The sequence below is a fragment of the Zingiber officinale genome, chromosome 4B (assembly GCF_018446385.1).
Source record: "Zingiber officinale cultivar Zhangliang chromosome 4B, Zo_v1.1, whole genome shotgun sequence".
Classification (NCBI taxonomy): domain Eukaryota; kingdom Viridiplantae; phylum Streptophyta; class Magnoliopsida; order Zingiberales; family Zingiberaceae; genus Zingiber; species Zingiber officinale.
In genome coordinates this window covers 77839061-77911149 of record NC_055993.1, presented here as the reverse complement: position 1 = coordinate 77911149, position 72089 = coordinate 77839061, and the positions used below count along the sequence as shown (strand labels likewise).

Sequence of the window (72089 nt, the reverse complement as noted above, 5' to 3'; positions counted from 1 at the left end):
ACGTACCATGAACAAATAGTTTTCTTATGTTTATCCCTGCAGAATTTTAGTGCAGTTTCTTTAAGTAACTCGTGCATTAGCAAGTTTAGTTTTTATGCCAGCATGATTATATAGATTTGCTTTATATGTATGAGACATTTTTTTAGAGGTATTAACAAGTATAAGAAAGAAAAAGGCCAAGGCCTTAAGTAGATCCCAAGGTCAAGACTTTAGGGATTTTGGCACACAAGGTGCTTATTAAAATGTCGAGACATTATATATTAGAAGCAATAAAAGATAACAAGTATTTTACTTTTTAAAAGGCTAGTACCCGACTTCCAAGGTTGTCGTTAAATAAATCCAGGTGACCAATTCCAAGGTCTTGGCCCTGGTAAGACCAAGGTCTTTACCCTCGTAGGACTGGTGACTAGCTACCATAGTCTATATTAGGGAGCGCGCATTGGTACTAAGCCTGGGCCCAAGAGAAAAGTTTATTATTATTTTCAAGTATAAGATTATAAGTTTTTGAAACAAATGGAACAAGCTTCACTTATGTTTAGAGTCAACAAGTTAGCTTCTTTTAATTCGAAGCATGCAGTATTAGTTGTATTTGTTTCCTGATTAGTTTATTGAGCATGATTAGCCTTGTCTTCCAGCATACAGTTTTATTCTTGTATATCATGAGTATGCAGATTTTAGTGCTTTGCTATTAGATGAGCATGAGTAGTTTTCTTCTTACAGATTCAGTTTTTAGCATTGCTGTATTTATATGCACATTGGAGTTTTTGTGAGTTAGACAACGTTTACTAAGCATTCGCTTATAGTTTGCATTTCCTCTTACTGCAGATAAAGGAAAGGAAAAGCTATAGAAAAGGAAGGCGACAAGGAGGTGCAGAAGGATATGTGATGCCAGGACTATGGGAGAGACTTGGGGCATTATTAAGTTTCCATGTTTTAGTGGTTAAGAAACATTTGAGATTGTACCTTATATTCATGTCATTTGAGATTATTCTTGTTTTAGATCACATGCTAAGATGAGTTTTGTTTAGTAAGTAGATACGTTGTGTTTCCATTGAGATATAGTTTCATATGTTTCTGTTATTATGAGTTATATATGCATGTTCTGAATTTAGAGTATTGTATTGTATTTTAGTCCTGCAGAACAACATATACTCTGTCGAAATTTTAAGTTTTCGGGAAAAAAATTTAAGTACAGTTTGTTAGACGTTTACACGTCTAACAATTCAGTTTTTGCAGTAGGCGTGTACCATAACTAGTAGAGGTGCAGAAATTTAAGTACAGTTTGTTACACTAGTTAAGTAAAGAATCTATAGTAGTTAGGTAACAGTCACCTTTAGAGAGTAGTGAGAAGGGTGGTTGTTTACAAAGAAGGATGTCCCTTCTTATCATAGAATTCCATTTAGTTATGGAACAAATTCTAGGTCTAGGAGTCAAGTTAAGGTTACAAGGGAGACCATTCCTAGATTTAACCTTGAAGAGTCCAATGTGACTAAGTCTTTTAAGAAGTCTAAGAAAGTCACTAAGAAGGTCACAAGGGAAGTTATCCCTAGAGTTGATCTAGAGGAGTCTAGTGTGACCAAGGCTTCTAAGAAGCCTAAAAAATTCATTAGGAAGCTAACTAGGGAAGTTATCCGTAGTGATTATCTAGCATACCAAAGGAGCACCAATAGATTTTGGGTTCTTAAGAGTGTGTTCTTTACACTCTAGATGGGTTTAGAGAGTGTCAACTCAAAATGGAAGGGTAGTTAACCCAACCATAATGATGTTAGCACTTTGAAGCATTTTCAATGTATTGTTACACCTTAAAAATGAGAAGAATTGAATGGTTACTCTTTGGAAGAGTAAAATATGCTAAAATTTGAAGATCTGAGCCAATTAAATTGGCATAATAAGGATAGAGGCAAAAAAAAAAATACCAAGTTGGGATTTTAGCAATTTTCTTAGAACGAAAGGTCAATCTAGGATTATTTTTAGCTTAGCAAATGGTTTAAGATAGAAAAACTTAGATAAAAATCTAGGTATCTTCTTTATGCTAAATTGTCATGATTGATTGCCCATTATATGCATGACATCATATTTTGCATTCATATTATTATGAAAAATATCATATGTCATGTCATACATACATCATGTAGCTATAGTATGTTTTCTTTTGAAAATTATTCATTTTGATGTATACCACAAATCATCATGCATTAGTTTAATTCCTTATAATTAAAGACAATGACATTAGCTGTCAAATGACATCCTAGGTGAATTATCACAATTTAAATGCTTAGATAGATATGGATGAACTCTTAGATTAGGATAAAACCAATATCTACATCTCACAAAAATCATAAGTTGACTTATATGTGTCTTAGTGAACATTAGATACAAATGATATGTTAGGAAGATGAATAAAACTCAAGATATTGATTTAGTGTATTTTTTAAGTTTTAATTTTATCAAAATATATAGTTATGTGTCATTTAATTATTGGGAAAGCTTGTGTACAAGTTATGTGAATTTAGCCGAAAGAACATGGCTGGAAATTAGTTTTGAAAATCATTTCAAAATACTTTTGAAAAACCTTGGTGAAGGCTATCTTTTGATACAAATCACCATTGTATAGTTGGACACAAGTTTAGAAGCAACATTGAAGTTTTCAAGAGTTTCTAACTTTATGTCAATCTTTGAAAATGAGATGTATTTTCTTAGAAAACTATTTTTCCATGAAAGTATATGACTTAAATAATATCTACCCAAAATTTTATCATTTTTGAAAAATCGTAGAGTTATTTAGGTATTTCTAAAATTTGGCCAAAAATTGATTTTAGAAAAATCAGAAACCTAATCGATCAATTAATCGATTAGGGGAGTTCAATCAATCGGTTGATCGATTGAGTTGGGCTTTCCACAAACAAAACCTCACAAAATCGATCGGTTGATGGATTGGATAGAACTTCAATCTATTGGTTGATCTATTAAAGTATTTTTTTCATAACATAAGCTCATGGAATCAATCAATTGATTGATTAAATGACTTTGATCGATTGAGTTTCAACTTCAATCGATTGGAAAAACTATTTTTGACTGAAATGGTCTGATTTCAGTCCATTTAGCCGCATTTAGTCATGTCAACTATCCTTAATTCTATATAACTCATTTATGAATATGTAAGGGTAGTTTTCTTGATAAAAATAAGAATGGAATGGTTAAAAATGACTAAGTTGGAGTTTAGGATGAGGTTTAGTTTCAAAAGTTAAATTTTGAACCTCAAAACATCAAATTTTGAGTTTCCTAAAGGTTTAGGAATTCCAAATCATTGTTGGTGCAATGACAAAAGTTCATAACATATTTTGAGAGGGTGTTACTCCTTAAAGACATAATTCAATTTTTTCCCAAGAAAACAATGGAAGGTTGTAAACCTTCATTATTGTGAATGCTTAAGGTTGAGCATTAAAGAACAATGGAAGATTAGAAATCTTCATTGTTATAAATGCTCTAGGATGAGCATTAGATCATGGGAATATGCTCTAGGATGAACATTTGGAGACAATGAAGGCTATGAGACATTTATTGTGATGTTGTAAATAACAAGAGAGGTTGTGAACAAAATTTGAATAACTCTTCAGGTGGAGAGTTTTGATGTGTGCCAAAGGGGAAGAATGTAGGGTTTAAGTTAGAAATCCTTCATTGGCAGATTACCCTCTAGTTAAAAGAGAGAATAAAGAAAACTCTCATTCATACTTTGTCATGAAGAAGAAGTTAAGGCTAGTTTGAGCCGAACTTAAATATATTATCAAACATCAAAAAGGGAAAGATTGTTGGTGCAATTTTCCCTGAGTCAAGGTTGACCAGATTGACTATGCTTGAGTTGGCTTAAGCTTGAGTCTTGATATTTAAGTTTTGATATTTGACCAGATATGAAGATTGCAGGTGCAATTATCTATATAGAGATTGATAGTCAACGTTGACCAGATACTTGACTGAGAAGTCTTAATTGGAGGTTAGGCAAGGGCAAATCCAATGGAAAGATTAGTAGAAGATGAAAGTCTAAGTGGGCCAGAGTTGACTGAACACTTAGTATGAAAAGTCTTGGTGAGTGAAGCCAGACAGTTGGGAAGTCCAGATGAGTGAAGTCGAGCAGTTGAGAAGACCCGGTGAGTGAAGCCGGACAGTATGAAAAGCCTTACTGAGTGAATCTAAGCAGTTAAAAAATTCTGGTGAGTGAAGCCAAGTGAAAGCCCTAGTGAGTGAAGCTAGGCAGATTGAAATTCTGGTGAGTGAAGCCAGGTGCAAAGCCATAGTGAGTGAAGCTAGGCAGTGTGGAAATCTTAGTGAGTGAAGCCAGATGAAAAGCCTTAGTGAGTGAAGCTAGGTAGTAAAAAAATCCTGGTGAGTGAAGCTAGGTGGTGAGAAGTTATGGTAAGTGAAGCTAGGCAGAGGAAAGTCTAGGTGGGTTAAGGTTGACTAGACACTTGGTGTTTAGAAGTCCAAATGGGTCATAGAGGACCGAACATTTGGCACAAGATAGTAAGTCCAAGTGAGTCAAGGTTGATCGAACACTTGGCACAAAGAGAAAAGTCTAAGTGGGTCAAAGGGTTGACTAGACACTTGGCGACGAAGTCCTAGCAGGTCAAGGTTGACCAGATGCTAGGTAATGAGAAGTCCCAATAGGTCACGGTTGACTGGACGTTAGGCATAGGAACCCTAGACTTGAGCTAAACAAGTTAGGGTTAGTCAATCGATCAGGTGATTAATTGATCTAGATCCCAATCATGATCGATTAGGAGAGTGCTACGAACAAAGGTCGTCCAATCTATCAGTTGGTCAATTGGGGCTATGCCAATCAATCAGTTAATTGATTGGGCTACTCCCCAATCGATCAGTTGATTGATTGGGCTAGGTTTTCTCGCAAGATCGCAAGGTAGTTGAAATTGATTGGTCAATTGATTTTGGGTCTTCTGTAAGAGCATAGAGACGCTTTGAATTAACCAGTTGATTGATTGAAGCCTCCCTAATCTATTGGTCAATTGATTGGGATATGACCGTTGCATAAGTTACGAGCTTTGGACGGTTGTGATCGCTGGGATCTGAATGGCAATCGATTGGGAGTAGGCTCAAATATAAAGGCAAAGGCAAGTTCAACTGCGACATCTCTTCTCTGTAACAACTGACCGTGCTTACGATTCTTGATCGCCAATTCTTACAAGCTTAGGGTTGAAGTGCTACTATATTTCCAAACTTACAAGAGGCATCTTCAAGCATAAGAGATCAAGCAAGAAGATTTTCTATTTGTATTTTTACATTACTTCTTATTTAGAGTTGTATTCTTGTTCTTGAGTTGTACGAGGTTTCTCCACCTTTGGATTACTTCGAGAATGAATGTTTTTAATAGTGGAGAGTGTGCTCATGTGTGGATCCTTGGATTAGTTACTTCATCTTGAGGTGGATACCAAGTAAATCTTTTGCGTTAGCATTGGAGGAGTTTGCTTTGTGTTTTCCGCTATAAATCATCATCGACGAAGTGAGACAAGCCATTCACCCCCTCTAGCTCTGGAGTGCCCCAACAATAGCCACTCGGCTGATGATGTATCGACAATGAATGAAACATAACTATAATCGAAGGGTTATCCCTAGATTTTTTTTCAAGTAGGTGATCTAATCTTGAAATGGAATAAGTCAATTGGGGAGATCAATAAATTAGAGCCACAGTAGGGTGGACTATACAAAGTGGTGTGAAAGCTCAGCTTAAATTCTTATTATCTACAAGACTCAGAAGGAAAGGACTTGAATTGGCCATGGAGTGCAAATAATCTACAACCCTATCGGACTTGAATTAATGTAGCTTTTGAAAATTCATACTCAATAAATGTAGGAAAATTGAAGTTAAAATGCTAAGTCCCAGACTCTCATGCCATTTGACCGAGTTATAAGTGAGCTTGCTCTCATGAGTAAGTCCAAACTCTTATGTTATTCGGCTAAGTTATAAGTAAGCTTGCTCTCACGACTAAGTCCCAGACTTACGCTGTTCGGCTGAATTATAAGTGAGCTTGCTCTCACGACTATGTTAGTATTAGCCCTAATACAAATTATAAGATGATTGACAAGGGCATTTTTTGTATCATATTTCATTAATAAAAAGCAAAGTTGGTTATTATATTTACTTCAGTTTAGTGTCGATTGAATAAGTATAATAATGTCTTAGAGTAGTAGGTTCTAGTCTACAACATATCAATTGGTTGAATTAATTATGGGATATTCTAGATTTATATAGAATACTACTCTTAACTATTCCTAGTCAAGCATTAATATACAAGGACAATATTAATGCATTGAAACTAGCATGTAGGTCAATAGATGTCTTAATCTCACAAGTTATGGATATGAGATATCAGGTTAACACATGGATATATATTAGAGAATATGTATTGAATGACCCGCCATGAGAATGTTTCATGAATCATTATATAAGTGTCATAAATAATCTCATAGTAACTATTAATATGAATAGTCTTTAGACCTAAAGTCACTACGATTCTCTACATAAGGAGTTGTGTACTTTGGTATCAACAAACGTCATATGTATTAAGGTGGACTATAAAGTCGACCACTAGTATGCAATAAGCTATGTGGAGGGATGTGAGTGATGTAGATGAGATCTATCTCTTCCATATGATGGAAGTGATATCTCTGGGCCCCTTGATTAGTAGGATCTAAGAATGCATGACCATGCTCAAATGAATCAATATACGATATTTAGCTTATTTGATTAAGTACTTCTACTTAGAGATCAAGAAACGCAAAGATTGATAAGAGCATGACACGACCTATGCCTCATTGATCAATTTAGATATAAAGGATAGAAGGATTGAGTCATACAAGATAGTAGACACGGAAAGGTTAAGTCGGATCTCGACATTCTCGCCACTTGAATAGCAACGATGTCTTACTAGATGTCACTCATTGTTTATGTATCTAAAATAATTTTAGAGATATTGCTAATGTTACGAGAATCTATTGGGTCACACATAATGAACAAGTTGATTTGGAGATGGATTCATGATGGATCATTGGATTAAATCTAATCCAAATTAAACTCATTGAGTTAGACTCAATTTGATCTAATTATTGGATTCAGTCTAATTCAAACTAGACTCATTGAGTTAATTCAAATTAATGAGATAGTGACTCATTGAATTTGAATTGCATGAAGGAAGAGGAATGGTCAATTTCAAAATTGACCATTCACTCATGAAGAATTCAAAATGTTTGATTTGAATTCTTGAATGAAGACCATAAGGCTCTTGTCTTAATAGAGTGTTAATGCTCATTAAGTGTATTCATTGGATGAAGTACAAAAGGTCTTTTTCATCTCATTTTGGGGGGAGAATTTTCTTCTCTCTTTTTGGTCGTAATCTCCCTTGGGGTTGTTAGCACAATCTTGGTTAGTTTTCTTCTCCACATTGTGAGTTCGTGAGACAGACAGAAGGCTTGTTCCTATGGATACCGGAAGATGCACAGACACATGATCGTGCTAAGATCTTTGCTGTTGGGAGTTCATGTTTATGCAACAAAGGTATAACTCCCTTTTAACAAACTTAGTATATGATTTTCTCCTTCACATGGATCTTCTAAAAGGATCTAGTTAGTTTTTTTGCTGCACTTTTATGCGTGTTTAGCACTCTAGATCCTAACAAGCTAAGTCCAAGACTCTCGCTCCGATCGGACAAATTATAAATAAACTTGCTCTCACACCCAAGTATCAAATTCTCATCCGGTTCAAATGAGTTACAAATGATCTTGCTCTCACGCCTAAGTCTGGAATGAGCATAGTGTCCATTGATGGTGGGTTTTCCCTTAACACTTTAACTATCAAGCTATCAAAGCTTTCAAAAAGTATAAGTGATCCTTATCTGAGTGAACGATTATTCAATGACCGCTTGCACAAGTTTGAGCAAGTAACGCTAAGCTAAATAAAAGAAAATACAATGCAAAATGAGGAAAGATATGTTGGGATCGTTTGTACTCGGCTAGAGAGGGGGGGGTGTGAATAGCCGACCCCAAATCGTCGTTTCTTTCTACAAAACGTGTTAGCGCAGCGGAAAATACAAAGAAACGAAAGAGAAGAAAACCAAACCTTAACACAAGGATGTAACGAGGTTCGGAGATTAGGGCTCCTACTCCTCGGCGTGTCCGTAAGGTGGACGAGTCCAGTCAATCCGTCGGTGGATGAGTCCCCAGAGAACCGGCTAATACAATATACTCCTTGTGGGTGGAGAAACCTCGCCACAAACGTTTGCAACAGCAAACAAAGAGTACAAGAACAGTAAGAAAAGCAATACAATATGAATACAATAGCACTCTACCAATTGCTTGCTTTCTTGTCGACTGGAGGTGAAGCAGCAACTTCACAACCCAAACGCAGCAGCTTGTCGACGACTGGAAGCTCACGCGAAGCTTCGGAGGCGAGCTCAATCAAAGCTCAGTTAAAGCAGAAGCTTCAGCAGCAGAAGAACAGAACTTCAAGGAAAAGAGAAGGAGAGATTATACAGCAGCAGCCCTCGACCCCTTTATACCTGCGAAGAAGACAGCGAAGAAACTAGTCGTTGCGTCGCAACGGCTAGAACCCCATGAGACCGAACAGGCTTCCTCCCGATCGGTCCACGACCGATCGGAACATCCTGATCGGTCCACGAACCGATCAGAACCTTCCGATCGGTCCGTAGACCGATCAGGCTTCTCTTCTCGCGCCTCTGATCGACTTCCGATCGGTCTCCGGACCGATCGATAACCATCGATAGCATTTTGCAGCCCGATCGGTCACCGGACCGATCAGATGAGCTATGTATCATTGGATCGGTCTCGATCCAAACTTCTCGACCCTAAACCTAAGGCTTCCACACCAACATCCGGTCAACCTTGACTGTTGGTATATCATGCCTAGCATCGGTCACCCTTGACTGCTAGCACTCGCTAAGTGTCCGGTCAATCCTTTGACCCACTTAGACTTTTCCACACCAGATGTCCGATCATCCTCGATCCATCTGGATTTTCCTCTTCGTGCCAAGTATCCGGTCACTCCATGACCTACTTGGACTTCCCATCACCGGATATCCGATCACCCTTGATCCATCTGGATTTTCCTTGCCCGGCTTCACTCACGGACTTTCACCTAGCTTCACTCACTAGGGTTTTCACCGACTTTACTCACCAAGATTTTAACATCCGTTAGGACTTTGCACAGCTTCACTCACAGACTTTCCAACCGCCTAACATCCCGTTAGGACTTTCCCATTGCTCAGCTTCACTCACTAGGACTTTCCAACCGCCTAACATCCCCGTTAGGACTTTCCCACCAGCTTCACTCACCAGGACTTTCCACACTGCCTAACATCCCAGTTAGGACTTTCCCACTGCCTGGCTTCACTCACCAGGACTTTCCACACTGCCTAACATCCCAGTTAGGACTTTCCCACTGTCTGACTTCACTCACCAGGACTTTCCAACTGCCTAACATCCCAGTTAGGACTTTCCCTCGTGCCAAGCTCCCTGCTTGGACTTCTCCGTGCCAAGTCTCCATACTTGGACTTTTCCAGTTGCCAAGTCTCCATACTTGGACTTTTCCCGTGTCAAGTCTCCACACTTGGACTTTTCGCGTGCCAAGCTCCCTGCTTGGACTTTTTCCCGAATCAGGTCAACCAGGTCAACCTTGACCTACGGTTGCACCAATAATCTCCCAAACATCTATTCTTGTCCCATATCAAGAATAGAACTTCTCTTCTCGTCAAACATCGTCAAACATAACTCGTCAAACATCAAAACACAACTCGAGTCAAGTCAACTCGAGTCTGGTCAACCAGGTCAACCTTGACCTAAGATTGCACCAACAATCTCCCCCTTTTTGATGTTTGACAAAATCCAAAATCAAGTTAGGTTAACCTAACTTAGGTTTTCCAACCATCTTCCAATGTCTAATGTTCTTTCCTTGAACATTCTCTGGACATTCTCCCCTTAGGTTAACCCGATAACCTAACTTGGGTTCTCCAATAATTCTCCCCCTTTTTGACACACATCAAAAAGAATTCCAATGTTCTTCCTCGAACATTCCTTGACATTCTTCCCCTAGCTTAGGTTAACCCGATAACCTAACTTGGGTTCTCCAATAATTCTCCAATGAACACTCTCCCCTTTTTGACACACATCAAAAATGAAAAAGGAGGGTATCGAGGTCAAGAGTTTCTTCCTAATGAAAGTCCCATACCTTTCATTGAAACTCTTAATTTCCCCCTTGATACTAAACTCAACAATCAACTTAGTGATAATCCCATATTACTAATCCTCAAAAGTCTTAAGGAGTAAAAAACTCCCCTTAAAAGTCAACTCCCCCTTGACAATTAGGTAAAACTCTCCCTAAAGGTCAACTCCCCCTTGACCAGTGCACCAACAATGTCTTGGAGAGTTTCAAACCTTTAGAAATCCACAAAACCCAACTTCCAGCTGAAATTTCAGACCAACAGCTGAAAATCAGAAACTGGCACGCTCTGATCGGTCCCCAGACCGATCAGAAACCCCATGGATCGGTCCCCAGACCGATCCAGGCTTCACTGATCGCACTGGATCGGTCACCAGACCGATCAGAACTTCCCTGGATCGGTCCCCTGACCGATCCAGACTCTGATCAGAGATTTCTGATTTCCTTCCCGAAATTCAGAAACTCCAAATTCTAGAAATTCTAAAATTCCAGAAAATTCAAAATTGTGAAATTTTGAGGATACATTCCTCATAACATATACTATCATGGAAAAATAGTTTTCTATGAAAATAACTTCCATTTTTCAATCTTGATACAAAGTTCAAGAAACTTTGAAATAGTTCAAGTTTAACTCAACTTTGTATCACAATGTTCAATGATGAATGCAATCACTAAGATGGCTTCATCAAGGTTTTCCAAATCAATTTCAAAATGATTTTAAACCTTTTAATTTAGGACCATAATCTTAGGGCTAAATGTACATGACTTGTACACAAGCTTTCCCTATGATCCTCCATTTCTTGAATTAGGCTCATCTAGGTACAAGAACTATGCACCTTGATCCTAATTCATGATCCTAATATCTCACACACATCTAAAGTGTATCAAACACATCCATGGTAATTTTGATGTGAGATATGGGTTTAGGTATCTTAGACTAAGGTCTCATGCATTTTCTAAACACAAATTTGATCTCAATATCAAAATATGTTTTTCATCCTTAAATCAATTCAATTGATTATTAATGCAAGAGATGATGACATGGCATAAAATGGTATCATAAATGAAAACATGTGCCAATGTCATGATGTCATGGCATAAAGTTTAAAACTTAAATAAACATGACATAAAAACTAGCCTAAGCATTATCATGACATATCAAATGATAAAATTAAACATGATGTCATGACATGTGAGGGCAAAACAATCATGGCAAGATTTAGCATGAATAAGACATACCTAGATTACCTATCTAAGTATCCTTAGCCTTAGCTAAAACTTAAGCTTTAACCCTTGATTGCCCTAATATGCCAAAATCCTAATTTTGACACTTCTTGAACTCTAGATTAATTCATGCCACTTAAAGATCAAATTTATCCTCAAAACTTGGCATGTTTCATTTTTCCTCGAGAGTTCTCTAGATTTTCCCAAATTGTGCCAATTGAGATTAAAAATGAAATTTCCAATCTTTTAGGCACATTTAACTCTTCAAAGGAGTAAATGATAATTCCATTTCATTTTCAAAAGTTCTCAAAACCTTGAAAATGCTCCTTGAGTGTCAATTTCCTCAAAGTTGGGTTAACTACCCTTCTAATCGGAGTTGACACTCTCTAACCCATCTATGGGGTAGAGAAGATGCTCCTAGGAACCCAATACCTATTTGAGCTCATTGGGTTCACTAAATATTCACTAGGGATAACTTCCCTAGCAACCCTCCTAATGACCCTCTTAGGCTTTGAAGCCTTGGTCATTTGGGACTCATCAAGATCAACTCTAGGGGTGACTCCCCTTGTGACCTTGGTGGTGGTCTTCCTAGCCCTAGGTTTTGTTCCATAATCGAATGGAACATTGTGGTAAGTGGGCTTGACCACTTGGGACTTAGATTTGTGACCCAAACCTTTCTTGTCCTGGGACTTTTGACCCTTAGGCCCTAGAGTTGACTTCTCTAAATTTTTAAGGGCCTTTTCTAGGGTATCAAGCCTTGACCTCAAGACTTGATTCTCCTTTTCTATTACCTCAAGTTTTGATTTGTCATTCTTTCTTGAGGTGTTCCTAGGCATGTGTCTAGTTGATTTAGGGTTTCTACCTAGGTTTTCCTTAACCTTAGAAGTGTTAATCCTAGGGTTAGCATTCCTAGTAGTATCCCTATCTAGGTTGACATGTTTAGCACCTAAGCACATGCATTGATTTCTAGTGTTAACATGCTTATCATTATTGACTAATGCAATAAAATTACTAGCATGTATCCTACTAGAATTGCACGAATGAGCCTTAAAAGATACCTTAGGGTTTGCCTTAGCTCCCCCTATCGATGTGCATCCCTTGTCCTTGTGAGGTTTCCTCCCCTTCGGACATTGGCTCCTATAGTGTCCCCGTTGCTTGCATTGAAAGCACACCACGTGCTTCTTGCCTTTGCGTGTTGGGACGCCGGCTTCCTTGACCTTTGGTGCCGGTGGAGTCTTTCTAACCCTCTTTGGACACTTGCTCTTGTAGTGCCCAAACTCCCTACACTCGAAGCACATTATGTGTAATTTGCTAGAAATTAAAATGCTTGAGTTACCTAGGGTTGAGGATGGATGAAGGCTCTCATCTTCATCCCTTCCGGAGGTAGAAACTTCTTCTTCTTGCTCCGACCTTGAAGAGGAACTCTCCTCCTCTTCTTCTTTAGATGTTGAGTGGCCCTCAACTTCTAAATCTTCTCCTCCATGATGTGAGCTACTTGGCTCACTTAGCTCCTCTTCATGGCTTGAATTTGAGCTTCCCTCATGGAACTTGGCCAAGTTATCCCATAATTCCTTGACATTGTTGTAACCTATCTTACACAAGATGTTAGTAGGCAATGAAAATTCAATTATTCTCGTTACCTCTTCGTTGATTTCGGATTTGTGAATTTGTTCTCTTGTCCACTCCTTCTTCTCAAGTGGTTTTCCTTCCTTATCCATCGGAGGAGTAAAACCTTCTTGTACACAAAACCAATTCATTATGTCAGTCATAAGAAAGTATTTCATCCTTACCTTCCAATACGCGAAATCGCCGCATTCGTAGAAGGGTGGAATGGTGATGTCTTCTCCATAGAGATCCATTCTCTAGCTTTGCTCCCACGGGTGTTGATCCGATGAAGAGCGACCTCGCTCTGATACCACTTGTTGGGATCGTTCGTACTCGGCTAGAGAGGGGGGGTGTGAATAGCCGACCCCAAATCGTCGTTTCTTTCTACAAAACGTGTTAGCGCAGCGGAAAATACAAAGAAATGAAAGAGAAGAAAACCAAACCTTAACACAAGGATGTAACGAGGTTCGGAGATTATGGCTCCTACTCCTCGGCGTGTCCGTAAGGTGGACGAGTCCAGTCAATCCGTCGGTGGATGAGTCCCCGGAGAACCGACTAATACAATATACTCCTTGTGGGTGGAGAAACCTCGCCACAAACGTTTGCAACAGCAAACAAAGAGTACAAGAACAGTAAGAAAAGCAATACAATATGAATACAATAGCACTCTACCAATTGCTTGCTTTCTTGTCGACTGGAGGTGAAGCAGCAACTTCACAACCCAAACGCAGCAGCTTGTCGACGACTGGAAGCTCACGCGGGCCTCCAGCTCAATTGAAGTTGGCATAGCAACCGTGGACCGACAAGCACTTTTCACGGAAAAGAACAATTTCCCTGATCCGCGGTCAGAATCGTTCGGACCTCAAGGCAATCGAGCTCAATTTTCCTCCACTCTGTTCTAGGAATGTGTCGAGTGAGCACCGAATTAGGTGTTGTACCCCATGGACCGATCAGGATCCTCCCGATCGGTCCACGACCGATCGAACTATAGCGAGACCCATACATGTCTTTTTGTACTCTTTTGAAAGTTTATCGTCACTAACATCAAAGCATGTCCAGCCTACAAATCATATTTGAGAATATTCTATCATTGGATCGGTCTGCAGCCCGATCCAAACTTCTCGACCCTAAACCTAAGGCTTCCACACCAACATCCGGTCAACCTTGACCTGTTGGTACATCATCTGGTCACTCCCTTGACCTGCTAGCACTCCTCGCTAAGTGTCCGGTCAATCCCTTTGACCCACTTAGACTTTTCCACACCAGATGTCCGATCATCTCTGATCCATCTGGATTTTCCTCTTCGTGCCAAGTATCCGGTCACTCCTATGACCTACTTGGACTTCCCATCACCAGATGTCCGATCACCCTTGATCCATCTGGATTTTCCCTTGCCTGGCTTCACTCACCAGGACTTTCACCTAACTTCACTCACTAGAGTTTTCACCTGACTTTACTCACCAGGATTTCCACACTGCCTAACATCCCTGTTAGGACTTTGCCACTGCCTGGCTTCACTCACCAGGACTTTCCAACTGCCTAACATCCCAGTTAGGACTTTCCCATTGCCTGGCTTCACTCACCAGGACTTTCCACACTGCCTAACATCCCAGTTAGGACTTTCCCACTGCCTGGCTTCACTCACCAGGACTTTCCACACTGCCTAACATCCCAGTTAGGACTTTCCCACTGCCTGGCTTCACTCACCAGGACTTTCCAACTGCCTAACATCCCAGTTAGGACTTTCCCTCGTGCCAAGCTCCCTGCTTGGACTTCTCCGTGCCAAGTCTCCATACTTGGACTTTTCCAGTTGCCAAGTCTCCATACTTGGACTTTTCCCGTGCCAAGTCTCCACAGTTGGACTTTTCGCGTGCCAAGCTCCCTGCTTGGACTTTTTCCCGAATCAGGTCAACCAGGTCAACCTTGACCTACGGTTGCACCAATAATCTCCCAAACATCTATTCTTGTCCCATATCAAGAATAGAACTTCTCTTCTCGTCAAACATCGTCAAACATAACTCATCAAACATCAAAACACAACTCGAGTCAAGTCAACTCGAGTCTGGTCAACCAGGTCAACCTTGACCTAAGATTGCACCAACAAGATAGACAATGTCTAAGGCATGAATGTATTTTAACTCATAAAGGAAAATATATACAATTGAGCAACATAAGTTGTTAAGTTTATAGTAGTTCCAAAAAAAGCTTATAAGAAATATCAGGCAAAGTCAAGAAAGGCGCCATTTGGAATATTCTCCATAATCTTCTGGCACCTTATGAAATTATTTGGGATGTTGGCCATCAGATAGTCCCCCTCCCTTAGCTGCTTGATTGCTCCCTTGGTGTCGTAGCCAATATTTTTGTTGTCCAATCGACTAGCATTTGGTTGAAGTCCTTGGAACGTAAAAATTCTACTCTAAAGGCCTCCAGCCTATCAGACTTCCCTTTTTGGTAGTTCGCCAACTCCGCTCGGGAAGCTTTGAATTCAGCTCTTAAAGCCTCTAGCTCGGCGTTTGTAGCATTAAGGGCTTGCTGCTTCTCTTCAAGTTGGAGATCCTTAATGGATTGGTTAGCCGCTCAGCTTACTTGTTCAGAGAAAAGGGAAGCCTCTGCTTCTTCCAATTTCTTAGTCAGGGCCTTGACTTCCTTGTTCTTAATATCTAAGTCTTCTATAACCCTGAGCTTTTGAGTGTTGGCCGACTAGAGGCGCAAATCATAAGTTTGAGCTTGTTTCTAGATCCTTTCAAGTTGGATAGTCTAGTTATGATTCTTATCTTTTTCTATGGAGAGGGCTTGCTCGGTCATCAATAGTGTCTCCAATTGGCTTTCCAACTCATTCCTCAATTAGGCTACTTCTTTTGATAGTCGCTCGGCTAAGCCCTGGGAGTTATCAGCTTCCTCGACCAAGCCCTGAAGCATTTTTTGCTCATGGCTCAGCTTGGCCAAATTTTGGCATAGAGCCATGTCTTCCACCCAAAACTATCAAAGTAAAAAGAAGGCTAAATGAAGCACATTAGACAGATGGATGTACAAGGGAAGAATAAGCTTACTCTAGCAATGCCGTGGGAAAAGAGGTCCACTAACTCCTCAGGCGAGCATGAGGACGCTCAGGCTTGTGAATCCGTCCAAGTTTGGACTAAGGATCCTTGAATCTTTATTATGTGTTATGGGGCCAGGGACTCAGCCGAGTGTGTGGAAAGGAAGTCATGAGTGGGTAACCTAAGGATCGCCCTGACCTGCCCTTGCTCACTTGGCTCACTTGGTTCTGTAGAGTTGAATTTTGATTTTCTTTAGGATTTGTAAAGGGGAGTTGAGTGAATTATGGACAGGGGTTGTACCAGCTCGGTCGGAGGTGACATCAAAAAGGCAATCGACTCTTCCGGGATAGCTCTGATCGGTAATTCAAAAAATGAAGATGCCCACTCGGATGAAGCTGGAATAAGCTAACCAATTGCGGCTTCAAGGGTAGCGGAGGCAGAGCTCTCTCCTCGCTCCGAGAGTGGTTGCGCGAACGATGCCACAACTGATGTTTGGTAGAGCTAGGGTCGCCAACCAAACGGGGGTTATCAATCGACACCTTTTACGACGTCAACAGTGGATCAGGGGTTCCACAAAGGTCGTGGACTCTGAGGGAACAACAATAGGAAGCAATGAAGGTTGGGGGTGGCATTTCTTCGGTGTTAGCGACTGCATCACTCCTAATGACTTGGTTAGCCTCCTCTTTGTCGGTTGGCTCCTCAAATTGGTCGATCAATGGCAGCCCATGACTCTCCAGCTTGGCCTCCCCCCAAGCGTCCGTCTTCGTCCGCTAACTTTGTGGAATCACCCAACAAAGCCTTACACATGGTTTTAGCTACAAAACAGAGAAAAAAATCAGTTAGATCCAACAAAAATAAGAGGATGAATGTCTCACCAAAGATATTGGCCAGTTGGGTTTAGATGAGACTCAATTTGAACATATACAAATTATGGATATGGTATTTCAGACTAGTTAGCTATGTTGGGATGTATACTATAAGCCTAGCTTTTGTATGAACATCTGTTTTGAAATATTTTGAAATTAGAATCACTTTGGTCAAATGTTTGCATTTTATATTTATATATATGTCAATGCAGTTGTCTATTTAATTTATATTGTAGATAACATGGTGTGTGGTGTCACACAGAAGATCATGTTATCAGTTCCTTATAAATTATAAATAGTAGCTCACAACCAAGATGGATTATGACAAACCATTGGAACAGTTGTAGTGTAATTTGGTATTATTCTGTCTTGACTATAAAATTACACTAGTACACTATGTGTGTATTGAGCAGGACCGTTTGAGGTTGTTCGATTTGTACTGACTACATAAAAGAACAGAACCTCTGTTATTATGGATGTGTGTCCTCTTAATCCCTATATAATAACAAGCACATATACTTAGTATTTATTTCTTTAACTTATCAATAGGTGAGATTTATTAGTTAAATCAATAGGCCTGATGAGTTGAGAAATAGTACTGTTTATATGGTGTGTTGTTGATTATAGAAGGAATCTGTGCCCTAATTATTTAGGCTGATGATGTTCCCTTGAGGAGCTCATAAGGATTATCATGTAAACCATGTAGGTGGACTTTGTCCGGCATGATAATAAAGTTGAGTGGTACTACTCTTGGAATCAGACGTTAATTAATTGAGTTGTCAGTAACTCATTTAATTAACGGACATATGATATCTTAAACACAGGGAGATTAACGCACTCATGATAAGAACATATTGTAATATGGGATTGGTGTGGTAGTTCAATAATAACCCTTTAGTGGTATGAGTTATTATTGATGGACTTGAGTTGGGTGTTCCGGCCAAACACAGGAAGCCCAAGCTCATCAGAAGGCCTAAACCAATTCTTCCTCTAGATCCCTGTTGTAGCCTCTATATAAAGCCTCGCATCCACCCCAACAGAATTTGGTTATAAAAAGGGAGATTTTTTCTAAACAGAATTCTATTATTTTTTTTTCTTTGTAACCGACGACAAGGGTTATAAAAAGGGGAGGTGGCGCCCCCTAAACATAAGTTTTCCACAACTCTCTTGCTTAGGGCCGGCGGCACAAGGTTCTCCTTCTCCACCTTAAGGCCGGCAGCACAAGATTCTCCTTCTCCACCTTAGGGTCGGCAGCACAAATCTCTTCCAATTCCACCTTAGGGCAGACGACTTGGAGGAGAGGAAGAAGAGGAGAGGGCGCCCATCCTAGAGCCTCCTTTTGGTGGTTAGCGGTTTGGAAACAAAGAAGAGAAGAAGGGTGGTTTTTGTCTTGGTAGATCATCGCCCACATGATGTCCAAGAAGAGGAGAGGAATACAGCAGAAGATCAAGAGGTCTTTAGCTACAAAGGAAAGGTACAACTAGTTCTTTGATTCTGCTGCGTAATTAGTTTAGTTTTCTTTGTATTGATTTTGAATACCAACACAAGAGGCCAGCGATCTTGTACTTCGATCAAGGTGTGCTTTGATCCGCCAAGAACTTGCTTGATTGATCAAACGCATGCCTGATCGAATATGCGGGTTGCTAGGAAAAGTTCTGTACTTGTACAATTTTTGTACAGGGAAATTGAAACAGAACGAAATTCTAGCGTCTTCAAGCTAAGCGGAGGCCTCAAGGTAGATTGACTCCCATTTGTACTTGCTCAACTCGAGAGGGTTGGGCAACTCCATTTACCACCTGATCGAGAAAGCTACTGGACAAGCTTGTCGGAGATAGAAGTGGTGGAATTTCTAGCCTTTATTAGAGGAAGGCATTTTATCAAAAAATACTGTACCCACTCGGGCTTGGAAAATGAAAACATCCGGCTCATATTTCTTTAGATAATAAAAGTAATGGAAAACCCAGGGGGTGCAAAGGGACTTGGTACAAGCAGAATAACACTATAACTCCGCATAACAACCTAATGGAATTATGTGCTAATTGCTATAGAGGAATGTGAAAATAAGAATAGACTTTAGAGAGAAAAGGATGTAAGGGAAAGCAGAGGCCGACCATAAACTAGTCCTTAAAGAAAGCAATAAAACCAGTTAAAGGAAGATGGGGGCAGTCGTATCCAAAAGGGGTGATGCTGCAATGGTCGAGAGGAACATAGTAATGGAGGTACATCTCGTTTACCTCCCCGCCATGGAAATTAGAAGCGGTGGAGGTGTACTAGAGCCCATGGACAGAGATGGATGGACTAGAAGCCATGAAAAAGGAATAAAGGAGATCAAAATTGGGAGGGAAATGGAACTTACTTAGGGGAAAGGGAGTTTGGACAATCGCCGGCAATGACAAGTAAAGAGCAGAGAAGAAGAAGAAAATGGAAGGAAGATGCAAAAATGATAGAGTGTCGTTGAAGCACAAACCTTAAAAACCCTAATGAGGATCTATGAAAGCCCTTCGATTAAGGGAATAGAAAAGAGAGATTTAATCTGGATCGTCAAATTCGAACCAGTAGCAGTCGCATCAGACACCTGCCACATTAGATATTCTTTTCATCTGCATTTGACATGTGGCAGCATACTACAGGCAACATTTATGAGAGATAAGAGACAATAAGCAGGCTTATGATGAAATGACATGCTCATCATGCTCAGCATTAATGATAAGTGACATACCCTATTTTCAAGGTATCAGAGTGATGTCAGCTCAAGCTAAGTGGTAGTATAATGAAGAAGCGTTAGATTAGTAAACAAGATATTCTAGAAACGCTAACAACTAAGTATAACATCAGTTTGAACGTAGTGAGAGTAAAGGATAATGAACACCCAATTAGAGGACCAAGAGCATAACGATATACGTGTCCAGTCAGTCGGACTTGCAGGTTCCTTCGATTAAACTCGAGGGGGAGACTTTTGATATGGGGGCCCCCTCCCCCCGAGTCGAGTCAAAGTCCAAGGGACCGGCTGACATGACAGTCAAAGCCAAGGAAGGCTCAACTCTTGAAGCCAATGCAGTCAATCGTCACGACCAGGAGGTTATCCGACCAGACCATCGGGCCAATCGGATGCCAAGCCTCTGAATATGGACAAATAGCTCAAGATGAGTCAACACTCTACAAGGCAAAGATTTCTTTAAGATAGCACAACTAAATAGTTCAGTCGAGCATTTCAGCCAATCGAAACTATGGTCTGATCAGACAAAATGAATATCCTATCTGATTGAACTCTTTTGTTGAAACTGATATGTCGAGTAAGGGACGAGTCCCCTATGACAATCTATATGTCCAGTCGGCCAAACGACTGTTGACTAGGTCAGGGGAAAATATTTATCAGTTTGACAGACAAGCGAGTTGTGGACCCTCCAGCCCAACAACCTTATATTTTTTTTTGGCGTTTTGTGCCACGAACAACAGTGAATAATCTATATGCAAGTTGTGCATCAGAAGCTTTCTCTCTGCATTGTGGATCCATTTTGGGAAAGGTTTCAGAGTATCTTTATAATTTGTCCTTTTCTGGAAACGCTTTGAGATTCGTGCGCATATAAACAGCAACAATATAAAAAGGGATCTCTATCTACAGGCGCAAGTATGCTGACATTACGCGAGATTACACAGTTTCCACTATTCATTCATATCATTGTTCATCAACTTCTACCGATCACTGACTTGAGCGTCAAAGGGCTTACGTCGGGGACCCCTTCCCTGACTCGGTCACTGATACTCCTTTTGATACGCAAGGACGTTTCGAAGTTATCTTTGGATAGCGAGAAGTTTTTATTTGATCAATATCCGAACCACATATTTAACATTCCATCTCCATTTCTATCGATTTTAGATAAAATCCTTAAATATTTGCTAAACATGTACATTAAAACAATTATAATTAGGTGTTGTATTAATTAATTAAATTAATTTTAAATAGTTTGGAAAACTAAAAGTTACTAAATAATAAATGATCTCAAAATAATATATGGGTCCAAAAGATTTGTCTTTGATAAGGGGAAAAGAACGAATATAAAACGAATCGTAGAAAGATGACAAACGAAAAAAGAATAAGAACAGAAAGGGAGGGTTGAACAACGATGTCAAGACACAAGCAAGTTGTAATAAGGTGTGGTACTAATCGCCCTCACTGGTGTGATCAGTGGTAAAATACTTAGGGTAACAAAATAAGACCAATATTTTAAAAGTCGGTCTTATGCTGTGGATTTATCCAATAGAGAAATCAAGGAAAAGATCATTTTCCCTTAAAAAAAAAAAAAAAAAAAATGTCATACCAGTCACATGATCAATAGAACAGAATAGCAAGTTAGAAAAAGTGCACATGGTAAATTGATCGTAGGCACATGGAAAGAAAGGAAAGGATAAACAAATTAAAAAGATTATGTGATTTTTTATCATTAAAATAATAAAAAAAAATAATAATTCTAATTAATTTCATTGATTATTCCTAAAATGATCGGTATGGTCCCACAGAAATTTTTCATCGACCATCAAGATAAATCAAAAAGTACACGCAGCGACTAACTCAGAATCCCAGTATCCTTTGATTACACCCCTCATTTGAAAAAAAAAATTCTTATAAATATATCGTAGTTAGGGTTTGAACCACGAGTACCTAGATATCCTACTACGATATCATGATTCTGAAGATATGTGACATTTTATCATAAGAACTATACATCAATAGTTGGATGATATAGATGTTTCAAAACTTAGTCTTGTCTTGTCTACAAGTTTGCATCATTCAATTGTCTATTTTATTACTACTATTATGAAGGAGTTCAAACCTTTTGATTTGATAAAATTACTAGTATTTGTGGTTTGGGTTTGAGTAATTGAAGATTGTTATCATCTACATTATCCATTGTTTTCAAATAGTCCAAACATTTAAATGACATAAAGTCCACAAATTTTTTTTTTTTTGCCTCTTTAAGGATTTTCCATAAAAGCAAGAAAATTTTTATTTATTCTATTGAATTAATTTTAATTTCTATAAATATTAGGTTTCTCAAATATATAAAACAAATTATACAAGATTCACCCATTTTGGATCGTACTAAACATGACCCATGACAAAATGAATCATATCGAGCACAATTTGATCGCAAATAAGGGTGAGTCAGCTTGTAGGTCGGGTCAAGTCGAGCACAATGCAAACCTATATCAGACAGGGCACATGCTAGGGTAAGACACAGCCCATGTGTTGAGTCCAACCCCAAAAAATTAAAGTTTTCTAGTGATAATAAAGCTAGCCGAACCAAACCATTGATCTTAAACAGTCGAGCCTCATAATCTACAAGATCTATTTGTCAGTTGTCGGTGGTTAGAACACATAACACGTTGAACAATATAACCCCCAAATTAAACATATTCCAAAGAAATAGGCCAGGGCAATAATTAAATTTAAATGAAGATAATGGCGATCTTAAAGCAAAAAATATATATAATTTTGTGGTGTTAATTAATTGCGTACCTCGTAAATGCTAGCTCTAGCGATGTGGATGGTGCAGAAAATTGACAGTGACGTGAGCCTCAGTCGAGTCCACGGCGCGGCAGCGTCTTCCTCGCACGTCTCGCTGTGCGAGGATGCCAGCAGATGAAATGGACCTTGGCAGTGCACCAACCAACCAACAGCTCGTGGCTTGTTCTCTAGCGTCTGCTCTTTGATTGTTTCCTGCTGGCTTGCGAGATGCATACATCTATCCCTGAAGGAACTTTGAGAAACTCACCCATCCACTTTGATTATATTGTAAGCACACCCTTCTTTGTTAACAATAGGATCACAAGAAGCTTCCAACTTATGCAGATTGATAATGTATCTTACTACATGTATAACCCGCTTACATTCAACACTCCAATATAAACCATTTAGACTGAATTTAGGAGGAGATTCAGCTTGCCCCCGCGACAACTACTTGCCATCGTTGTTTGAATATTAATGGAGTTGATCCTGTCTTAAAATGGAGATGACGCACTGGATGGATAGATGATTTTGCTATTGACTAGGAGAATACCTCAAACTAGAGAAAAAAAAGACTCCCCTACACACCAAAGACAGGGTAACGGAAACGTAAAAGCAAGAATCAAGGAGGGGGTCCTTGACGTAGACCCTCTGACGTTCAAGTCAATACGATGGCTGGGCGAAAAGTGAAGCAGAAAATGAGCAGTAGAAGCGTGTGTGCGCAATGTAAAGCATGAGTACATTTTTTGCGTATCTTACCAACAGAGAGAACTCCTTATATCACCTCTTATAACCTTCGCAATAGCTAGGTGATAAGGAATATTTGGTGCTAGAAGATGTCGGATAATGGAAAGTGTACAATCTTCTTTCAAAGAATCTTCTGTTACACGTATATGAACAATCTTTTGTAACCACTACAATAATAATAGAAACTGAGTAGTCTTATAAGAAAGTTTCGTTGTAGGTATGTGTCAGATATCAGAATATTATCTGATGAATAGATGTTATTCTTTGACGGATTGTTACAATTTCTTGACAATGTTATCCCTTTGAGGTAATCCAACCGAACTCATATCCAATCGACTATATGTAATAGGAGATTGATAATAAGAATGGGAAATTAAGCACCTTCAGTCCAACCAGCTATTAGGCTAACTGGGCTATATGCTAAGTTCTATTGTAGTAGCAAGAAATGAGTTGTGCTCTAAGTCTACATGACACTGAGTCCGGCCGACTGTATATTGAGGGTGCTTTTGCTGGGAAGTGGGGAGCTCAGCTCTAAATCCATCCGACACTTTAGACCGAGCGACCATATGTAATAAGATTTGCCCCTGAATTGTTATGCTGGGATCTAGAAGTCCGATCGGATCTCATCTTAGTTGGTTGTATGCTAGGAGATTGCCTTTCCTGTGTGTTAAGAGGATACTTCTAGAGGATAGGGAGCTAAGCCCCGTATGCCCAGCCAATATTAAGATCGTTCGGGTTTACCTTGCATATCTTACCATCAAGTGGAGCGATAAGTCCTCCCAGTCCAACTAGTCCTTGGGATTGGACGACCATATACAGAGAGACTTGTACCCAAAGAAGCTTCTCCATGAGTATCGAGTAACCAAGTACGTAGAGGTATAATCAGTAATTTGATGGCATAAGCAATAAGGAATCCAAAATATAATATTATTTCGAATACCACGTAATATGATTGATTAGCTAATTTTCCAAAATCCAATATAAGTTCATTAGAACCATATAAATTCATAGACAGAACTTCTATTAAAAGAAATAAGAAACTAAATCCCTTAAGTCCGATTGATTACTGGGGCGGCCGACTTTATGCTAAGAGCCATAACACATAGTGAGGAATTGGGTCTTGGAGAGAATAATCCATTCAAATATATATATTTTGACTCTGATTACCACCTTATCTTGATTTTGACCATCATCATATTTTAACTTTGATGGACACATTATCTCTAGTTTGCTTATAACATACCCTATCAAAAGTGCCAGTAAAAAAGAGAATTTTTATTTTCAGCATAGTGTCCCATGAACAAAGAAAAATTGCAATGAAGGAGATATTAATCATAAGATAACTGAACCATTACAGCAAAAACACATTCAGCAATACCACTAGCTGCACTCACTTCGATACAAATTCTACATAGCTTATCCCCCTTGTAGAGGAGAGCAGATTTCTTGATATGTTTTTATGGATCAGGGATGGATGATTCATAATCGTATCGTGATTATAATTTGGACATAATTGCTTAGGATCCTTTTCTAGATTCATCGTCCTTTTCAAATTATAATTTGGTTCGGAGCGGGTGGCTGGAGACAGTCCGGAGGCCACCAGTGGTAGATAAGTGATTAGGTTGCTGGGCGCCGAACAGAGAGTGACTTCCGGCCGTCCGTTCCGAACCAAACTATAATCTGAAAAGGATGATGAATCTAAAAAAGGATTGTAACTAATTACGGCTAAATTATGATTATCAAGTGATCTGTTCTTCTTGTAAAGATGTCAGTTGATCCATGTTAGGGGATTTACCAATCGCATTATAGATTTGACCAAGCATGACAGAAGTCCAAAGTTATAATAACAGGAGATTAAGGATCTCAACCCAAGTAGTGCCTGATCAATCACTTTAGCTGCACAATGTGACAGCATGATCGTGAGCGATTGGGATAAGGAATTAAGGTAATGATCGCTGGACTATCTTTCTTGAATAAACAAGAAAAGGAGTCTTTAAAGAAAACTTTGATGGTTCTGATGTAAATTATGGACAATATGAAAGGGAGTGAGCCTTTCACTTAGGAATCAGAAGGAAATACTACTGTAACCAATTTCTCTTCACGAAGAAAAATGAAACCTTTCCAATTTGCCAAGCTAGTAGTTTTTATGAGTGTTGTTCTCCTGATCAACCTTTACCACAACTATCTATTTACTGACTACTAACCCATGAGAAACAAAGATACCAGCTTAACAAGTTGGTAAGGACTTTAAAGATGTGCTAAGGTTGTTCAAAACTTGCGTTAACCTAAACGCGAACTTGCTTCCATATACATTTTTCAAATAAAAAAGAAAACATGAGAAGACGCTTAATTAATAATTGTAGACTCTTATCTTCCCTTTAGGTGGATGAAAATGGGAAGAAACGAAAGAAACTTTGAGAGATATGAAATGAAATAAGTTGTTTATTGAAAGGAAGAGGCGAAGATGAAGGAACTTAATTCCTTGCTTATACTCATTGGATCTATAAGCAAAAACAATAAGATAACTTCTGTTGAATATATATGAATGGAGAATAGGTGGAAGAGGGAAGACGTTCTATTGTGAATAGGACTTTAGTCCCACATTATGAGTTTTAAGATATTTTGGTTGATTTATGTTGATTCACATATTTCAAAATTACAAAATCATGTATCAATTTGCATTTTATCCTAGTCGATTGATTTTTTTTATCAGTCGAATCAATTTTGCACTATGTCGAAATGTCAAAATTTTAAATAAATTAGTCGACTGATTTATTTTTTTTTATCAAAGTTAATTTCATTATACTAGTTCTTATATATTCGGATATCTCTCTTGATTATATTTATGCTCTCAAACTCAATTTTGACTCAATATATTAAGAATAGTAATTTTTTGAACATGAATGTATTTAAAAATTTTAATTTGTGTTCAAAAAATTATTGTTCTTAATATATTTGGTCAAATTGAAATTTGAGAGTATGAATATAATCAAGAGAGGTAGATGAATATATAATAACTAGTTTCATGTCAATCTGGGATCATTTGGTCCATTAGCCAATTTTGGGCAAAATCGACTGATGAACCAAATGACCTCATATTGACATTAAATTAATTTTTATGTGTTTGCCTACCTCTCTAAATTATATCCATGTTCTCAAACATAAATTTGACCCACTATATTGAGAGCAATGATTTTTTACACACAAATTAAATTTTCCAAACATATTCATTTTCAAAAAATCATTGCTCTCAATATATTGAGTTAAATTGGCATTTGAGGACATGAATATAATCAGAAGAGATAACCGAACATATAAGAATTAATATCATGTCAATCCGAGGTCATTTGGTCCATCAACCGATTTTGGGTAAAACTGACTAATAAATCAAATAATCTCAGATTGATATGAAACTACTTCCTATGTGTTCATCTACCTCTCTTCATTATATCCATAATCTCAAACATCAATATGACTTATTATATTAAGAGTAATAATTTTTTGAATACGAAGATGTTTGAAAAATTAATTTGTGTTCAAAAAATCGACTGATAGATCAAACAATATCAAATTGATATGAAACTAGATCCTATATGTTCAGCTAATTCTTCTGTTTATATCCATGCCCTCAAATATCAATTTTACCCAATATATTGAGAGCAATGATTTTTCAAATATGAATTAAGTTTTTCAAATATTTATATGTTTAAAAAAGTATTACTCTCAATATATTAAGTCAAATTAACATTTGAGGCTATGGATATAATTAGGAGATGTAGACGAACACATAGAAACTAGTTTCATGTCAATCCAAGATCATTTGGTCCATCAGTTAGTTTTGGACAAAATCGACTTATGGATCAAATGATCTCAGATTGATATTAACTAGTTCTTATGTGTTCATCTACCTCTCCTGAATATATCCATGAATTCAAATACCAATTTAACCAAATATATTGAGAGCAATGATTTTTTGAACACGAATTAAATTTTTCAAACGTATTCATGTTCAAAAAATCAATGGTCCTAATATATTGAGTGAAATTGATGTTTGAGAGCTTAGATATAATCAGGAGAGATAACCCAATACATAGGAGCTATTTTCATGTCAATCCGAAATTATTTTGTCTATAAATCAGTTTTATCTAAAATCGACTTTGATTAAAAAATAAATAAATTATTCGACTAATTTGCTCAAAATTTTGACGATTCAGTACAAATCAAAATCAATTCACCTGATAAAAAAATCAATCGACTGATAAGAATAAAACGAGAAATGGATATATAATTTGGTAATTTTAAAATTACTCTACTTGATTTGGTAATTTTAAAATTTTAACTACTTAGTTTGATAAAAAGCTATTAACAATTGAAAGATCCCAGAAAAAAATAGTCTCTCAGCATCTTCTATTTAATAGATCTCTAAAAAAAAACACCTTCTATAATTTTTCTATTTATAGTTGAAGTTATTCCAATGTTTATGCACTTCAATGATTATGTTTTAAACTCATTATGATTTCTTTTAACTCTCAGTAATAACTTTAAAAGTTTTTAAATTAGAAAATTTAAGTATGTCAGTGACATGAAAAAGAATGTTAAATGTTTAAACCTATTTTAATAAATTTAAGCTCATCAATAACTTTTGATCAGAATTTACCGGTGATTAAAAATAATATCAAAAGAATTTTAACATAGAATTGTGTTTAGCTCTTATGAATAACTTTAAAATATTTTGAAATTAAGAAATGTGAGTATTTTTAAAATTAGGAGAGTACCCGAAAGTGAATATTTCATATTTAAAGTGATTCTAATGAATCTAGAGTCATTATTGACTTTTGACTAGTGTAGAATCAGTATCTAGGAACTTTTGGAAGAAGACTTCTTAACAACTTTGATTGGGCTCAACAGAATCTTTACAAATTTAATTAATTACAAATTGATGTGGTAAAGACTAAAGGGCAACCCAAGAAGAAATTTTTGTAAAGAACTAAGATAAAACAGTCGTTAAAAGATGACAGGACCATAATAGAGAAATTTCTCCCTTACTAAAACTAAAATGAACTAAAACTAAAATGATATAAGATTTCTCTGTTACTAATTTGGTTTTTTTTTGTTCCCAAAGTAACTTTCATCTGATTAGTCCAGTTTAAACCTCTCGAAGTCCATAAACAGTCTTCAATTTAGTCATGATTTTTCATGAGATGACAAAGATGCAATGCTACGTTCGTAAATCAGCTGATTCTTTCCCCTATCTCATAGACAGATGATCAAAATCTTGACAGATAATAAAATTTCTTTCTTAACCAAAACAAGAAGAAACTAAAAAACAATGTTTTTTTGTCTGAGCTGTAAATTAAATGAAGCAGCAGAGAAATCAAGAGGAGACGTCGAGCCTCGGTTCAAAGCAGAAGCCGCGGTAGACTAGGGACTCCGGTTTGCTGAAGAAGTGCAACTGCTCAATGTCGGGGTGGCTCGACCATTTCCACACCTTCTGCCTCACGTCGAAGGTCAATAGCCCGGGACACAGTGAAGAGTGCAAGAAGAGGAAGTCGCCGGCGCCGCAGCAGATTAAATTATTTCTGCATAACTTCCTGTACAAGGAGATCGGCATTTGAGCCACCTCCCGCCATGTCTTATCCTCGAGTTCCAAAATCACCGCTTCCCCGTGCGGCCAGTAGTATTTCATGCCGACCATGACCAATTTGTTCGACAGGTTGATCAACCCAGCACAGAAAAGAGGGTATGGCGCAGGAATAGCTTCTTGGAGCAGAGACTGAATGCTAGAGGGCGGCTTCAAGAGGTCGAACGCCACTAAGTGGGGGCTGGTCAGATTCGGATGGCGGATGACGTAGTAGAGCACGCCGTCGCATATGGCGGCCTCGTTTCTGCCTATCCAGAGGCCGAGGTCTTGGGCGAAGGGAGTGACCCATGATTTCGTCGTCGATTGGTAGATGTGGACCGATAAGTGCCATTGCCTGGGCTTCCCTGGCAATTCCTGGGTGCGCGTGCACTTGGCGATGACCACGGTGTAACCGCCCGTGCGGCGGTCGAACGTCAAGGCGATGGCGTTGAACTGGGGGAAAGAGCCGGCGGCGACTTGAGGAAGCTGCTTCCAGTCTCTCTTGATGGGATTGACGACCAATAAGCGACAACCGTCATTAGGGTTCATTAAGCAGACCAGACCGCAGGAGGTAGACGTGCGCCAGATGCTCTTTTCTAAGGGGGTGAAGTCGAAGTTGTACCATCGGAGGAAGCCAGGGTCGTATACGTGGCCCGAGAAGGAGAAGTTGTTAAAGCAGGGCCTGAAGAACAACGGATTCTGAGGCGCCATCATCGCCCACGACAACGGGGGCCAGGAGTGAACCACCTCGTACCACCGTTTGCACACGATGCCCAATTTGATGATGTTGGCGATGGGCAAAAAGGAGAGCACCTTCTGCAGGAGTTCATCAGGTAGAAACGACAGTAATGTTCCCTTGTCTTCTTCCTCCTTCTCCTCTTCCTCCTCCCCGTCACTATCTCTAGGCATCGTCCTCATCTCTGCAATCTCGTGGTGGATGGGATAACTCTACTTCCGCGACTCCTTCGTGAAGAAGATCAGATCGTAAACTTGTACCCAGTGAAAAAAAAACCCGGCTGAATCAAGAACAGAAAAAAAAAATCTAAAATTTCTGCGTCGGAACGATACAAAACCTAATAATACTTGCGACCTTCTATCTATCAATCTATTTTTCATCCCTTTATTCAATAAGGCGTTCCCATCTTAGGAAATTTTAGATATATTATTATTTGTTTTGATTAATATATTAGGTTAGGACATGTTCCTCTTTTTATAAAATTTAATAAACAAAAAAGTTAATAGATAATTAATAAGGAAAAAGAAAAGATCAATATAAGATATTTTTTAATACCTTAATTTGTTCCTTTTATTCTATAGAAATAAAATTTAATAATTGAAACATAAAAACTATATTAGAAAGCGAATGATTTATTTCTAAAAAAAATTAATATGAATAAGGAAATACATTGACTTAAAAAAAATGATGAACAAAGAAATAAACTAACAATTAATTCATTAAAAATGTCTTCTTCACAACTACTCTACTTTGCACGGATCAAATAAAAATTATATTGACATCAAAAGCACAGCGTACTTAAATTTTTAATGGACCAAAATCCTCATATTACTTTGAGATTTATTAAACGACGCATTTTTTAAAATATATTTTTTTATTGTACCCTCCTAATAAATTTAATTTTTTCTTTATTTTTTTCACTCTTCCCTTTCATATCTCTTATTTCCTCTCTTTTATACATACAACTTCTTTTATTTTTCCTTTCCTCTCTTTCTTTTTTTTACATGCATGCATAAAGTAAACCTAATATATAAATCATATCAGATCCATGATATTTAAGGTTTAGATGATTTTTTGATAATATTTTAATACATTTGGAAAAATCAAAATAAATCATGAATAGCACATTTGAACTTTTTGTAATATCAGAAATCCATAAGAAATAGAATAGGTGCAATTGGAGCTTTCTAGATCCATCAATGGATTTTGACCGAAACCCACTGATGGACCTAGATACCTCAGATTGTACTCATTTTAGTTCCTGTAGATTTCTAAAGTGGCTAGAGTTAGATCGAAGGCGCTAGAGGGGGTGAATAATATGTTAGGATCGTTCGTACTCGGCTAGAGAGGGGGGTGTGAATAGCCGACCCCAAATCGTCGTTTCTTTCTACAAAACGTGTTAGCGCAGCGGAAAATATAAAGAAACGAAAGAGAAGAAAACCAAACCTTAACACAAGGATGTAACGAGGTTCGGAGATTAGGGCTCCTACTCCTCGGCGTGTCCGTAAGGTGGACGAAGCCTACCAATCCGTCGGTGGATGAGTCCCCGGAAACCCGGCTAATAGATACTCCTTGTGGGTGGAGAAACCTCGCCACAATAACTCGCAACAGCAAGATAGAATACAAGGAATACAAGAAGTAAATACAATGAATGTAACAATACAAGCTTGCCTTCTTGTCGTCGACTGAAGTCCTGGAAGCAACAACTTCACGGACGAATGCCAACAAGCAGCTCAGCCGAAAGAAGCTCACGCGGGGCTTCGGAAGTGAGCTCAACAAAGCTCGGTCGAAACTTAGCAGCACTAAGAACAGGAAGAAGGAAGAAGAAGGAGTTGTGATCCGCGGCAGAATCGTTCGGACCTCAAGGACAATCGAGCTCAATTTTCCTCCACTCTGTTCTAGGAATGTGTCGAGTGAGCACCGAATTAGGTGTTGTACCCCATGGACCGATCAGGCATCCTCCCGATCGGTCCACGACCGATCGAACTATAGCGAGACCCATACATGTCTTTTTGTACTCTTTTGGTTTATGTCACTACCGCATGTCCAGCCTCATCACACAGTAGGCTATCGATGTGTTACTGATCGGTCACCAGACCGATCAGAATATTCGAGGTATCACTGGATCGATCACCAGATCGATCTAGTTCATGGTTTTCGCCCAAACCAAGTCCAAACCAACATCCGGTCAATCTTGACTTGTTGGTACTTCATTCCTAGCATCTGATCACTCCCTTGACCTGCTAGAATTCCCCGCCAAGTGTCCGGTCAATCCCTTTGACCTACTTGGACTTTCCTCAACACCAGATGTCCGATCATTCCTGATCCATCTGGATTTTCCCTTGCCTGGCTTCACTCACCCGGACTTTCACCTGGCTTCACTCACCAGGATTTCCACACTGCCTAACATCTCAGTTAGGACTTTCCCTCGTGCCAAGCTCCATGCTTGGACTTTTCCCGTGCCAAGCTCCCTGCTTGGACTTATCCAGTGCCAAGTCTCCATACTTGGACTTTTCGCGTGCCAAGCTCCCTGCTTGGACTTTTCCAGTGCCAAGTCTCCATACTTGGACTTTTCAGGTCAACCAGGTCAACCTTGACCTAGGGTTGCACCAATAATCTCCCAACCATCTATTCTTGTCTCACATCAAGAATAGAACTCTCTCACGAGTGTCAAACATCAACATGCAACTCAACTAGGTCAACCTTGACCTAAGGTTGCACCGACAATCTTCCCAAGTCAAACATCAAAATACAACTCGAGTCAAGTCACCTCGAGTCGGGTCAACCAGGTCAACCTTGACCTAAGGTTGCACCAACAATCTCCCCCTTTTTGATGTTTGACAAAACCCATAATCAAGTTAGGTTAACCCGATAGGGGAACCAAAGTCCTTCCCCTAAAGCCAAACTTTCATTTATCTCTAACCTTAGTTATTCTCTCCCCCTTTGTCAAACACCGAAAATGTGCGAATTAGGTAAGAAAACTTTAAAAAACTCCCCCTTAACCCATACTGTCTTTTTCTTAATTCACCTAGAACACCCTCTAAATGTATTATAAGACAGTGATAAAGAAATAAGAGACATACAAGATATGACATATGAACAGCATATTAAAAACCAATAAGGAGTGGAACATAAAGAAAGAAAATAAACAGCATAAATAGAAGAAATCAGTAAGTATCCAGGACAGACATGCATATCCAACAACCAACATCCAAAACATAGACAGTTAAAATGACATCATGGAACAATGTATATCAATCAGCCTCCTCATCATGAGGGGCATCAGCATCATCAACGGGAGGAATGGGTCCCTGAGGTGACATGCCGCTGCTCGAGGATGGATAGCCCGGGAAATCCTGCGGAGGTGGGTATCTGGCCATCCAATCCATAATCGCCTGATGTGTCGCCAGCTGCTAACTGCGTAAATCATCATAGCGCTGGTCAATCCGGACGCGCAGCCCGTGAAGCTCAGCAACCAGCAGCTCATCGTGCCGATCAAAGCGACTCTCCAGCTCGGCGATCTACCAGCGCAGATCAGGATCGGCCTCTCCATCGTCAGCAGTAGGAGGAGCAGCTGCAACCTGTCGTGGAGGTCCCCGTGGTAACTCACCTAGAGCTCTCCCATCCTTCCACCGAACATCCCCATTTTGTCCTATGATTCCAGACTTGGAAAATGCCCGCTTCCCAAGTCTGCAATCCTGTCTGACCATCTTGATTATTCTACCCTTAGAGACATCAATCTGAAGGGTCTCGAGCCAATATGTAATTATATGCCCATAAGGCATATAAACAGTGTAGCCGCTCGGCTCACTATTGGAGATGATCGAAGAGTAGATGCTAGATACGATGTCAAAGTCGAGACACCGACGCAATCCATAAAGCATCAGGCAATGATATGGTCGGATCTCAGACAATGGTTTAGATGTTATAGGCAGAAGGCAGTTTGTGACAATTTTAAAAAGAATGTAGTCTCGAGGAGATAATCTCAAGGCTGCAAAAGTAGGAAAGTCAACATCTAGCTCATCAAGGCCACCCGATCTAGGATGTCTGAAGAAGTACTCATAAATATCATCAGATGAGATATCAAAGGGTGGAGGTAAAGGATCTGGCAAATCAGGAAATATCGAAAAGACATTACCGGAACACCTCCGACAACCGAGATAGTCAAAGAAAGATGAGAAACTGAAATCAAGAGTCTGCTTAACAACTCTTGTTTTATAACTTACATCATTAGTCTGATGAAGGTTGTTATAAAACTCAGAGACCAAGTCATAGTTGATATCCCGTTCTAAGTAGACAAGTGAGCCAAGTTTGTAGTAGGTTATGGTTTCTGACACAGTTGGACAAAAATCGTCCATGAATCTCCGATCCACAGACCTACAAGGGAGTAATTTAAAGGTTCTTTGTCTAAAGGCTTCCTCAAAATTGTGGTTCGGGAATCTCCCGGAAACATATGGTTGAGGTCTGGAAGGAGCCTTAGACTTCGACTTCGCAGGTGACTTAAAGGTCCCCTCACCCACTGGTTTCTTCCTAAAGTGTAACAATGTGAACCAATAGGGGAAATAAGTGAGCACCGGAGCCATCAACACCAAAAAGCACAAAATGGTGAGAAATGAAACCGAAATGCCAAGTTTTAGAGAAGTAAGGTGTTACCTTGGTGCCATTGAAGTTTTGGCTAGAGCTTTGGCTAGGGTTCCGGCGTGCAAAGAGAAGAGAAGAGATGAGGTGTAGGGAAGAGTCGGCTAGGGCTTCCGCGTGAAGAGGGAAAAGAAAGGATCGGGAAGTTTTAAGGGTTTTTTGATGGGTGTACAGTTGATGAAATGATCGGACGTCTGTCCGATCAGGAGGTATCAGGAGCCTCCTGATCGGTCCATGGACCGATCCAGGAACATCCTGATCGGTCTGTAGACTGATCAGGAGACGATCAGTATTCGCTGATCGGTCCCTGGATCGATCAGGGAACTTCCTGATCGGTCGGTAGACCGATCAGAGAATGATCAGTGGCCTTGCGTACCGGTTTGATCTGATCGGTCTCCGGACCGATCAGGGAACTCCCTGATCGATCTGTAGACCGATCAGAAAGTGATCAGTAGCGGACGCAGGCTGACCTGATCGGTCCGTAGACCGATCAGTGTCTGATACTTAGATCTCTCCAGTAATTTCAGTAACTGAAATTAGTAATTTCAGTAACATAGAGATGTTCGATAGTTCGTCGAAGTTTCTCTAGGAAAACTTCCAAGTTCAGAACTTAGAGCCTGGAGGATCTACAAGCATAACGATTACCTAAAAATTATGGTCTGAACTTGTTTATAGCCCTAAAGTTGCAGACATTTAGAAAACAAACAACTTAAGGCCTGAAAGCTGAAATTTTTGACCTTTGTTATGTTCAGTTTCAAGTTTGTCAAAATATAACCAACTTGCTATCATTCTTTCAAGGACTTGTCCTAGTATCAATCAAAATCATGAAAAACATCGTTCAAGTGTATCAAACAGTCCATCAACCAAAGTTTCATAATTTCTAGGTAAAGGTCCAACCAAGTTTCCTTGGTTGGAATATATGAGTAAGATCTAGGAACCAAATACACATGAATTATGTAATGGTCTTCCCCATACTCAATTTATATCTCTTCAACCTAATTATTCAAGGGATGCATGATACATTTTGAATAATTCGGCTGATCCTAGCATCTCACCCCATTTCTAGCAAACAAAAATAATTTGTTAAACCTTATAGTTTGTGTGAGATGTTCCCAAGTTGCCCAAATTAATTTCCTTATTTCTCTTGTTGTTTTAATTGTCCTTATTGATCATGATGAAGTCCTAATGGCCTATTGAGCCAAACACATTCCCAATTCTCTCCTCAAATGACTAAATTCATTTTCCGGAAGAGGTTTGGTGAAAATATCGGCTAGGTTTGACTTTGACTCAACATAGGTGAGTGCAATGTCTCCCCTAGCTACGTGATCTCTAATGAAGTTGTGACGCACTTCAATATGTTTGGTCCTTGAATGATGGACTGGGTTTTTTGTTAGGTTTATTGTGTTGATGTTGTCACACAACACTTGCACTCCCTTATACGAAAGTCCAAAATCTTCTAGAGTGTGGATCATCCACAACAATTGTGATACACTCTCTCCCATGACAATGTATTCAGCCTCGGTCGTGGAGAGAGCAACACAATGTTGCTTCCGACTTGACCAACTAACTAATGATGAACCTAAAAATTGACAACCCCCATTAGTGCTTTTCCGATCCAATTTGCACCCAGCGTAATCGGAGTCGGTATAACCTATCAAGTCAAAAGACTCCATGCGAGGGTACCATAGACCTACTCTAATTGTGCCCTTAAGGTATCTCAGAATTCTCTTAACTGCAATTAAATGAGATTCCTTGGCACAGACTTGATATCTAGCGCACATGCCCACAGCAAAAAGTATGTCCGGCCTACTAGCTGTGAGATATAGAAGACTACCGATCATGCTTCTATATTGAATTAGATCAACTGGTTTTCCATTCTCATCATTGTCTAGGTGAGTGCTCGTCGCCATTGGAGTGGATACTTCCTTAGAGTCACTCATTTTGAATTTCTTGAGCATCTCTTGAGTATATTTTGTTTGATGGATATAAATGTCATCTCGAGTTTGTTTGATTTCAAGTCCAAGGAAGAATGTCAATTCTCCCACCAGACTCATTTCAAACTCACTTTCCATGTGAGTGATAAATTCATTCAAATATCCCTTGTTATTTGAGCCACAAATTATGTCATCGACATACACCTGGGCTACAAATATGTTTTCACCATCTCTACGCAGAAATAGTGTTGGGTCTATTTGACCTCTCACAAAACCCTTTTCTAATAGGTAAGTTGACAACCTTTCGTACCATGCTCGAGGTGCTTGTTTAAGCCCATAAAGAGCTTTCTTGAGCTTGTACACGTGGTTTGGAGCTTCGGTATTCACAAACCCCGGTGGTTGTTCAACATAGACCTCTTCTTTAATGAAACCATTTAAGAAGGCTGATTTAACGTCCATTTGATAGAGCTTGAAACCTCTATGTGCAGCAAAAGCTAGAATTAAACGAATGGACACTACAAGAAAAAATCTAATAGACAACGCTTTTAAAGCGTTGTCTATGTGGTTGAAAAAGCGTTGTTAAAAGCACTGTTGTTAAAAGTATGTTCAAAGACAACGCTTTAAAAGCGTTGTCGTTTGTGGCAAAGACAACGCTTTTACAACGCTTTAAAAACGTTGTTATTTTTTTTACAAAGACAACGCTTTTACAACGCTTTAAAAGCGTTGTCATTTTTTTTAAATAAAAAAATCATATTTGTTTTTCTATTTACAAAACCATTATTTTTATATTTACAAAACCATTATTTTTCTTTGACCTTGCTATAGAAATGAAATCAATCATAACTTAACAAAATGAACAAAGTCATGACACATCAAAACTAGGTAAAGTATATATATATAGAGATAGATACACAGTGTACATAAAAACCAAGTACATAATTCCCAAAATGATGATACTGTCAACATGATTCAAACAAGATTTGAAGAAAATTAATATGTCTAGATTCGAAGATAGTTCCCAAAATGATAGATACATTGATTAACACAAACGTTAACCCAACATTATCTAGATTTGAAGATAATTGACATGTGAAACCAATCCATCTTCAGTTGAAACATCCACCTATCCATCTTCAGTTGGGTACCTCCATTCAATACCAACCTTCCAATTCTAACAAAAAGTAATTATAGCAATCAGATATAACCAATTTGGCATAATCAAACATGCAATATCATAGAGAAAAGTATCACCTAACAATTAAGAACTACTGAACACTGTACCATTGGTTATGTGATAACCAGTTCTGTGAATCAACTACTGCTAATCAAAAATTAGAAATCAACTCTTGCTAAACAGAAATCAGAAATGCATCACAATTTACTGTTTACTACAAATAAAGGGTTACATGTAGGTGAGGCAATTCCTGGTGATGGACAAGCTTCGCAAGCTACTTGAGCCAGTTGATCTTGGTGAGCCTAGGCACGCAGATCAACCAGTACAAAGTGAGATGGGCAATCCACTCAATTAAGCCTAGCTCAATAATGTCATCAAAGAGTTAATCAATAAGGTAGAGAATGAACATGGATTAACAGAAAAATAAAATCTAAAAAAACTTATATTTATTTCAAATAATTTATGATCTATGAATCTATATGCTTCATGGAATACACAATTGCAATTTTTCCCAAAAAGAAAGAAAAATATCATTTCATATTTGATATGAAGGAAACATGAAATGTCTTTCTTGTAAGTTGCAAACTGAGAAAGGAATTGGGCCAATTCACAAGTAGGATTTTCCTAGTCTTTATGTGATCGAATATAAATTTGCATCGAAAAAGTTTTGCAGATATGCCATGAAAATAACAACACATTATTTATTATCTCAAAAAGGTTAAATGCCAAAAAAAATGTAGATAGACAAGTCATTTAAAAATCAAATTCAGCCAAAGTTTCCATGGAACTGACGCAATGAAACCTTGAGAGGCATCTAACTAGAGGCAATGAAGTGATTTTGAAAATGAATACCTCAATGCTTTGCATCCTCTTCCTCGTAGAACTTTGAGTATTGTTCGTAATCCATTAATGAATTCACTTCTCCATCGGTGCTCGATTTGAGCTTTACGATCCAGCCATCCTCGAATGGACTTGCATTAACCTTTTACAAAGACAAATGATAGTATCTCAGTATTATCTAATTAATTAAGTGACTGCGTCAAAGTTAAAAGACATGAATGTTAAGAAAAAAAGAGCGTTCATAAAGTTTCAAGTATCAATTGAAAAGTACTTGAGAGTTGGCTATCTATCATAAATAGAAAGCTAAGAAGATACTTCTGGTAGTTACACACTAAGTAAACAATAACATAGCAATATATAATGCTTAGATTCTTAAAAGCCTATAATTACATTCTAACACATGGAATATTCTGTTTTGACAACACATATGCTCATCTTCATTTCACATTCAGTATTGACTACTGCTTCTTTAGATGATCAAAAACAATAAAATGTGACAAGTATGAAAAAATAAGAGTATTTATTTTATAGATTAATTAACAACTAATTTTTTAGAAACTCACCAACCTAGGAGAACCATTTAACTCAGTATTTCAATGATTACATTGATACTCTCAACTGCACCAAAATTTTTTGCCCTGCTTCACGTAGGAACCAACTTCTAGTAATGCAATATACACAACATCACCTAAATGATCTTGTAAGGAAACACCACATCGATCTTGAAATTAATAAGAAGATGGCACTGATACTTGATGGAACTAATATGAAAATAAAATCACCTGAGCATGGTCAGTTATTCCTATTGTTGTAGTAGAGCCATCAACTTTAACCCACTCATGTGTGTTAGCATATTTCAAATCTTTAATAACTGTAAGCAAATAGTTTGAGTCGTGTACATTTTTAAAATGACTATTTAATATAAGGAAAAGTTGCGAGGAGTGTATCAACTCTCTTATACCTGTCCTTAAACTTCATTAGAAAGGTCAAATACATCATGCCACTAAATTATTTAGATGTTATTTAGATCTTTATATTTGATCTTTAAACATATAGAATTTACAATGACTACTATCTCCATTTCCCCACATAAATTTTAAAAATGAAACTTCCATAGCTTCTTATACTTCAGGATCTAAGGCTTCCATAATAGATCATTCATCATCAAATACAATAAGTTCTTTTTTTCCTAATAGAAACATGGTTGAATCTCGCCATTAATGATGCATCTCCATGCTCTATTTTGCTCACATCCATATCAAAAATAAATTAACTAATGAAGAAAGAGACGAATCACCCATCACTATCAAATTAGAAATAGCAACAAAATCTGGCCAGACCAACCTAGACTAAATTTCACAACTAGATCCAGAGGAGATTCACAAGTTGCAATAGCATCATGTGATACGGATCCAGAGGAGTAAAAAATCAAGAAGCAAATCTACCAAAGATGTCCCAACGTTCCTTTTTCTAGGGGGGGGGGACATATCTCGACCCCCCTTCCCCATCTTGTTCATTTCACCATCAACAAAGATCTCTAGAACATGAAACCAAGCGGAAAACTCTGAGGTTTCAGCAGATCAGAGACGTACCTATGGAGAAGGCACTAGGGCAAGTGGAGATCTTGAGGTAGGAGGCGGCCCTCGAAGCCCACAACAACCTAGATGCCATTATTATGATCTTGAGGTAGGACGATGCACACTGCTAGGAGGCCCAGCTACAATGCCAACGCCGTGCCCATCATTGAAGATGGGTCCAAGGTGGTCGTCACCTCGATGATCGCATCCCACCTGCCTATCGAATCTTGGAGGAGGAAGGACGGAGATCGGCCAAGGGAGAATGTCGGCGGAGGAGGGAGGAGAAGGGAGAAGAGAAGAGTCGGTTGGAGCAGTAAAAAAGAAAGGATAGGAGGAGGTGATGAAGAGAGAGGGATTTGGAAAGACATATAAGGGTTTAGGATGGTTTAGGCATAAAAATAAGAGGGAAAAGGAAAACACGGTGGGAAAAAATTAAGACGGAAGAGAAAAACGGCGAAAGAAAAAAAATGTGACAATATAATAGACAACGCTTTTTAAAAGTGTTGTCTTTGATCCCAAAAAATAACTAATAGATAACGCTTATTTGAAAAAGCGTTGTCTTTGATAAGAATAAAAAAACTTAGACAACGCTTTTCACTAAAAGCGTTGTAGAAAAAAAAAAGATAACGCTTTTTGTAAAAAACGTTGTCTTTTAAGTGTTGTCTATTAGCTTTTTTCTTGTAGTGGGACTCTAATCGAGCCACGGGAGCATAAGTTTCATCATAATCGAGGCCTTCGACTTGACTATAGCCCTTGGCTACAAGTCTTGCCTTGTTTCTCACTACTTCTCCTTTTTGGTTTAACTTATTTTTGAAGACCCATTTGGTTCCAATAATGGTGGTCTTCTTAGGTCTAGGAACTAAGTCCCACACTTGGCTCCTTTCAAATTGACCTAACTCATCTTGCATAGATATGATCCAATTAGGATCGTGCAATGTCTCATCAACTAATTTTGGTTCGATTTCTGAGATCAAGGCGACCTCATTAGACTCATTTCTAAAGAATGACCTAGTCCTAACCCCTTGTTGAATGTCTCCCACAATCTGGTCTTGGGGATGACTAGAGGCTATCCTAGATTGCCTTGGTGTTGACGGTGCCTCATGAGTGATCTCACTAGACACAGGCAGGGGCTCAGTATCAGGTAAAGGATCAGACTGAGCCCTCTCTTGCCTTTGCTCATCGTCATCGGAGTCAACTTCGACTCTTTCTATGTTTTGATCATTTAAACTTAGATTTCTAGGTTCAAATTGAATTTCTCCTACATCCCTTGATTGATCATTTGATTTAGGGATTTCTTCAAATGCTACATCCGAGGACTCTTCAATCAATTTAGTCCTATTGTTGTAGACTCGATAGGCTTTGCTGGTGAGAGAGTACCCGACTAGTACCCCTTCGTCAGCCTTAGCCGTGAACTTTCCAAGATGATCCTTGGTGTTCAAGATAAACACCTTACAACCAAACATCCTAAGATGTTTAATTGTAGGGGATTTCCCAAACCAAAGTTCATGGGGAGTCTTTCCTAAAAACCTATGTATCAAGACTCGGTTTTGCACATAGCAAGCGGTATTTACCGCTTCAGCCCATAAGTAGCTCGGTAATGAGTACTCATTGAGCATGCTTCGTGCAACCTCTTGCAAGACTCAGTTCTTTCTCTCCACTACCCCATTTTGTTGTGGGGTCCTTGGAGTAGAGAACTCATGCCTATATCCTTTTTCTTGACAAAATTCTAAAAATCTATAGTTTTGAAATTCTCCACCATGATCACTCCTAATTGTTTTAATTGTTGTTGATTTTTCATTTTCGGTTATTCTACAAAAAGAAACAAAAACATCTATGGTTTGATCCTTATTTTTCAAAAAGAAAGTCCATGTATATCTAGTAAAATCATCAATGATCACTAAACAATATCTACTCCCATTCAAAGAAATAACATTACTGCAATCAAACAAATCCATGTGCAATAAATCTAAAGCAGTAGATGTACTTACAGTGCTTTTACCTTTATGAGCCGCTTTTATTTGCTTACCCTTTTGACACGCATCACATAATTTTATCTTTTGATACTTGATGCTTGGTAAGTCTCGCACTAATCCTTTGTTGGCCAGCTTTCGAATGTTCTTCATGTTTACGTGGGCCAATCTTCTATGCCACAATCATGATTCTTCTTCTTTTGACATGAAACACTTAGCAGAGGCATTAGTAGCACTTTTAAAGGATACTTGGTAAATGTTATCTACCCTTGTTCCTACTAGTACCGTGTCAAGTGTGTCAATGTGTTTGACCAGACATTGACTTGAATGAAACTCAATTGTGTAACCCGTATCACACAATTGGCTGACACTTAGGAGATTAAAAGTCATCCCCTTGACTAGAAGGACATTTTTAATTTGGAGACATTCGGATATTTGAATATCTCCAACTCCTATAACCTTAAGGCTACCATTATTACCAAAGGACACATTACCTCTATTTTTGTTTTGAAGGGTGGTAAAGAGTGACTTGTCCCCGGTCATGTGCTTGGAGCATCCACTATCAACAAACCAAGTTGATAGATGCTCCCCCTTGACAAATGCCTACAAGACATGAAAGATAGATGTTTTAGGTACCCAAATCTTGGGACCTAATGCATCTACAATGAAAGACCTAGGAACCCATTGTTACGCTCCGCAAGTGTACGGAAATGTCGCAAGTAATATAAAAGATTATCGTATCCACAGGGACTGGAATAAGCACTAGAAATGCCTCAATGCGAATTAGCTAAACAACTATCCAATTGTTTCAAATGCAAAGTGAAGGTAAACAAATCTAATATTAAAGATCAACAAACAAGAGTTTAGTGTTTTGGGTTATGATAAGGGGAGATTCTAGGAGTTTCGGTTTCTTTGTAAGATTTCTTGAATGCAAATGGTTCACCATTTCTTATCCCTCAATTGCCAAACACTTGTAGAAAGTTATCGGTTCTCTCTTGCAATAGATAACCGGCTAAGGACAGAGAAATGTATCTAAATATGATCAATTAGACGTGAACCTACGTTGTCCTTACACAGAAGCGCACCTATTACTATGCCTTCCTCGGATATCAACATAAAAGCCCACAACTTATTAATCTATCAAGATACAAGAAACTAATCACAAGATCCATCCTACTCTCTTGAATATTCCTATTTCCTCTTCAAGATTATCTCTCAAACGTCCTTACACGGGCTTGCACCTGTCACGTGGATCCCTCGGATGATCGAGTGAGAGTTTATCTTTACTAAGTCCACAAGAAATCCAAACAATCAATCAAGAATGAGAATTAAGCACAAATCACCATTAATCATTCAAGATCTAATTGATACAAGCAAGACAATGTCATTGAAACAAGAAATTGGCAAATCCATAAGAGATTACATCAATCCATCATACAAATACTCCCTTAATCCTAGAATACAAGATCTACTCCATGAATCGAGGAAGAATACCCGAAGAAATAAAGATTACAAGTATTTCTTAAATACCCAATCCAAGAAACCAAGAAAAGGGGTAAAGAGAAAACTTATCTACGAAGAAGCCTCGTCTTCAGATCCAATCCTCGCTCCGGAGTCGAAATCGTCAAGAACTCCCCTCGAATCGCCCAGAAATCCTCCCAAGAATGGGAGGATACCACCAAATCTTGCATTCTCCCAAAGGGGAAGAGATCCCCTTTCAATTCATGAAGGAGGGTTTAAATAGAGGAGGAAATCGGGCGCCACACGGCCCCATGACACGGCCGTGTGAGATTCACACGGCCATGTCCAGTTCCTTCTCTGCCAAAGCTGCACGGCCGTGTGACTCACACGGCCAGGACCCTTCTGCTCTCTGGAACCTGCTTGGCCTCTGGAAACCTCACACGGCCGTGTAGATCTACACGGCCATGTAAGGCATCTGCTCTAATTTCTTCAAATCAAGACATGGCCGTGTGAGATTCACACGGCCATGTCCTCTTCCCTTCCTGTTAAAACTACACGGCCGTGTGTGGTACACGGCCTGATGCTCTCTCCCTTCAATTCCTTCCAAGCTTGTCCGAGGACGCATAATCTTCACCAATTTCGACTCCTGTGTACAGAAAATGCACAAAAAGCAGATCTCCGAACCAAAAGAGTAAATATGCTAAAAGGAAAGCTGGAAGTATAAAAATGCATAGATCAAGCATGCTCAAAGTATGTAAATGTGCGTAAAAATATGCATAAAAGAGTATATAATCTACGCACATCACCCATGCCTTGGTCACACCCTTCCTAGTCTTATGAACCCTAGAAGCATGTGATCTATGAAATTGGGTTCTAGACACTAAGGAAATGAAACTAGACTCCTTAGGTTGGTATCCTAATCCAGCCTTGTTGTAGACCGCCCTTTGGGCATTTAGAATCATATCTAAGGTCTTAGAGCTAGTTGAGAATTTCTCAAGCATTTTCTTGAGTTTCTCAACTTCACTCTTTAGGGCATTATTTTCATCCTCAAGAAGCTCTTGATGAAGGTCATCAACCTCATCTTCCCTAAGAGTCTTCAAGTGCTCTACTTCTTCTTTTAATAATTTGATTTCAGTTTTTGATTTCTTAAGCAGTGTAGATAAATGAGCAATAGTCTTATAGCATTTTTCTAAATGTGGAGAGGTTACCTCTTCATCATCCGAAGATGATGAAGCCGCGGTTGATGTATCACTTCCGGAATCCGATTCCTCCCTTGCCATGAGTGCTAATTGACGAGTGGTTTTCTCCTTCTCTTCCTCCGATGAGCTTGAAGAGGATTCATCCCAAGAAGCTTTGAGAGCTTTCTTCTTCTTGATCCTTTCTTCCTTCTTCTTGAGTTTCGGACACTCGCTCCGATAATGTCCTTTCTTGCTACACTCATAACAAGTAACGTTAGTCTTATCAATATTTTGATCAATAGACTTACCTTTCCCTTTGTATCTTCGGCTCCTTCTCATGATTCTTCTCACGAAGTTGGCCATCTCGCTTGATGATGATCCTCCTTCATCATCGGACTCGGAGGAGGATGAGGATGTAGGAATTTCTTTCTCCTTCTTCTTTTCTTTCTTCCTTCTTCCATCCTTGCTCTTTTCTCCTGCAACTAAAGCAATACCTTTCTCTTTTTGACTCTTGTTAGCAAGCTCATGAAGTTCCATTTCACAAAAGAATTCATCTAACTTAACAATTGAGAGGTCCTTGGAGACCTTGTAGGCATCTACCATAGATGACCACAAGACATTCCTTGGAAAAGCTTTGAGAGCGTACCTTACGAGATCGTGATTTTCTACGCGTTCATCCACGGAATGAAGACCATTGATGATCTCTTTGAACCTTCCGTGTAGTTCACTTACCGTTTCGTTCTCCTTCATGGTGAGATTTTGTAGTTGGTTTAGGAACAAGTCTCTCTTGGCGATTCGAGAGTCTCGGGTTCCTTCTTGGAGCTCGATGAGTTTGTTCCACAAATCCTTTGCACTCACAAACGGACCTACCTTGACAAGTTGATATTTGGCTATCCCACATTGTAGGGTGACCACCGCCTTGGCATCGGCTTGTCCTTTGCGAGTTTGCTCGGCGGACCACCTCGACGATTCTAGTTCCTTACCTTCTTCATCCTTCGGAGGTGTGAATCCTTCCTTGACCGAGAACCACATGGAGATATCGGTCTTTAGATAATACTCCATACGGCTCTTCCAATATTGGAAGTCTGCTCCATCGAAGTAGGGTGGACGATTGGTGCTAAAACCTTCCTTCATAGCCATCTTCTTACTCTTTAGGGTGTTAATCCGGATGAAGAGCGCCTTGCTCTGATACCACTTGTTAGGATCTTTGGATGGCTAGAGAGGGGGGGTGTGAATAGCCTCCACTAAAATACAATCGATTTCCTCACAAAACTTTGTTAGCACAGCGGAAATAAACAAAACAAGAACTGATGCAAGGAAAGAAGACCAACCAACACTAACAAAATGATGTACGAGGTTCGGGGATAACTTGCCCCTACTCCTCGGCGTGTCCGTAAGGTGGACGATCCCTTGATCTTTCGGTAGATCACACCCCGGACAAAATCCGGCTAAGTGTTTCTCCTTCTTGGTGGAGTAACCTCTCCACAAAAAGTCACAGAATAGATTTGTAAAATAAAGCACAATGACTTACAGAGTTCAGTGGCTAAAGGATTGAGCAAATGAACTTACAGCCACGAAGTGAAAAACACAAAGACAGAAGGAAGCTTCAGCCAAGAGCTCAACGACACAGCCTCTCGCTTGAGTGACAGAGAGTTTTTCCATAACCTTAGCAAACCTCTCTTCTTCCTTCTTCTTATTCTGCCTTCTCACTGTCCCGAATCACTGTCACCTGTGTCGAATCACTGCAACCAACTCAGGCGTCGCCAATCACTCTTCCTTCTCATCTGGTTCTCTGAACTCACACCAATACCATCCATGGTCTTCACTGGTGTCTCTGAGCTCGAACCAATGAGCAAGAGTCCAACTGATCGCGGCCAGTGAACGTTGAAGCTCGAATTGCATCACTTGCAGTGAAATACAGCATAAAGGGCACTTGTTCTTATTCTTCTGATGGAACTTCATTTGAAATTAACCAATGGCACGATACCTGCAACCTGTAACTTAAAAATCTCACAGCAGATGATTTGATCAGGTGAATCAGAAGTGAATCAAAAAAATCAGAGAAGCAGCAGAAACAAAACGACATGTTGTGGATCGGTCACCAGACCGATCCATAGTTTTCTGGACCGATCAGGACTCATCCTGATCGGTCTGGGAAGAGTCTGATCGGTCTGTGGACCGATCAGACTATGGGTGGATCGGTCCACAGACCGATCCCCCCTCTCGCTTTGAGTCCAGCGTCTTCTTTCTGATCGATCTGTAGACCGATCAGATAACCCACAGAATGCTTCTGTGTGGTTACTGATCGGTCCACAGACCGATCAGATAACCCACAAAAACTTTCTGTGTGGTTCCTGATCGGTCCACAGACCGATCAGATAATCCACAGAAACTTTCTGTGTTGTCACTGATCAGTCACGAGACCGATCAGGTGACTAATGTATCACTGGATCGGTCTACAGACCGATCCAATGTCCTTGTGTTAGTTTTAGAGCCTCCCAGCCCTAAACCCTAACGTTTTCCTGGTCCAGAGAACGAGCTACCAAGCCCTCTCTGACCTAGTCCGGAGAACGAGCTGCCGAGCCCTCTCCGACTTCGTCCGGTCCAGAGAACGAGCTACCGAGCCCTCTCTGACCTAGTCCGGAGAACGAGCTGCCGAGCCCTCTCCGACTTCGTCCGGTCCAGAGAACGAGCTACCGAGCCCTCTCTGACCTAGTTCGGAGAACGAGCTGCCGAGCCCTCTCCGACTTCGTCCGGTCCAGAGAACGAGCTACCGAGCCCTCTCTGACCTAGTCCGAGTCTAATTAGTAGCCGATCCAGACTTACGTCCGTGTCCAGAACGAGCTACCGAGCCCTCTCTGACCTAGTCCGGAGAACGAGCTGCCGAGCCCTCTCCGACTTCGTCTGGTCCAGAGAACGATCTACTGAGCCCTCTCTGACTTTGCGTGCCAAGTATTCGTACTTGGACTTTTCCTCTCCTTATGATCAACCTTGATCATCAATCAGTCTGAGTTTAATTAATATCTGATACAAACTTAAATCAGTGTCAACATCAAAACAACAGCCAGGTCAGACTGTATCAACAGCCTCGACTCCGGCTCTCAAATTCTGTTGACAATCTCCCAAGATGACTTAGTATTGTGCCTACCATAAATCAATCATTCACTCCATTCGAGATTGTCAGCAGTATGCAAGGGAGTTAAAAAGAATAGCCAACCTACGGAACACCAAACAAAGTGATTTGAGCAAGAAGAAGTCTCCTAAACCCTACAAGCGTCATCGCCACCATGATACTGACCAATCCACGAGTTGGCGATCCCATTCAACTTCAAAAGAACCTTGAGGCCCTTCTTAGTCTCGATAAAAGGATAAAGAAAAAGACACAAGTAAGGACAAGATTAATGCTCGAGGAACTGTAAACATAATCTCGGGCGGACCCACAGATGGGGACTCCACTCGAACCCAAAGGGATTATGGTAGAAGGCTAGAAAATTATGCTGTTAGCACCAGTCAGGGAAGAGGCAAGGTCCTTCCATAAATTTTGGACTCGACTACGTCCAAGTTCGGGAGAGTTTGGGTCATGTAAAGGATAAGATGATACAATACTCACTCTTCCCTTTTACAAAAGAGAGTCTGCTACCACAGCCTAGAAGATCTCAATCCTGACTACATCCAAGTCCAGGGGAGTTTGTGCCCTAAAAAAGACAAGGTGATATGGTAACAAAGGCACAAGTGATGCTAAGGTAATGAAATGTGATTTGTTGTTAAATAATTTGTTTAACATAAAAATGTAGGATAGAGAAATGTCAACTCAACTATATGTAAGAATCAAAGACATCCTCAATAGACTGCATATGATCGACCACCACTAGAGAGTAGGGACATAATCAGGTATGCTCGAAATTCTTTCCCTCAAAATGCACTTGGGTATCTATAGTATATGCTTATAAAGTTTTGAGGAATTTGTCCAAATTAAAATTAGATGAATTATTTTATGAGTTAGAATTGCATGAATAGACTAACTCAAGACAAGTCAAGAAAGGTATAGCATTTTTTGTAGGTTCATCAAAGGAAGCAAAAACAAGAACTCAAACCAAGCCCAAGTTAGAAGATGAATTTGACTCAGAATCTGATGAAGAAGAGCAACTAGTTAACTTAGTAAGGAAAATGTTCACTAGGAAGAAGAAAAACTTTACCAAGAACTATCTCCAGAAAATGATCAAGTCAACATCCAACGACGCTAAAGCAAACATCAATTTCTTCAAATGTAACAAGAAGGGACGTTTCAAGTATGAGTATCTAAATCAAAAGGAAGACAAGTCCAAGAAGACAAGGAGGAAGAAGACACTCCAAGCCACCTGGGATGAATCCTCTTTGGAAGAGTAAGATATAGAAGATCAGAAGCAACTTATGTTGGGTTTTTTGGGCCGCGAAAATCGCTTTTTCGCGTCGCGGAAACCCCGAAAGCCCCTAGCCAACGGATCCATGCAAAGAAATTTTTTGAAAAACATACGAATACGAGTTTCTACCTAGATCTACACTTAGATCTACAAAAGAAAGGTTATACCTTTGAAGCGAAGCCCTTCACGTTCCCGCTCGTCCAAATGATGCCGGATCTCGAAGTTGTCAACGTAGACAACTCTCTATATGTATCCACACAAACAAGTAGGTGGAGAAAAACCACACAAAAGGTGTGCTAGCACCTTTGGATGGTTCGACCAAGAGAGGAGAGGGAGAGCAAAATTGGAGCAAGGAAGAAGATGAAGGAATGAATGAGATTAATTCCCAAAATGAAAACTAATCAACCCATTCATGTGGCCGGCCACATTAAGAGGGTGTGTAACTCCCATGGAATGCTAAGAGTCACAACTCTTGGTAACTCCCATGAGGTGACATCCCACTTAAGCAACCATGATGATGTGGAGTATCATCATTAGCCCACTCAATGCCAACTCACCAATGAGGTGGCATAAAGTCAAGTCAAACTTGACTCTTCATCTTCCTCTCAAGTCAAGTCAAACTTGACTTAATCTCTCTGATGGTTGATCTAATCCAACCATTTAATTTAAGCCAATTTAATATAATGAATCTAATTCATTTAATTAAATTGATTCAATGAGTCATAATCCAAATTAGACTCATTAAACACATGAATCAACTTGAGTCTAACTCAATTAGCCCAATTAGGATTACTCTTAATCCAATTTGATTCATCAAATGAATCTAATCGTCTTGGTTCATCATATGAACCTAATCTCCATCTAATTGTCCTTAGTGTGTGACCCTATAGGTTCTTGTAACGTTGGCAATGCCCCTAAACCCATTTATGAGCATAAGTAATGAGCGGTATCTAGCAACACATCATTACTACCCAATGTTACAAGAATGTTGAGATCCAACATCACCTTTGTGACTACTAATTGTGACTCCTCACAAAATATGACAAGTGTCCTTCTATCCTAGACATCTAGATTGATCAATGTGAGACATAGACCGTGTCATCCTCTGATCAATCTAAATCTTGAACTCCAAGTAGACTCACTAAATCAAATGAGCTCAATATCTCATATTGACTCATTTGGGCATGACCATGCACTTCGTGGTCTCACTCTATCAAGAATATCGATGTCTCTCCCGTCATATAGGAGGGATAGATCCCATCTACATCACTCACATCCCTCCGCATAATTTGTTACATACCCAATAATCGCCTTTATAGTCCACCCAGTTACGGGTGACGTTTGACGAAACTAAAGTACATAACTCCTTATGTAGGGAACCATGGTGACTTCAGGTCTAAGGACTAGTAGTCATACTAATAGCCACATGAGAAAGTATATGACACTCATATAACGATCCATGATACTTTCTCATGGCGGGTCATTCAGTATACATTCTCTAATGCATACCCATGTGTCAACTTGATATCTCTATATCCATGACTTGTGAGATCAAGTCATCGAGTTGACCTACATGCTAGTCTTATTGCATTAACATTGTCCCTGAATGTTAATACTCGACTAGGAATGATTAAGAGTAGTATTCCCTATATCATCTCACTATCGATTCAACCAATCGATTGATATAGGTAATAACCTTCTACTCAAGGACGTTATTATACTTAGTTTATTTGGCACCAATACAAGCAAGTATAATAACCAAAAATCAAATGCCTTTATTTATATAGAATATGATACAACAAGTCCAAAAATACAATCATCAAATGATTAGCTCTAGGGCTCTAGCTAACAACTTAGTCACCTTGCACTAATGGCAACCTAACCCGAGTCAACCCGAGTCAAAGAGTGACTCAGATCAAGAAGATGAGTCAAAATACAAATCAAGCCATGAGTCCGTATTCATTTCCAAAGGTTTCAACGAGGTAATATCTATTTTAAATGCAAAGTTTTTCATAATAACTTCATGTTTAAATAAAAAAATTATCTGAATCTAAGAAACAAACTAACATGCTCCTCAAGAAAAACCAAGACCTTAAGGAACAACTTAACCTAAACTCAACTAAACAAGTTCAAAATGGAAACTCAACTCAAGTTGCAAAACTTGAGAAAGAGAACTCTAGTTTGAAATGTTAAGTTGATAATCTTAAAGGATTACTAGAAAAATTCACAACATGATCTAAAAATTTAGATTTAATACTTGGATCCCAAAGAGCTATTTATAACAAGTCTAAATTCAAATACAAATCTAGATCAACAAATAAACCATTTATTTCACTAATGAGTCAAAATAAAAAATAAATCAAAGCATGAGTTCTGAAAAAATTATCTAACAAAGCAAGTAGAATAAAATAAATATTATATACCCAAAAATAAAATTTATTATATTAAAACAAGATATAATATATATAATTCAGAGGGAGACACCAAATTAGTTGGCACTTCAAAAACATAGCCTACCATTTTGGGTAATTAGGACTAGAATAAAAAAACATAATTTGACTCTTATCCTACCTAGTACCAAGGTTGGGCGAGATGATAGTACTATAGGCTCGGTGCACATATGAGAGAAGGGGTAGTGAATCATGTGTGTTTTTAAAAATAGTCTTTTAATAATTTAAAACAAAGTGCAATGGAAAGAAAGAAACAAAAACACAAGAAGCAAAACACAAGATTCGGTCGATTACTTAGTTCGGAGCCTTCGGAGACTCCTACTCCAAGACCCATAATTCCTTAGATCACATTGATGGGCAATCTACTATAAGTCTATTATGGAACCACTAGAAGAGAGAATTGAGTACAAGTACAAAAAAATGAGAAAGTGTAATTACCTACACTTTCCTTTTGCAAGTATGAAAGATGTACAAAAAATAGTTAGTGTATCTGCTTTTAGCATCTTTGAATAAATGCCCCAAGAAATAGATACAGTGTTATATTCCATATTCTTGTCGAAGTAGGACTGCAACAACTGCTCCTTCGGATGCTGATAAATATACCCACAGCATTTCTAGTGTTACTGGTTTGGAGAGCAAAGTTAGTCGAGACAAATATTACTTCAATTATGCGAAAGCTTCATCACACTTTGCGTCCCACTCGAACTTAGAAGCTTTTCTCAATATTTTAAAAAAGGGTAAACTTTGATCAACTGAACGAGAGATGAATCGAGAAAGTGTTGTAATATGCTCAACTAATCGTTGTGTTTCCTTAAGATTATGAGGGGAGGTATGTTTTGGAGTGTCTGGATCTTCTCAGGATTTGCCTCAATTCCTTGTTCAGTCACAATGTATTCAATAAAATTTTCCAAAATAGGCATTTATTGGGATTTTAAACTCATGAGTGTGTGACACGTCTCCTCGATATATGAGATTAAGATATCATATCATATAGACTTGATAAAAATATCATCAACATACACCTCGATGTTTCTCCAATTTTGATGATTAAAGACTCGATCCATGAGTCATTAATAAGTTGTGCCTACATTCTTTAATTCTAATGGCATGATAGTATAACAAAAAATTTCATTAGCAGTTATGAAACTAACATTTTCTTGATTTTTAGAAATTAAGGGAATCGGATGATATCCTTGATAAGCATCTAACATATATATAAGTTCACAATCAGAAGTAGAATCTACCAGTTGATCAATATAGATAAGCTTTATTGAGGTTACAAAAGTCAATGCAAACTCTCCATTTACCTTTTGGTTAGCACTGACACCACATTAGTGACCCAAATAGGGAATTGAACTTCCCGTATGTATCTGGCTTCCATTAACTTGGTAATCTCTGTCTGAATTACTTAATCATGTTCTGACGAGAAGTTATGCTTCTTTTGCCGAGCGGGTCTAACTACTAGCAGTGTGTTCAACCAATGAACACTGATAGTGGGTAAAATTCCTATAACGTCCTTAGAGGACCAAGTAAAGTCATCATAATTGTGTAAGTGACATGCAATTAGTTCTTGTTTTTTGCTTCAAAGGGAGGTTAACCATTACTTGAGTGACCCCATCTAGTCTATCGGGATGTATCCGTACATTTTCGTGATTCTCCTCTGTTAAGGACATTGGCATCTTTTGGATGGCTTGGACAACACTATCTTAAGCTCGACTGATTTTATGTGAGTCACTTCAGATTATATCCATATAGTATTTTCTCGCCACTAATTGATTACCTTTTACCTCCCCCACTCGGCTTCCCACCAAAAATTTAATTTTCTTATGAAAAGTGGAGACCACTGCTTGGAAGGTAATTAGCATTGGCCTTCCCAGTATAGCACTGTAGGCTGAGGTAGTATTTACGATGATAAAAGATGTTTGTTGAGTTCATACTAATGGATCTTTTCCTGAGGAAAGAGAGAAGTTAATTTGACTGATAGACTGTACTTCATGTCTTGTGAAATCATAAAAGGGAGTATGTATGAGATGAGGTTCCTCACTGTCCAGATGCATTTGATCGAAAGCATTTTTAAATATGATGTTGACATAATTGTTGATGTCAATGAATACTCTTTTTACTTAATAATTAGCAATGAAGGCTTCCATTACTAAAGCATCATCATAAGAGACCTCAGCTCCTCCTAGATTCTTGAGTTCAAAATTTATGGAAGGAACTTGCTCTCTCCCCAACTGGTGCTAATAGCGTAACTTTCTAGTCTTCTTCTATGAGCCCTTCGAGCTCGAGTGGAGTCCCTATCCATGGGTCCGCCTGAGATTATATTTACGATTCCTCGAGCATTAATCTTGTCCTTGCTTATATCTTTTTCTTTAACCTTCTATCGAGAATGAGAAGAGCCTCGAGGTTCTTTTGAAGTTGAATGAGATCGCTGACTCACGAGTCAATTGGTATCATGGTGGCGATGACGCTTATAGGGTTTAGGAGACTTCCTCTTGCTTGACTCACTCTGTTTGACATTCCACTGGTTGGCTATTTGTTTCAACTTCCTTGCATACTGTTGACAATCACAAATGGAGTGAGTACTTGATTGATGATAGGTACAATACTGAATCACCTGGGGGGATTGTCGACCAAATTTAAGATCCGGAGTCAAGGTTACTTCCATAGTTTGTACCATTTTTTCTCCTCTTCGATTTATAAATTCCTAATTTCATAAGGGTAGGGGAGGAGCTCTCTAATCTTGATAAGTGGAGATAGGAGTCAGATTCGATGTTTCTTTTCTCTTTCCTCACTAGGCTTCCTCGACTTGAATATATTTAAGTACCCAAACTTATAACCCTTCAAAATTGGCTGGAGGTTTTCTTTACTAAAGATCTAAAAAAATTTCAATCAACCAAATCTTGAGAGAAAATACTAACTTGCACCTCTGGGGTAACCAAAGGAGCATCCATGGCTACTCCATTAAATTGTTGTAAGTATTCCTTCAGAGGTTCTTTCAATTTATATCTGAGAGAAAATAAATCATGTGGAGTTTTTTGATATCTTCAACTGGTTGCAAAGTGTTGCATGAAAATAGTTTTAAATTCCTGAAAGGTCTAAATAGAAGAGACAGGGAGTTGACTAAATTATCTTTGCACCAAACCTGAGAAAGTGGTTAAGAAAACTCGATACTTGACTCTATCTGTATACTGGTGTAATAAAGAAATATTCTCAAACTTGAAGATGTGATCTTTTGGATCTATAATACCATTATATTCCTTGCTTTGTAATACCTGAAAGTGCCTTAGTAATTCATCCTGGAGGATGTCTTTTGAGAATGGAGGATCTCAAGGGACTTTCAATCAAACAAATTCAAGACATGTTCTCCTTGGGAAACCTCAATGAGGGGTTTTGCCAGAAGATCTACAGAAGGCTCTCTAACGATGAACTTACCAATAGGTATGGGAGAAGCAGTTTGCGACGTTCCCATAAGCCAAGATACCTTCAAATGCACCAGTGTTGCTTCAACAGATTGGGGTGGCGATTCAGTTGAAGGATTGGCAATGGAAGGATGCGAGTGTTGTTGTCCCTTTAACACTGCCTACATTGTTGTCGCTACCAACTTGTTAAAATCTTCCATTGCCATAGCGATGATATTAGGTCTTCCAACATTATCCATATTCATGATTCGGTTCTGGTCTTAACTTAGTCTTTCGACAAATGGTGTCAATTTGATCTTGCCCACGAACGTCGATTTGTGATTCACCGGTGAGTTGGCTCTGTTGCGAACTTAATTGTCAATCACTGAGTAACAACGAGGATGATGAGAAGATGGGGAGATAAATGATAGTAAATAAAAAAGAAGAGCGTTAGAATGACGATTATGGGGTTTCCTAATACAATCACTTTGATGCTCAAGTTAAATAATGAAGAAGATGAGTATTAGGGTTTTAATATACGTAGAGGTGCATGTGTACCTGGATACCAAAAAAGATTACCTTTTATAAGAAGAACATAGACTTTTCCTTCAATTCATTTTTCCATGTTGTCATTATTTAGTTCCTTAAATAATACAAGACTTATTTATGACATTGCTTTTTTTTTAAAAAAAAATAATCCGAGATTTGCGTGATAGTTATCCCTTTTCTAAAATAAATCGAGATTCGCGCAATGATTTATTTTTTTCCTGAAATTGTCCAATGTCTTGTGTCGCCAAGAGGTCGAGAAGTGAAAGAGGCAAGACCCAAGAGTCAAGAGTCGGGAGGCTAAGAAGCTAGGAGACTAAGGAGTCGGGAGGTCGGGTGGCCCGAGAGTTGATGTTGGGTGGCCCGAGAGTCGGGGCTAGGAGGCCTAAGAGGCCGGAAGACTAAAGAGTTGGGAGGCCCTAAATTTTCTTTTGTTAGAACCACCTCAGATCAAATAGGGTATCCCACCTCTATATACAATTATCAAATTACCCTCTACTATACTATTCTCATTATTATCTTCCGCATATATTTCCCGTCTAAATTCTAAACCACGGGTATAGAATCATAGGTGCTATAATGTGAATATTTGATAAGTTTTGAAAAGTTATAACTTTTGATTCGAATTGAATCACGAGATGCATAAGATATCAAATCAAAATTTATTAAAAGTTCTACATTTGTTACCCGGTGTAATCCATAACAGCCCAATCTTAGGTTAAAAAAAATATCATTTAAAATCTTTTCAGAAACTCTGAAGAATTTAATCCTCTTTATTAAGATTATTTTTTATGTTGTAGCAGCTCTAATTAACAACTACACAATGGTAACTATTACATAATAATTATAAAATCATAACTATTATAAATATAAACTGTAACTGATATAATTATAGTAGCTGTAAAATTATAATTATAATAATTATGATTTCAAAGTTACTACTACATATTTGACCAATTAAGCATTGAAAAAAAATCAAGTGGACGTTCTTACGAAGATTTAGAAAAAATGAAAGGCGTCTTCTTGAATTTTGCCCCAATATTCTTTTATCATAATATTCCATTTATTTAACAGTGGCGTACTCAAAATTAAAAAACAAAAAAAAAACAATCACAGGACAAGGAAATTAAAATTTAATTATACTCCATGACCTCATTCAACTAAATTATATTTCATAAATTTCAATTTAATAAAATAAATTTTTTATCTTCTTATAAAAAAATTTTGAACAAAAATATTTATTCCTCAAAATTATGTGTTTACTAAATATGAAAAATCTAAAAAACTTTAAATCCTAAGAAAAAGACCTTGGCATTCAAAGTTGTTGCTAAGATCATATCTTCTTAAAAAAATTACATCACAATAATTATGACTACAAGTCATATTTCTTCCACCTTTTCTCCGATCCAATAATATAGATGTGGCAAGAGAAAACATGGATCATTCAGACAAAAGAAAAGCTATGGATCAAAAATATTGAATCAGTGTAAATACACTTGACCTTCCTTGGCAAAGATCACAAGTTTGCTTCACCGAACTGACTGATACACTCCAAAAAATATAGTAAGTGCAAAAATGAAGAAAGATCATCTCAGAAAGAACAAGCTGGTACTGACATTTCATGCCCCTTAAAGTTACATTTGTATCCATCATGGAATAGGGTGCTCCAATGAATCTGAAGGAGATCCTTATGAGTCGATACATCTGAGGCCCCACACCTAATTGGAAGGCCGTCGATAATGCATGAAATTGCATGCACTTCGCATCCTTGCACCATTGTTGAAGAATAGGTTGCCAATCAGAGCATTATATCCCATAGTAGTCATCTCTGTGATAGTTGGATGCAGTACCATCTCCGACTAAATGATCGCCATCAGGACCTCCACCTTCAAGCACGCCTTGCAAATGAAATTCTTTTTTATGTCTGCGTGGCCAGTCAGTCCATGCCATGCCTCTCTCCTTAGTTTGTCTATGTGATATCTGGTCGTCTTCCTCTATGTCATAAGAGGATTTTCATTAGCACGTGCAAAAAGTAATCGAACTTAACCCAAATTTCCAATGAATAGGCAGGATGCATTTGATATGTAAACATGTTTCAGTCCAATGAAACTTTGGAAAGGCTTAGGATTAAGTAACATGCACTACCGTTTTCGCTATCCGACATGTTATCATCAAGCTTTGCGATGGCTTCCACCAGTGACTGCTCTTGTTTCTGTAGAAATGGCATGGACACACAAGTCACAAAGTAACTTACAAATGGCACAAAGAAACTAAAATTTATTTGTAAAATTCTTCTTTACTTTGAGAAGTTTCTTTGCCTTCTCAATCTCTTGATGATCTGGAGGACTAATGTCGAGAATTCTCTCCACCTGCAAGTTAAAGAGAACAGTGGAACAATGCATTAGACACCAACACCTTTTGCAGTGCAACAAATGTAACAATCTGTTCACCTACATCCCTAACAATAACTTTGGTATCTAGTATTGTAATGTTCTGAGAACCCTTTTTCCCAGACCAATTTTGCGATGACATGTAATTTTTGCTGAATTGATTCTTTGGACCTCTTCCCCTGCCGAAACCTGGACTGATGCCATTGAGGCGTGACTTCTTGCTACCTAGACCAGGTCGATGGCGATCACCAGGTTTTGACTTACCAGGTTCGTTATCTGCCCATCGTATATCCTCAGGAGAAATCTGTCATGAAAAGAAAATTTAAACTGTGATTTAAGACTGCAGAAACCTCAGTCGATCTGTCAAATTAATGAAAGATTACTTTGTGATTTGTTTCGAAACAGATATTAGATTTCTCGCAATCCCTTTTTATTTGAGTTGCAACCTTTATTACAATATTGCAGGAAGTTGTTATGACAAACTATGCACAAGCTGCAAGGCATGCTAGTTGTTAGTGGTGGCTGTTAACAAATTTAAACCAATCAACAAGTTATTAGGTGGCCACCCAAGAAAGATAAAATTTTAAGGCAGAAGAATTCTTGTTTCAGTAATCAGTGCATCATTAGATCAGAAATGAATAAAATGTTCATGCAAGCAAAATACCCATCTCGTCAAAAGCTTATTTACGTTTCTTCAATGTAAAATATATAAAATAAAGTAGGACCATTGGAAGCCAATCCCTAACCTCTAACAGATACTCATTGGTGTTACTATGGTAAATATACAATATGTTTTCATATAGACATTTAGACCAAAGGCATCGCCAAACCCACTAGATAAAGGAAAATTCACCATTAAAAAGCAACTAACCACTGTTCAATGTTCCTACAAGTGAACATGATTGCATTGTCTACTGAGCAAAGAGAGTTATCAGGTTAGATCCTCAAAAAACTGTTATCAGAGATATACTAGGTTTCAACAAGTTTCCACAAGTTCAAGTAGTAGGGATGCAAATTTAGTACACAACACAAAAACACTCACGATGAGAATGGTATTAGGGTAACAGTCTGTTTGGAATGATATGGAATTCAATTCCTTTTAGAATTGGAATTGAATTCAATGCTTTGGAATGATTTTTTAGCTAAGAATTGATATAGAATTCAATTCCATCAAACAAGGCAAAAGTAAATCACACCTCTTTATGTGTGATTTAGATAGGGAATTCAATTCTCCATATTATGTCCATTGTGCCCTCATTCTCTCTTCTTTGTAAAAAAAGAAAAGAAAAAAGAGAGAAGGATAAAATGGTAAAACATAAGAATTCCATAACTTAAGTTGCAATTCATTCCAAACATGAGAATTGAATTCAATTCCTTATGGAATTCAATTCATAATAGAATTCAATTCAATTTCATAACTTAAGTTATTTCCAAACAGGGTGTAAGTGATTCTGTGCATGAGAGTTTGCAGCAATGGGATAGGATGAGTAAGAGAAAGATGAGGTAATGCAAGACACAAAAGCCATGAGCTTTGTACAGCATAGGGCCTAACAGCATAGGATGAGTTTTTCCTTCTATTAACAGCATAGGATGAGTTTTTCCTCCATGATTTCCTAAGTGCAATAGAGGCACTACATTGAGTTATGGTTCATTACAAAGATGAGAATCCCAAAGTATTATATCCTTGTAAGATCCAGTATGGTGTCACATTAGCAAAGAAGGGGGCAATGTAGATGGTGCTTGAGGATTTGGCACATGTGGTGGAAAACTTAAATTACATTGTTGATAGAATAAAAAGGAATCTTGGATGGGAAACATGATAAAAGAATAAAGCCAGGGAGGAAATAGGTGCGTTGGTGCCATTTAAATAAAGAACAGGATGAGAGGAAGAGGAAAGGAGGGAAAAGAGAGGGAGAGCAGGAACAGAACCAAGTGAAAATTATTTAATAATCATAAAAGTACCAAATAGGCTAAGTATATTAAACAAAGATTTACTAACTATTAAATACTATACAAAGAAAATCATACATATACAAATACCAAAATATACCAAAAGTCAAGTAAACCACTACCACAATCCATATTACTATAATTTCTATCCTTCTTTATATTCCCAAATTATGGGTTCTTCCATAATTTGACATGCATTCTGGTGTGTTTAACTCACTGAACTCTTATATAATACTAGATAGTTAGAACCATCTTCTTCTTCCTGATTGGTGCCGAACAGCACACCAACTACTGTTATTCAGCACTAAAACAGTATTTTACACCTTGGGAGCTCCTATTAATGAATCAGGAGCAATACTTCTCAAACCACAGATGCTAGGCACTAGAATGGTAGTTTAAACCTTGGAAGATCCTGTTAATGAGATAGAAGTAATAGCTCTTGTTCTTCTCTATTTATGCCAACCAGCTCCAACCTGTACGTACGAGCGTTAGCACCAAAACTCTTGCATCTCCAACGAGCCACTGATACCAAACATCTGAACTGTTTTAAAACTTAGGAGTTCATATTGATGACTAGTACCAAGGTTCCTAACTAAGGTGTAATAAAGATTAGCATGTTTGTAATCTGTTGTGTAATCTATGAAATTAATAGATTTGTTATTTTTGCAAATAAATAGGTCAGATAGGAGGGGACAAAATTGAAGAGTTGAATGAATCAAGAAATTGAAAGATTCGAAAATAATGAAAAGGTCAACATTTTACTATGCTATCAGCATTCCATTGCTCTGAAAATACTGGTTTTGTACATAACAAAGGCAAAGGAGAATGGTGGCCCTTTATCAAAATTCAAGAGATCATTTACTTGGATAAATGGCAACAAGCCAATGGAACAGACCATTAAACCCAACATGGTAACTGTATTGCACAAAACCCCAAGAAGCAAAAGGCAGAACTACAAAGCTAGTCATTACTAAACATTACCTCATTGAGATTAACCCATTCCCATGTCTCATTTTCTGTGTCCATATCATATACAAGAGCATGTAAACCCTGAAAATATTATGGCATTGGCACATTGGTTAGTAGCTGCCCTGAAGTGAAATAGCAGATGCATACTAAGTGAATCAACCTCATGAGGTTTGTAGTCAGTTATAACAGCTTCATAGAAGTTATTATCATCAGGCCATCTTGTCATTACTTTCTGTCCCACCAATGAAGTATTTGCTGGGACATCAGCAGATTCTGCTGCTATGTTTTTAACTTGATCCCTTCCAATTGAACCAGGAGGATTCTGCAGTAAATAAAATTCAATAAAAAGCAAATAACAACCAAGAAAACTATCTCCACCATCATAAATCCATGAACTATTAACTCACTGGTTTAGTCTTCTTGCCTCTGGCCCCTGCTATATTTCCTTGTTTTGCAGTTGATGCTGATGGATGTAGTGAAACAGCACCTGGTTGTGAGTGCGGCACAGGGAGAGATCCTCCCATAGATAAAGCAGCTGCTGGGTTTGATGTCTTGCGCCTTTTCTGAGAAGCTGAAACAGTGGGACTGGGAATCACATCAAGCGCAGTTTGAGCATTGTTCACTAAACTAGTTTGCACTCCACCAGCTTGTCTCCACTCCCTAACAAGGCATCAGACTTTTAGTCAATAAGTCAATAATCCATGCATTGCACAAACATAGTTTGATATTATTTTACTATTTCTTTGAACATGGTACAGCAGGTCTTTTGCACTGCAAATTTAATTAATACATACATAAAATGATAAAGATCATTCTAGAAGTTAGTGAAAATGATACTACAATATTTGAGCTTAAAGAAACATTTATTCATACTTGCATAACCTAGGACATATTTTCTTATGTGATCAACACACCGACACAAATGAAGACATATTTAATGAAACAAAAAAATAAAAGTTCAATTATATTTAATATATAATATCAAATATTCAAGCATTTATAAGTAAAGAGAAAAGTAATTATATCTATAAGAATATTTGAAATCAACAAAGTTTGAACATGCAAGATCTCTTAAAACCATTTAGTCTTACATATATTTATATATGCATGTCATAACAATAGGACCATAAATATGCAAATACCATAAAAGGTAAAAATAATATGCTCATAAACTTTCATTGTTAAAATAAGTTAGGAATTGATTAGTTAACAAAACATCCATGAATTACTTCTTTTAGTTCTACACCATTGCATACTTCCACTACCATCTTATAACTACAGAGAAACAGTTTCGTGAAGATAGATAGATAGATACAAATTCCAAAAATATAAAATAACATGATTTATAATTTTTAAAAAAAAAAGTAAGATAAAAAACATGGAAGGGAAATGAAAGATGAATCATAATAGATGTATGACAATAATAGTTATATAATTGAATGTATAAAATGAGACAAATCGCATAATATGTGACATTGTCAACACTGAGATGATTGATGGCTTCACCATACCAAGGAGAAATAAGATAGGACGATCAATTTATAATTTAAATGATAGAAAATAATTTATATTTGTCAATTGCATCACCAACCGTTGACTTTTCTCTTCTAATTGAAGTGTTTAGTGCCTAAGCTTAATGTAAAAGATTAAGGGCACTAATATCAAAGGAACTATCAAGCGCACATGACTTTGAGCACATATGAAAGTTCACCATTGTTGAGTTTCTTGACTATTTTTAATGAAGGCAAAATGCATAGTTGGCATAAAAATTATAAGGATACTTGTTGAACACACCTTTTATCACATGTACACATACACACACACACACACACACACAGCTAATTTGTGGGAATGAAAATCAAACCTAAAATTGTGCCAAGCTAATTAGTTAATATTCCTCCACAAAGGTTTAAGAAAATCATTGTGACATTTTCTTTTGAAGACAGACCTTATACGCCTAATATTATCATCAACATTAACTCTGTGTAATAGTTCTCTGTGTTCCTCATTAGTTAATCTCAGTTCTTTCCTCAATTCAGTAATCAGACCTTCCTTCTCCTGCAAAAAAATATTTCTTTAAATCAACCTTAAGAACCATATGTTAAATAAGAAAAACTTATATATGCATCTTGATGAATACCCAAGTAATAGCATCTGATTGGGCCTTAAATGCCCGAAGAACAGAACAGTATGCTTCCTGCTCAAGTTGATGTATTAGGATCTTCATATCAGTCTGTACCCTAGAGGGGGGAAGGGCACCAACGTTAGATTTTCCACCAGCAGCCACAGGCCGTGCAGCTGCACCACGATTTTGAAAATATGGTGGAAGGTCATCATCAGTTCCTGCAGCGTGTGTGAAATAATCAAATTACAATAGAAGCCTGCCAATGATGACTCAAGAGAAATGGTTGGCAGGAGCTATACATTCTGACAAAGTTCCATTCTTAGAAAGTATTTAACATGATGCTCAAATATCAAAAGGAAATTTGAAAACTAATGATTGCATCTACACATGGAAGTAGGTTACGTGCAATCTTAGCTAACATAGTAAGCCTTGAAGGCGGGATAATAAAGATAAAATAGGAAGTGCAGGACAAGGATTAAAATGCCAGCATTCAAGTTGGATTAAAAATTAACTCAGAATGTATAAAAATAACTCAACAAAGTATATCTGGACTTCTAATTCATTTTGCTAGTAACAATATTTCTATTAATGTCTTATTAGTAACAATTTCTATCAATGCAAGGACAAATGTCTTGCATTAGATGAGAACATGTAAGTGAGTTTAAGTTCCAAAGGGTTTATGCAACTTAACTTGATTTCCATAGGGTATGTGGGTCTAAGTTCCAAAGGGTTTATACAACTTAACTTGATTTCCATAGGGTTTAAGTTCACCATGTTACACATGTAAGGATTGGAACAAACAATTATATATACATGAAGCTAAGTGGAGGCTTAACAGCCAAAGAATCCGAATCAAGTTTAATGTAAGAGAAATCATGAGAATGATTAAGCCGTTATGGGAAAAATAATTATGTATTTTGAATGTCCAAAAAAAATAAATACTACTATCAAGGAGCAATTCAGTATAACTAAAATAGATAATAAAAACAATAAGTTGAGATGGTGTGGACATATTTAAAGATGCTCGGTAGATTCTATAGTTAGAATTGTTGAATCAATTAGAATGGAAGAAGTAACTAGGTAATGAGGGAGAGATAGAGAGAAATTTGGTTAATGTAGTAAAAGTTTAATTGATGTGAATACTACTCATAATGCACAGACTCCATTAAAATGATAAGATCCGTAGCTGATCCTAAATACTTAGGACAAACACAATTTGAGATGATAATGATGATGATCATGATAACTGTAAAGGTCCAGAGGTATGTTGATGTGTCAAAGCACATAAGCTCCTTTTCCAGCAGCTACAGCGCCACCGGAGAAAATTTTATTGAAAAATTGATGATACCGAAAACCTTAGACTGGAATCCCCATCCAAGTGAAAGGTTTTCAATTCAACCCATTCTACTGCAAGCCTACCACAAGCTAATTCAGCTCGTTTCCTATGCCCCGAAAAAAAATTAATGATCTTTACGAGAATCCACACTCTAAAACCTAAACAACCGACCAATCCAATACCGACCGCAAATGTGCAAATGTGACTCACCGCTGCTATCCGTCGGGCCGTAATCCATCGCCAGACTCGCACACCGAGGTAGATCCGAATTGACGGACCTCCCAAACCCCGGAAGCAGCTGCCTAGAAGAGCAGAGAGGTAGACCCCGATCCGCCAACTCCAAGCTCGAGAGGGGATCGAAGCGACCTCCAACGGCGATCGGAGAGAGAGGCGAGAATGCCGGGAGGATCCTAGAGTCGATAGAGGCCGGGAGCGAGAGCGGCGGTGGCTGGAGGCAAGGGCGGAAAGATCGGAGGAGGAGAAGGCGGACCCGAAAGCAAAGCCCTCTCGCGGCGCTTAAATAGCTTGGTTGAGATCCGGAATTGGATCCGAAGGGGATGGAAACGTCGAGAGTTGGAAGTGTTTTGAAAGGGCATGACTGTTAAAGCGCCGCCACTTGACCACTTGAGTATGAGAGGGTTTACAGTTTACTTGGAGGGAAAGGGAATAAGGTATGGGTGTTGACTTACATGGAGTCAACTCAGGCTTAGTTTGAAAGTTGAAAGGTAAAAGGAAGAAAGGAGAGAGAAAGGAAGAGAAGAGAAATAATGTGTTGTTTTATTTGGGAGTGGAGGAAAAAAAAGAAAGGAAATTATTATTTTTGTGTTTGGAAGTTATAAGGAAGTGAAAGGAAAATGCTTAATAATATATTCATTTGACTTTTATAACTCTAATTGTATGCCTGATACGATCAATAAATTTATTAATCATGAAATTTTTTAAAGTTATTCACTGTTATACAATATGGACAATGTAAATATTGTTACAAATGTATGCATAAATATGTTTTACTATAAGAAAGATTAAATAATTTCTACAAATTCAGAGCGCCCAATAATATAAAAAATAAATCAATTTAATGAAAACTTAATCATTAAATCATGATTTATTTCAAGATATTTACTTCACCAAAAGTAGTACAAACACATGTTCTACACAGACATGAGCATGCACATCTACATAGTTTCACTTAATTTTTAGATCCTAACATAAAAGGTAATATAAAGAAGGATCTTGGTCATTCAAAATAATTGTCTATCTTCAAAAGTATTTCCATCACTCGTAGCATGCTGATATTCAAGAATGAGAATCAAACATCAACTTGTCCAAAATATTCCTGCATCTTTCTGTTGGACACCCAAAAAAAGTTCTTGCTTTATCTAGATTTTTAGTAAGGAAAATGTAGCAATCATCAATTTGATTTTCTTCAACTCCAATAGCGATCAACTCATTGAAGATCTCGTTCTCTGTATAAAGTCTAGTTCTAGAATTCTGGAGAATGAAATTTCCCTCTCTAATTGCCTCAGCAACATTGTCAAGTGCAAACTTTAGAACCTCAAGTTTTTCATCATTTGAGACTTTTTTTTTTCTTCCTTTGTGAATTTGTTGAACCTTGATTCTTTTTGTCACTATATTTTGAATATGGTGCATCCAAATCTTTACCTGAATAGGAAAAGTCTTCCAAACTTATTTCTTTTTCACACACCATCTGATCAATATCGATAATACTTTCAACCTGCACTCCATTTGTTTCATTCATCCAACGCTTGCGTTTTTCTTTTGCTGTTTCAACATCTTCTCCTGTTGCTCTATCTTTAGCAAAGAGTTCTTTCAAATTATTATAGTTGCTCACAACTTTGGTCTTCCACTTTATGGCATCATGTTTCTCCTATAAAAATTAACAAAAGACATATATTAATTTTTGATGAAAAATAAATGAAATAAAATAACAATTAAAATTCTAATTAACACCTACCTTTATAAGTTGTTCCCAAACTTCAAGTTCGGCACACCAAGTTTTTGTGAATGGATTCTAAGAAAAACCACTTAATTTTCCATTCCTAAAAAAATCATAAGACTCATTGAAATGTTCCTTGAGTGTCTTCATTCGATTCTTCAAATGGTCTTTAGTGAATTTCATTTGAAGTTTTTCTTTCAATTCAATGATAATGTTATTATATGTCATGGTTGTAAATGTCCCATCCACTCGAAATCCTTTGTAGTGCTGATTTAATAATGCCTCAATGAATGCTTCATCCATACGGGCTGTCCATTTCATGTTTTCTCTCTTCATGTTGAGAAATTCTTTTAATCTTTCTAATTATAACAAATAGTAAGCCAAATAGAAAATGTCACATAATAGAGTTACAGACATTATATATTGTTAAATAATAATTCATAAGTTAACTTACAAAATAAAAACTTTGCAGCATTAGTTCCATCACTCATAGCATGCTAAACAAAATGAAGTACATATCATATCTAATAATTTAGCAGGTAAAATGAAAAATAAGAAGGTTACAATATATAATCTTGCCACATTTGAATGGCTATTTGATTTCTTAATTGTTCACATTGTGTTGAATCTTTTTCTGTACTTACTACTTCAACCGTATCTTCTTGTGGTGAAGATTATCGTGACAATTCTTCATCTACTTCGTGAATATATTCCACATTAGGATCAACTTCCATTAAAAAATTATGTCCAATGATAGGAAATCTCCACATTAGGAAAACTATTTGTAATTGTACATCCAGACTATAAGTTGGTTGAGTATCTCCAATGATAGGAAATCTTTTTTTCAGAACACCAAATGATCGTTCAATTGCATTGCGTAGGGAAGAATGTCGCAAATTAAACAATTCACGATAGTTTTGTGGTTGCCAATTTGAATATTCCTTCAGGTGGTATCTTACATTTCTATAAGGGGTAAGAAGTCCACTTTTCAACATGAATCCAGCATCAACAAGATAATATTTCCCTATAAAAGTTCAAATAGTTATTAACTTCTTAATTAAAGCATTGACATGTAGCTAAAGATTACCTTTTGGAATGATTAATTTATCTTCTCTGCTAAGCGCAATTTTTTATGATTCTCGAATCTGATGCAGTCCCTTCCCAACCAGGTAAAACGTAGGTGAATCGCATGCCCAAAGAACATGCAGCTAGCACATTTTGTGTTGCATGTTCTTTTCTACCTCGATATCTTGCTGCATCTTTACTAGATACTTTCACATGTATATGAGTTTCATCAATTGCATCAACACAATCCTAATAAACATGTAGTTCATTCATATTATGGTTGTAGGTAATGGACCTAAAATTGTTAACTAGTTGAGCAAATAAAATCACCTTGAAATATGGGTAAAATCTTTCGTTGTGAAGTATTTCTTTGTTCTCCTGTAGGTTGTCGAAGAAATTGATCTTCCAATGCTATAACTGATTTCAAAACTCTATGGAAATGACGACTAATAGTTTCACCAGAACATCAATAAAAGAATGTCATTGTGCCATTTTTTGCCGGAATTGATAATATATGGAGAAACTTAACAACTTGTTCTTCTACCGTGACTCTTTGAGTAGGATTTAAACTGCCATGTGTTTGTAATAATTCACACAAACGATCAAATGTTTCTGGTCCCATGCGAATCACCTTATTTAAATTTCCATTAGATCTAAGTTGGTATAATAATTCCTTTCTTACTAGATGACATCGCTTGGACTTATTTCCAATAGGCCGATCCACATAATTTAGACGAGAGATATGTCGAAAAATGATTAATCTTATAACACGACAAATAACTTCAACAACAACTAATTGTCGATTTCTCTCACGAATATCACACTCTTTTACAACTTCGGTTTGCTCCATATCCATCTAAAATACAATCATTAGTATTCCAATTAATTATGATTTACCTCCCTCGTGATGGCCTTGGGTCGGGTGCGACGGGGGCGCTGGGGGCGAGTGATTTCGCCTTTGCCACATTAGTATTCCAATTAATTGAATACCTTCAATAATTTATGATTGCTGTATTCCATCAAAGTAGCATAAACACAAAATAAGTATAAAATAATTAAATAAATCAACAAATAATTATGAGAAAGAGTGAAAGTATATCAACAATATGGAAAATAAAGAAAAATATTAAAAAAAATAAAGCCCATCAACAAAAATGAACATAGAATAATTAAATAAATCAACAAATAACTATGAACGAGTGAGAAAGAGGTAAATGATATCAACAAAATGAAAAATAAAGGAAAATATTATCTGTTAATTGATTATGATAGAAGATGTGTGTTTTTCAATCTTCCTCAACTAGTGAAGCTTTTGTACTCTTTGGAAGTTTTTGGAAGAGAAAGCAACTTTATCAAGGGATATATTTATTTTTGTATTAACTTTTGAGGGATATATTTAGAATAAAAATTAATGATTTTCCCTCCAACAAAAGTTTCCCTCCATTTCCTCCGATTTTTGGGTGGAAAATCTTTTAATTATGAAAGGAAAACTTTCCCTTCCCTCACTTTCTTTTTATTTACATAAAAAAACTCCCAAACGTTATTTTTTTCCACTTTTCCATCCAAATCTTTTCCTTTCTCTCCAATTTAAAACTCCCAAACAAAGCGTTAGGGTGTATTTGGCTGGGGGTCATCCTTGATAACCTTGGTTATCCATCCAAGGTTATCAACGAAAATCCTGTTTGGTTTAGGTAATCGATTATTCCCGAGTAATGTTTCATGCTCGACACGTCAGCAAAAGGGGCATGCAATCCAGAATCAGAAAGCCTCGGAAAACTGAGATTTATCTTGATTCCGGAATTAACAAATTTTTTTTTATCCAAAATACCCTCGAATAAAAAAAATGTAATAAAAAAATATAAAGAAAAAAATAAAAAACATAAAAAATTAAAAAAACATAATTTTTAAAAAATATATAAAAAATAGAAAAAAACGTAAAAAAAATTTAAAAATAGGGGAAAATATAAAAAATAGAAAAACGTAAAAAATTTTAAAAAAAAATTAAAAACATAAATTTTTTTTAAAAATATATAAAAAATAGGAAAAATTAAAAATTAAAAAGCATAAAAAAAATAAAAAAAATAGAAAATAGAAAAAAATTAAAAACGTAAAAAAATTTAAAAAATAAAAAAAAATTAAAAATGAAAAAACTTTAAAAAATGGAAAAAATAAAAAAACGAAAAAAAATAAAAAAACACAAAAATAAAGAAAAAATGTGAAAAAGAAAGAATAAAAAAATATAGAGTTTAAAATATATATACGGTTGATTTTGTAACTAAGGGTAATATAGTAAAATATTAAATTAGGTTATTCATTAAAACTTTCAAATAAATAAGTTTTTGTTACATTACCTAAGTTGAACCAAACAATATTTGGTTATATTTTATTCCCCATAACCTTAATTATATGATTACTTGATAATCACATAACCAAAATTATATATGATAATTTAAACTAAATGCATCCTTAAAGTTTTTGCTAATGAAGGCAAATTTTGACCGCTCACTCTATTAAGGTCCACGTTGAACAACCCTAATTAGAATTTGATGATAAAAAAATAAAAATAACCTAATATAAAAATTGATTTCAATGTATTTTGTATTAACAAATTAACACATTGTATAATTTTTTTAATAAATTAGCAGATTAGTTTTTGAAATATTTTATTATTTAAAATCACTTGAAAGTGTTCTAAAATTTTTAAGTAATGTGTTCAAAAATAGTATATTAGATTTATTTTAAAAATTGAAAGTATAATTCAGTAAAATTGAAAATTCTTATTAAATTTATTAAAATATTATAGTTCATTTAAATTTAATAAGCATTATAAGAGATAATAAAAAAATACTTAAAAGCTCTCTAATAAGGCCTTAATAAATAAACTTCTTGAAGACATTTTCATCAAATTCTTAAGGCCATTTTGAATGGAAACATTGAGTATTATTAGGTAGGACCGATAGGCACACAATTATTATTTTCTACCATTCAAGGAAGATTAAAATGATTGAAGAATATGTTTATGCTGGAATAGAATCAATTATTAATTAGTCAATTGTCATAGTTCTGTGTTGACAGTATTGAATTATCTTTTCTGTATTGACAAAAGCTTTATCAATTGTCATAGTTCTGTGTTGACAGTATTGAATTATCTTTTCTGTATTGACAAAAGCTTCATGCATTGAACTATTTTATGAGTGAGTCCACAACTCAACTATTTTATGAGTAACTCCACAACTCAATGCTCCTCTATAATTACTATTTTATGAGTGAGTCCACAACTCAACTATTTAAGGAGTAACTTCACAACTCAATGCTCCTCTATAATCCTCTAAGCTCCACCGTTGCTTCATTTATTCTAAGTTGTCAAGCCGTTAAACGCACAATCTCTACAATCGCGTTATGATCTAAAGTCCTCCAAGCTACTCCAATGCTTCATCACTAATAACTCCTTAGATACTGGTATATATAAAAAATACTGATAAAATTTAACTAAAATCATATTACAGTTTGAAAGAATTTAGTGGAATTACAGTCTAGAAATTTAACAAGTCAGTAGTGCTAATAAGTTGTTCCCAAGGGAGAAAAAAAGTACTATTTATTTATTTTATTTATTTATTTTCATTACTGTAGGATATCCAACTCTTCAAAATCGACTAATATTAAGAAGTGCTCATGCCCATCCAGACGACCAATATTCTTACTCACTTCTCATTATAACTGAAACTAAGATTCTCTTTATTATCCGTGAATGACCTAACTATTACACCATTACCCGGGACATGATGTACTTACTATTGATAATATGGAGAATCAGACTATTAAACGCATCCAATACTCAAAGGCATACACATCAAGCAGTTATGTAACTGGAAAAGGGAACACTAGATATCACACTGGGAATAAATAGCTCCTTGTAGTGCCAACCATGCTAAATGCCGTCTGAAAAAATATGCAGTATACCACCATTATTTTTAGAAAGTGTTTCAAAAGCCAGCCCATCCTGCAGGCTGGTCAAAACCTGTTTTCTTGGTTGTCCTAGTGTCAAACCTCTGGGAAGAGGTGCCTTGACCAGAAGTCCAAGACACTTGGGAACCAGATTGAACAAGACTTTCCAAATTGAAGCTCAGCAAATCTCTGGAGCGTTCAGCAACATTTTGATTGCCATTAGTCGATCCAGAAGATAAAATAGGTATGGGCACCGTCTGAACTTTAGGTTCTTCTTCAAAGGCGTTCCATGGCTTAGGCTCTGACTTGTTCAATGGGCATGGGTTAGTCATCATACCTTCCTGGAGTTCCCAGACAGTTCCTTCAATCTTCTCGCTTAGCTGATAGGCAGAGGAATCATAAGGAGCGTTGAAGGTTAGTGAAATCGTCTGGAGAACTTCCATTGAAATGAGAGTACTTCTAACGAAACCAATTCTTACCACAGCTGCACGTCTGTGGATATCTTTACTTGGTGGTGATGTGTCTACTGCTGCAAGGGCATGCTTCAGTTTCTCTATATCTTGTTGCTGAGAGTGGCAGATCGCTGATAGCTTTTCATGCTTGGAGGTGATTTCTGCTTTCTCCAAGTTGGCTTGCTTCAGCTGTGCTTTTAGGCGATCAACTTCTGCTTCTAGATCTCTTCTCATTGATTTCTCATAGCTATCTATATTCATAGAGTGCAAGTTTGCAAGTTAGTATCAAAATCAGCCACAAAAGGATTGAATGTTTTGTTCTCAAAAGCTGGCAACCTTTGTCTGAGAACTATGCTTTTCGTCAAAAAAAAGTTTGCCACCTCACCTTGCTCACTTTTGCAGGACTGATGCAGATGGACATGTTGACGGCCACCTTTGCTTGTAACATTATTTTGATTAAGCTTTGGTACTGCTTGTTTTGCTGGTTGATCAGATGAGGGGACGTTTTGATCTGAACCCGCTGCAACCTTTGCATGTTCAGTAGTCCAAAATGAACCAATCGCTCCTCCTTTCTTTAAATCTTGTTGGGCAGACTTGAAAGGATGGATATCAGATTCTTGTGATGGCGGTGGATTTGGAGGGCTTCTTTTGGGAATCGAATGTTTTTGTGGAACTCCTGTAGGTAAAAATATAACACAATTTAAAAGTAAAGCAAAATGTAAGTAAAATATACAAAATTCAAATAAATC

At 37.6% G+C, this 72089-nt stretch overlaps 3 protein-coding genes and 1 pseudogene across 7 annotated transcripts in view; all 4 read right to left on the bottom strand.

Annotated features, from left to right (window-relative positions):
- Window positions 1–28600: 28600 nt before the first annotated feature.
- On the bottom strand, window positions 28601–29764 carry LOC121978322 (F-box/kelch-repeat protein At3g61590-like). The gene has a single exon (XM_042530682.1). The coding sequence runs from the start codon at window positions 29762–29764 to the stop codon at window positions 28601–28603; it is 1164 nt and encodes a 387-aa protein (XP_042386616.1).
- An 8417-nt stretch (window positions 29765–38181) lies between these two features.
- LOC121977632 lies at window positions 38182–39839 on the bottom strand (annotated as a pseudogene).
- Window positions 39840–56594: 16755 nt separating this feature from the next.
- LOC121975209 (protein EMSY-LIKE 3-like) lies at window positions 56595–64488 on the bottom strand. Its single transcript, XM_042526710.1, has 10 exons — window positions 64132–64488; window positions 62601–62803; window positions 62409–62518; window positions 60868–61120; window positions 60621–60782; window positions 60473–60541; window positions 57606–57845; window positions 57452–57520; window positions 57297–57363; window positions 56595–57145 (listed from the first exon to the last, which is right to left on the bottom strand). The coding sequence occupies exons 1-10, from the start codon at window positions 64157–64159 to the stop codon at window positions 56958–56960; spliced, it is 1389 nt and encodes a 462-aa protein (XP_042382644.1). The 5' UTR covers window positions 64160–64488; the 3' UTR covers window positions 56595–56957.
- A 6348-nt stretch (window positions 64489–70836) lies between these two features.
- Window positions 70837–72089, bottom strand: part of LOC121975208 (AP2-associated protein kinase 1-like) — a 6591-nt gene continuing 5338 nt past the window's right edge. For all 5 annotated transcript variants that reach the window (XM_042526706.1, XM_042526709.1, XM_042526705.1 and 2 more), the window contains 3 exons: window positions 71726–72016; window positions 71368–71591; window positions 70837–71268 (listed from right to left, as the gene is read on the bottom strand). In XM_042526706.1, the coding sequence (XP_042382640.1) occupies window positions 70927–71268; window positions 71368–71591; window positions 71726–72016 (857 nt within the window). In that variant the 3' untranslated portion in view covers window positions 70837–70926. The remainder of the gene's footprint in view (window positions 71269–71367; window positions 71592–71725; window positions 72017–72089) is intronic.

Bases quoted from the DNA above. Each gene is read 5' to 3' on its own strand.
- LOC121975209 (XM_042526710.1), bottom strand. From the start codon at position 64,159: ATGGATTACGGCCCGACGGATAGCAGCG. The intron at 62,804-64,131 runs GTGAGTCACATT...CACACGCTGCAG, and splicing joins CGGCCCGACGGATAGCAGCG to GAACTGATGATGACCTTCCA. The intron at 60,783-60,867 runs GTGAGTTAATAG...TATTTACTGCAG, and splicing joins GAGGCAAGAAGACTAAACCA to AATCCTCCTGGTTCAATTGG.
- LOC121978322 (XM_042530682.1), bottom strand. From the start codon at position 29,764: ATGAGGACGATGCCTAGAGATAGTGACGGGGAGGAGGAAGAGGAGAAG.